The 53,262-nt window shown below is 31.9% G+C and overlaps 1 protein-coding gene across 1 annotated transcript; it reads right to left on the reverse strand.

Moving 5' to 3' along the window:
* Window positions 1–14,981: 14,981 nt before the first annotated feature.
* LOC140435583 (odorant receptor Or2-like) lies at window positions 14,982–48,246 on the reverse strand. Its single transcript, XM_072524329.1, has 5 exons — window positions 47,915–48,246; window positions 45,861–45,960; window positions 38,762–38,866; window positions 27,336–27,491; window positions 14,982–15,416 (listed from the first exon to the last, which is right to left on the reverse strand). Exons 1-5 carry the CDS (start codon window positions 48,181–48,183, stop codon window positions 15,366–15,368), a joined length of 681 nt encoding a protein of 226 aa, XP_072380430.1. The 5' UTR covers window positions 48,184–48,246; the 3' UTR covers window positions 14,982–15,365.
* Between the last annotated feature and the right edge of the window lie 5,016 nt (window positions 48,247–53,262).

The raw sequence follows: 53,262 nt of genomic DNA on the forward strand, positions 1-53,262 counted from the left end.
CAGTGAAGAAAATTTTTGTTGACATCTTAACAATACTTACACAAATAAACGTTTTCTTCAATATGGCGTCAAACAATTAAATCCTTTTTTAAAAATTAATGAGAGAAAAAAATTTACCATCCTCCTACCGTCCAATATCTCTCACCAGTAACATTTGCAAAGCAATGGAGATAATATTGAGTAAAAGACTGAAATGGCACACATGGAAACGAAAAAAATTTTAATTCCAATATAAAGTGGATACCGTTCAAACAGATCGACAACTGATAACATTGTTGCACTAGAATCCAAAATTCATAAAGCATTTACAAATTAACAAAAAGTAATCGCAATATTTTTCGACATCAAAAAAGCTTTCGACACGTTGGACGCATTATATCCTCAAAATTATGAAAAACTGGAAAATAGATGGTAACTTTCTCGCTTTCACCAAAAACTTTTTTCAAAACAGGTCCGTACAAGTAAAAACGAATGGATTGATGTCAACATCGAAATCACTCTATAATGGAATTTCTCAAGGATCGGCCTTAAGTCCACTATTATTCTTAATCGCAATAAATAATATAACAAACTACATAAAGCTTCCCGTAAAAGCTAATCTTTTTGCTGATGATCTAATAATGTATGTTAAAAGTAAAAATATAGAATTAACTACGCAAATTTTACAGAGAATTTTAAACAGCTTAGAAATGTGGTCTGTAGAGACTGGTTTACCTTTTTTAACTGAGAAGACTAAAGTAATGATGTTTGACAAAAGAAGAGCAGAATACAACTTAAACTTGTATCTAAATGGTCATTCTCTAAAACAAGTCCGCGAAATCAAATTTTTGGGTGTAATATTTACTCACAACTCACATGAACTTCACAGATCTTGTCAACAAAGAATAAACTTACTAAGAGTTTTATTCAATCATGGACGGGGTTCAGATACTAAAATTCTTCTGAATTTATATCAGACATTAGTAAGAAGCAAACTCGACTACATATGCATCTGTTTTGAAACAGCAAATAAAAATTAACCAAAAAAACTGGATGTTATTTAAACCACATCTCTACGACTAATCTTTGGAACCTTTAGAACTACTCTAATAAGAATATTTATTTAATATTCTAAATAGAATAATATTTTTAATAGTTTTTAATAGTTTAATAAAGATTTTAGAAGTTTTTAATAGTATTAAATTTACACCTTTTAAGTTTGTTTGTTTGATTATTTCTTTAAAAAGGTCATAATGTAGTAAAAATTAAAAATAATTATTAAAAATTATTTTTACAAAATTTACCAAAAATTTATTGTATAAATTTTTCCATCATCATTAACAGTGTGTATAATTTATAATAATTTAAACTGGTACAATGCTATTCCAAAAACTGGCGGATTCGCAAAATTTGAATTTGACTTTATTTTCTGTAGTTACTTTTGGTGGCTACTTCAAACTTTTCCGATTAAGAATAACATAAATATTTAGCAGGTTTAGAAAATAATATATTGCTATATTGTTGTTTTATATGGTATATCGTTGTTTACCTTACAGACTTCTGATCATTAAAATTTTCATACATTCAAATGGTACATTATAAAATTGGTGAATGCGCAGTTCGAATTTGAATATTTTCAGATGGTTACCATTATCATCTGGTAGTTGGAGGTTGGTAAAGGAGTTTAAAGCCAATATGGGTTACATATGCTTATACTGTAATAAAATTCCAAGTAATGTCTACTGTTTCCGACGAAAGAGTCGGGAGTTTTGGAAAAAAAAGGACCGCAAAACAACTGGGTGCATGGCGTATAATGGGTGTGCGTTATGTAGCATATGAGAGGGGGTGAAATTCGAGTTTCTGGTGTCAAAAACTGGAACCATAAAGAGAATAAACTCTGACAAAAATTTTCGGTTCTCAAGGTTCGAGGTTGGGCAATGTCTCGGATATATTAGTTTTATCAACGATGACTTAATCAACAACATGGACTACTCATCCGGTACATAGAATGTGCTGACTTTAGATAAACCAGGAACACAGGCTACTCTACGAGCCGAAAATACAAAATAAAACTAGCAGCAATACAACAAACTAAATAGCTAGGACACGGAATAAAAGACAAAAAACCGCATAAAATACTATATAGCGGAAAAGACAGCGATAATAATAATACGAACCTGATTTGATTTCAATGATTATTAACGGTAGTATTATTATTGTCAGCTTATACTGGATACTCAGCTTATACTCATACAATACTGAATCAAGCATTTTTCTTCAATCACATGTATATATCCTTTACTTTAATTGTAGTTTGCCCGTAATTAAAGAACAGTACGTTGATCTCAAAACAAATTGCAGTTTTTAAATATTAAAGGCCGGTTCTGAAGTACAGCTCCGAACAGTTCCCTTCGATACAAATATGGCTACGAATGAATAACAGAATATTTTAAACTTACCTAAATAGATTAACTGACTTTTTGTCTTTCACACAATTTGCAGTTGAATAATAAATACAGTTCTTAATCATACACCGTGGCATCTTATGAAATATAATTACTAACTCAATCCACAAAATAACACAATTTAACGTAAACAATTTAAATCAGAGAACTACTTATTGCCGGCGGACAGTGCAGGAGGGGCATAATCTGTCTGCTTATTTTCATTGTCAGGACAAAGGAGTGGGAATTAAGGTAAAACGTACAGGCTATGCACTTGTCGATGTCCTATCTACCGATTTAATTAATCTTAATATACGACCGAGTGACCGAGAAATAATATCAACATCGTGCTAGGAGATATAAATGCGCAAAAAGGTAAAGATCTTTTTTAGATATCATTGAAAACATTCACTTCATCAAAACACCAATGGAAATGGAGAATTACTAATTAATTTTGTCAGTAGAAAAATTATTATAAGCTCCACTTCTTTCCTTTGATGCACATATCGAAATGGGTTATAGTGTAGCAACAGCCAACCAAATTTATCATGTTTTCATAGAATAAAAGGCATACAAGCATACAAGATATGAAGCGCCAAAGGAGAGCAAGTTTGCGGATTTGACAAACTCCTAGCACAGATAAAATATAGATGCAAAATTCATAGAAACAAAAGAATAAATAGGAATAAAAAACAGAACAACTAGATATAAAATAAATTGAGATAACAAGATATCAAACAGAACTATAAAACATAAATATTACAAACACTGACAAATACAGGCAGCGTAGGTACCAAACAACATTGGAAAAAAATTAATACACAGTAATTGTTGCAGGAAGAAAAGGCATAGGCACATAAAAAAAAACAAAAAAATTTCCAACTCGTGAACTATTTAGTGAACGTTTTCTTTTGACTGTTGATATTTGAACCAATGCATACAGATACTAATTTAAAGATCATAATTTTTTTAAATTCCAAAGAGAGTAAAATATTCTTATCTTTCATCCTCTGTAAATAGCGTTAAACATTTTTTTAATTAATATTTTCAATTATTTTCTCATTCTTTATTATAACCCTTTTGGTTAAATATGCTTTACCGCTATTGTTTAACATTTTTTTTGTTGACTGCCCAATTTTCTTTATTGAGTGATCTTTTTTTAGTTTAAGCTGGTTTAGGGTCTACTCAAAGATTTTGCTAGTCATTATGATCATTTATATTTTCGTCATAACTTGAATATGTACCTAAAACAGGGAGACAACACATTTAAAAAGTTAAGCAAGTATAATTAGCTATAAAACTTAAAAAAATAAACAAAATAGTTTCATATACTTATTAATATATTTTAAGGTTTTAAAACAACTTAATGAACAACAATGAAAACTTACCGGAATTAATTGATTTTATTCAGTTAAACGGTTATGTTCGGAATCAAAATCACCAAAATCATCTGTATCCATCAAAATATACTATTATAACTCGATTTGAAACAGCAAAACAGTTAACATAAATAAATCAACGAAATGATATAATATGCAACATAACGTCTTACAATTTTGCCATAATAAAAGTGAAGTAACTTGGGACTTACTTTATTATTATTGCGACTTGTGACTTACTTCACTTTTATAATGACATATTTATAGTTTAAGCTCTCGATCAAAACTGATAACTCCATCTATATGTTGAAGGAGTAAGTTATTGGAGATAATTCGCTTTTATATTGAAATATTAAACTAAATGTGGTTGAATGATACAATAAAGAGTAAATAACAAAATAGAGAGTTACAACACTATTACAATGAATGACAGATATATTTTCATAAAACAACGATTACCGCAATGAACCTATGGGTGAACTGTGCTAACAAATATACCCAGATATGCACTGCTTATGTAGTGTGAGCTATGGGGAAGGACCAGAGATGATTGTAGTCGATCCAAATAATATGCTTAAGCCTCCCATGGTTTTTTTCCTATCGTGCAATTTTATTATCCATGTTTTGAATCCGTAAATAAATATAGGAAACGCTAAGGCACGTACCTACTAATCTCATTTTGGAGTTCATCGACAAATAGCGTCCAAATATCTTTCCATAGTTTTGATAATCGACTCATATCGTTTTTGCTACCTGATCTATTATTCTCCCACGTATTTTGGTTTCACAAGAACCAAATTACTAATGTATAATCGTTAATATTTTAACTTGTTAAAAATTTGAAACTCCAAGGTTTTAGTTGTTTGCAGTGAGTTTGTTATTTATTAATCTTAAGATCACATTTATTGCTTTTTGTTTTTTACTCGCTATAAAAAATAGTTATTAGATTTGCGTCGTCTGCATTTCTAAGGTTCAAGATCTTTTTGTTAGTGATATAAATAGACTCATTCCATTATTCAAGTGCTTTTCTTAATATACACTCACCGGCATGATAAACGGAGCACTTGCATTTTTAAAATAAAAACTTAAAATTTGAACTATCTTTAAACTTTTATTACTATAATAATAAAAACACAAACGAAACAAACTGTTTTAAGTAATTTTTAATAAAACTTAAATGCTTATTCAGGAAAAAAATACATAAAAAATCAGAAATAAAGAATACACTATTCCAATCACTTTTAAAAGTGAAAAGTTAGCTGTTGGTATTCTATTGTTATTCTCTTGTTCTTGTTGATGTGAGTAAACTAGCAAGTCGAATCAAGTATCAAACACAATTTGAAGTTGAATTGCGTTGATTTAATCTCAAGAATTATGGTTGTAAATCCCGAAACAGCAGCTGCTATTGAGCGATATGTTGCTCAAAAGTATCTAATATCCAATAGTACTGTTCACCGTATTTTACACGTTTCTTGGCAACCGGAGCTTACACTGGATGACCTGGAGTCGTTCCCTAACGAAAAACTAGTGCCCGTGATGATTGCTTCATTATTTTACATAGTCTACGAGATTGTCGTGCCACGGCTGTACAAATCCGAAATCAACTTCAGTACGTCCGGGATACTAACGTAAGTAAACAAAAAATTAGACGAAGGCTTGGAGAAGAAAATTTAAGCAGTCGCAGACCTGCAACAGGCCTACAACTTTTCAGGCGCCATCGGGTTTCGCGGTATCAGTGTGCCAGAAACCATGCTCGTTTTACTGCAAATAATTGGAGGCACGTTTTATTCACCCATAAGACCTTGCGGTCTCCAGATGGCCGATAGAGAGTACGGCGAAGACACCGTTTTGTAGAATGTACCTTTAGTCGTAGCGCAGGCAATCAAGGGGGCTCAATTATGATGTGGGCTGGAATTTCTCAAGAGCCACGTACATAATTGTACATCATTCTGAGAGGCTTCATAAGAGCTGCCAGGTACATTAATGAAATTCTCCAAGATTTTCTTGTGCCTTATGCTAGTTTTGTTGAAAATGACTTTGTTCTGATGCATGATAACGCCAAGCCTCACAGTGCGAAAATCAGTTAACAGATCATAAATGAAGTAAACATTCCTGTAATAAATTGGCCAGCATTTAGTCCAGACGCACCCCCAATCAAACGTATTTGGGACATGCTTGGGCAAAGGATACGAATTCGTGTTGCTGCCGCTTTAACCTTAAATCAGTTACAAGAAGCCCTTTTAGACGAATGGAAACTTATTCGTTAACGGAACATTTCTCATTTGATTTTAGGCATACCAAAGGGAATTCACGCAATAATTCGAGCACGTGGAGGATACTTACATTATTAAAATCAGTTTGTCCGGACACAAAATTTAAGTTTTAAATTCAGCGTTATTATGCTACAAAATTTACTTACGTTTTTTTCTTTTTAAATTATTATCTACTAAAATAGTTCTTTATTTAAAAGTTAAATTTCTATTAGAAGTTACTCACAACAGTTTATTTCGTTTATGTTTACGTTATTATCATAATAAAAGTTTAAAGAGAATTAAAATAAGTTTTTATTTTTAAAGTGCAAGTTCTCCGTTTTTCGTGCCAGTGAGTGTATATTCTCCATATAAGTTAAAGAGACTTTCATTATTGATCGTTGGATATCATGTTGTCTACCCAATTTGCTATAGTGACTTTATTGATAACAGCTCTAAATAATGATGATTCTGTTTCAAATTTTTATTTTGGTTTAATTATTTTTGTATTGGCTCTTCAACAGAGTGTTGACTGATTATAAGAAATTTTCATCTCACATTCAATTTGTCACAAAATTTTCCAGTTTATAATTTGAATTTATTGAGCTCTTTCAATGAGCTGCGTCTTATTTAGAATTTGCTTCCTTTTACACTTACCCTTAACCAAACCTGCTTTACTGTCTAGGTATACATGTATGCAATATTTGATGAATCTCAATAGAATTTTACTTGAGTGTGGAATTGGTGAAATGGTTCGGAAAATACTACATTTTGTAGTTGTACCTTTTTTATGAATTTGAGTAAATAGCGCAGTACACCAATCGCTCTGCCATTTGCCGATTCGCCATATCTTTCACTTTGGTGTAGAATTAGTGAAATTGTTTGGAAATTACTACATTTTATAGTTGTACTTTTCTTATGAATTTGAGTAAACAGAGCAGTACACCAATTACTCTGCCGTTTGCCGATTCTCCATATCTGATTTCACAGTTTCACATTAATCAGCCACATGCCGATTCTTCAGATCTGATTGCACAGTGTTCATATTAATAGATTCACCTGGAACCAAGGTTCACCCTTGTTCTGTATAAGTTTGTCTGTGATATCATCGCAACCAGGCAATCTATTGATTTTAAGGTATTCTATGGCTTTATGAACTTCAGACCTAAGAATATCTAAATATAGGTTTATATGGATGACTTCTAGTACAGTAATATGATTAATGTTAGACGTTAACTCTTTCTATAGTTCTGTGTTGTATTCCTTATAAGTCTCCAGAACCGCCTTTATATTGTTTATCAAATTACCAGTTTCATATTCTATAGTATTGTTTCTGACTTTAAATTCCTGAGCAAACAGCTTCAATTCTTGAAAGAAATCTCTTGTTTCATTTCGATGTTCGTGAATTTCTACTTTTTAACAGATTTTGAAAACATGTTCATTTTTATTTTTTCACAACTTCGTCAAATTTCTCTAGATATTGTTTTTTAATCATTTCAATTATAAACTGCCAACTTTAAGTTGTTTCCTTTGCTTTATAATTTTCCACATTTGGTTACTAATCTATGGTTTTAGACTACTGCTTCTTGCAGATTGATATTTTTATTAGTTGTATTTAATATGGCCTATTTAAAGTCACTTCAAAAAGTTTCAACATCAACGTCTCAACAAATCAATGTTACCAGTTGAGTCTCAGTTAGCATAGGAGGTCAAGAAGTCTGCTTAGTTAACTAATCAGTAACTAAGGAGTAGAAAAAGCTTGTGGTATTTGGCCAAAAGATACCAAAATTTACTGGTAGCTTCCACGATCTGCATCTGCAAAAGTTTTTGCGTTTATAACCCAGTATATTAACCCTTAATAATTAGTCGCGTGGGGTCATTGTGACCGCACGGTACGTTACCGTCGTTCTAACTATTAACCGCGCAAAGATGTGACCACCTCCTTCCCTCTACCTTCCTAACAAGACAATGTCTTACGTAAAGTACTTAGTAAAGTAAAGTAAGTTGATCTAAAATGTTTCTAAAGTCTGTTTATTTACACTAACATCATTGTATAAATATTAATAATGATAAAATAAATAGTGGCGGTCGCAGAATTTTTATCAAGGGGTATATTGCTGCGTACGCCCATAAATATTGGTTTATAAAAATGATAATTATTTTAAGGATGGCTGGCAGAATACTAACTGAAAACGAATTACGCCAAATTGCCGATAATTTGTGGAACGACGAAGATAAAGTAATTCTTACTCGAAACAAGAAGAGAATGAACAGGATGAGGAAGATCGAGTGGCAGAAATTAAAGAACAATCAATTCATTATTTTTACACAAAGGACAAAAATCTAAAATGGTGAAAAACGTGTGCACCTTTGAAAATAAGAAAAAAGAAAACGCAACATAGTTACTGTTTTACTAATACCGAGAGAGGAACTGCATAACTGAAAACCAATATCTGCATCAACACCTTTGGAGACGTTTTCTTTATTTTTTGGTGACCGTATATTTGAACTGCTTCTCATGTACACAAATAAGTATATTGCACGTATACGTAACAATTTTTCAAGAGAGAGAAAGAGAGAGAGAAAGAGAGGCAACGGATGTAACGATTGAAGAGTTGCATGCATTTATAGGGCTTTTAATTATCAGTGGGATACTAAAATCCGCTTATACAAATTTTAAAGAACTTTGAGCAAAAAATGGTACATGTTGTGCAATGTTTTCTCACCATGTCGTCCCAAAGGTTCTGATTTTTTATTAGATGCTAGATATTATTAGAAATGGATAAACTTGCTGCTGTCAGAGAGTTTGTAAACATTTTGTCAGAAAGTTTTATTTTTTTTTCATATACCACTGGCGCCTATGTAACAATCGACGAACAGCTTATCCCATTTCAAGGACGTTGCGCTTTCAGGCAGTACTTATCAAACAAACCTAGCAAATATGGTATTAAAGTATTTGCGATGGTTGATGCTAGAACTTTCTATTTACAAACATTTGAGATATATACAGGAACTTATCCAGAAGGTCCATATAGAATTAGTAACTTACCGTCAGTTATTGTGAAGTGATTAGTTGAACTAATTAAGTATTTAAATCGTAACGTTACAACTGACAACTGCTATACAGTCTGTCCCAAACCCTTCTTTCAGTGCGTCACTAATTTTGACGTCATATAGGATTTTAAGAATGTCGAGAATTATTGCATGGCATTTTAGTTAAATCTGACAGTTGAAGGATCGTAATCGGCTAAATGTGAAAAGATTATTTTTTGAAAATGTGGAGTAAAAACTTTAAGAACTCAATTTTTTTTAATTTACATATTAGAGGTACCGTCCTGTATAAAAATTTTTATTGTGCATTATATTGGAACGGCAGTTTGTCATAATTCCTATTCTATACACTCCAAGGAAAGTGCTTAATTAGCTAAGATTTATTTATGTATTTATTATTATTTATTACAAACACTATGGCTAAAATGTATAGTATTTAAACTACTAATGTGAATATTTTTTAGAATTTAAAACTTACTTCACGAACGGCCGAAACTGGTAATAAAGTTGTCCCAGCCTCTTATTTTAATTGAAAACAATTTAATAATTTTAATATTAGTCTTTGTTCATTCTCGGTATATCTCGGCATACTTATTTAAAATATTTTTATGACAATAAATACAAAATTAAATTTTCACTGTAAAATGTCTAAAAATACTATCCTGGAATGACAATTATCATTTTATCAGTTGACATTGTCAAAGTACTGTCACTATCGAGACCATCTGCGTCAAATTATATTTATGCGTATCATTGATTGGATATCTATTTAGCGTATTCTAAACTCCGACTAATTATATATTCGTAAGTAGAATTCGCTTTAATATGCAAATACCCGTGAACGAAATATAATTTTCTAAATTCTATGTATAATATTCACAGACTCACGTTTTTTTCTGTCACTTCTAGCTTAATGCGTTAGAGAGAATTCGATAAACTGTGACGCACTGAAAGAAGGGTTTGGGATGAACTATACTAGTGTACCTTTAGTAAGTACCCTGCTTACCGATTATAAGTTGACAATGGTAGGTACGCTTAGAAAAAATAAAAAGTAGACTTCCAAAAACTTCATGCCACATAAAAAAAGACAAGCTAGGAGTAGCATTTTTGGTTGTACGGAAGAAATAACTATGGTCTCGTATGTGCTTAAAATTTTGAAAAGTGTCATTTTAGTTTTAAGCATGCATCACTATGATAAAATAGATCGAACCACAAACGATCTTTTTAAGCTAGAATTAATAACATTTTACAATTGTACAAAAGCAAGAGAAGATGTTTGTGATTAACTTTGTGCTAACTATAATGTAGAAAGACGAACAAAAAGATGGACTTTGGCTGTTTTCTTCCACTTCTTAAATGTGGTTGCCAATAATGCTTTAGTTATATATAAATCTAATACAAACAATACAAGACCAACTCAAAGAACATTATTGAGGCAATTGTCACAAAAACTCGTAAAAAATGTTCAGGTAACTAACAGTTTATTTCAAAATACCCAAAAAATTTACAAAAGCGTATTCAACAGCAGCAAAATATATCTGAACAAATAGTGCTCCAACCTTATGTATCTGGACAATCCCGTAGGAGATGTGGCAAAGTGCTAAAGGAAAAATAATAATAAACAACCAGTTAAATGTAGCGAATGCAATACTTTTATTTTTAAAGCCTATATAGATTTTATGCATCGACTGTATTGATAGCGATTAAATTATGTAATATATTTTTTTAATATTTTCACGTACTACCTATTATCTTTTAGACTAGCATATAATTTATCAGTAAAATGTTTCACATTCAAATAATTTAATTTCTATTGCTCTTAACACAAATGGGCCAAATTGACCCCATGCGACTAATTATGTATTTTTTTGTCACGCGACTAGATAAGGGTTAAGGTAATTTATCCTTAACTATTAAACACAAAACTAGTCTTAAAATATAATATAAATAATTCACATTTAATATAAAGAAAAATGTATAATATCTGATTCCTCGTCCTGTTCCCTGAGGATTTCCAAGTGTAGTGAGTCTTTGCGGTTAGTGTTGGAAGTTGGTCTTCATTACAGATAATTTTCTTTGGGCGCAGACCTCAATTAATCGATAAGTCCGTTCATTTCCTTTACCCAAACTGAAAGGACCAATTTTATATTGTGATATTGGTTCTACAAATTTTATCATTAACGTCGTCTATTATCATTACGATATCTTCTTCTTTTATTGCCGTCTCTACTAATGAAGTTTGGCTATAACCATTGTAAATTCGTCTCTATCTTCTGCTTTTCTTAAGAGCGTCTGTGTGTTTAACCCGGTCCAGTCGCGAATGTTTTTTAGCCGGAATATTTGTCGTCTACCAGGACCCCTTTTTCCTTTAATTTTACCCTTTATAATAAGCTGCAACAACTCGTACTTATCATTACTAAGTATGTGTCCCAAATATGCTGTCTTTTGCCTTTTATTGGTGGTCAAAGTTCTCTGTCTCTTCCCATTCTGTGTAACACCATTTCGTTCGTAATATGATCGGTCCATGGTATCTTCAAAATTCTCATAAAAAGATACATCTCAAAAGCTTTCAGTTCTCTTATTAAGTCAACATCTACAGTCTAGGCTTCGACACCATAAAGAAGAATAAAGTGAATATAATATTTTACCATCCGATATTGGATTTGAAGATTAAGTATTTGGTTACTCAGAAATTTCTTCATCTTCAAAAAGGCTGCTTTTGATTGCTCTATTCTTGAGCGAATTTTTGATTTCGGATTTAAATATTCCGTAATCCAGACTCCTAAATATTTCATTTTGTCCACTTGCTCAATATCTTCATTTTTTCTCTGGATCCTTGTAATGACTTTGCCCCTCTTACTGATAACCTTAATTTTTGTTTTCTTTATGTTTATTGTTAAACCAAACTGTTACCCAGTATCACAAATTATGTTTAGTAACGTCTGCAGGTCTGTCTCACTTTCAGCGATAATGACTGTATCGTCAGCATAACGGATATTATTTATAATTTTACCATCTATCTTGATCCCTTCTGTACATTTTTCAAGTGCTTCCGTAAATAACTCTTCAGAATATATATTTAATAGTAATGATAAAAGTACACAGTTTACAACACTCCTCTACTTATCTGTTGCGCAAAAGATCTTATTGTTGGTCTCGACATTTTTGGGCAAGAGTTGTGAAACTATAAAGAGCTCACTGTTCCGAAGCCGTTACGAAAGCCAAACTGTCTATTAATCATATCCGCTTCACACTTTCTGAATATTCTTGCATGTATAATCTTTAAAAATATTTTTAATAAGTGTGACATTAACCTGATTAATCTATAGTCAATACAGTGTTTGGGGTTCTTGGTTTTTGGTAGCGGAACAAAGGTCGATAGTAGCTATTCTGTAGGTATGTCACCAGATTTATATATGTTGTTAAAGAGTATAGTTATTGCAATTAAATTGTCTTTGTCTATAAGTTTAATCAGCTTGATATGAACTTCATCTGGCCCTGGGGCTCTGCCAGATTTTGAGTTGTTTATAGCATGCTGGACTTCAGATTTTAATATTATTGGAGCTTCCTGGTTATCAATCTGTGTTGGTTCCGTTCTTGTGTCCATGAAAAGATCTTCAATATATTTGATCCATACTTGTTGTATTTCAATTGGGTTATTAACAGATTTATTGTTTTTAATTCTTTTACTTTTTTATGTAAATTATAATGATCATGCTTTTTCTCCAATTCTTCCACTTCGATGCATGTTTCCAGCATCCACTTTTCCGTAGCCTCTTTTATTTTGTTCCTTATTAATTTATGTTGTTCTCTGTACTTATTTGGGTTTTTGTTTCTATATTTTCTTCTTTGTTCCATGATTTGCAGTATTTCTCGAGTCATCCAAGGTTTTCGATTTTTAGTTTTCTTTTGTAGAGTCTCTTTCTGTGCTTGTATACCAGAATCTTTGATTTTGCTCCACATGATGTTTACATTCTCAGTGTTTTTCATTTCTGATGTAAATTTCTTCATTTCTTAATTGATACAAGTTGAAGCCTCAGCACGGATTTAATTTATTCTGAGTAACTGAGTATTAACCTTAGAACTTTCGGATTTTATTATCTTTTTTACTCTCAGTTTCATTTTTGAGACAAGGAGGTTATGGTCTGAGGGGACATTTGCTCCAGGAAAAGTCTTAACGCTTACAATGTAATTTCTTATTTATGATATTACAATATTTTTACTAAATATTATTAATATTTTATTAAGCTTCTTCTCCAAAGCAGTAATAGAATTTTTTCACATTTATGTCGCATGTTGTTGATGTTGGGGCCTATAATTTTATGAATTGTAAGATGCAAATTGTGAAAAAAATCTAAGATAAATAATTCTATTATCAATTGTATCATATCTGTATGCACAGTATTGGAGTCTTAAGGAGACTATCATTGCTACGCCATTCTTACTTTTATTTCAATTACCACCGACATAGATATTTTCGGAAATCTTCGGAAGTGTCCTGTCCCTCTCCATTGGGTGCTACTTATCCTCTTTTTTAAATATTATCGACTTGCTGCCTACATTGTCTGCGATCCTGTGCCTTAAAGACGGCCTCATGTAGGGATTTTCCCACAAGAGTTTTCGTTTGGTCTGCCCATCGTGTTGGAGATTTTCCTCTTGGCCAACAATAGTAATTCATAAGAGTACTTCACACTGATTCTGTCTAGGACATACATAGAATTTTTGTATTGAACTACATTTAGAAGGCTTTGATCTTATTCTTATCGATTGTGTCCATGTTTTAGCTGTGTATGTAGCAATGAAAAAATAAGGGAATTGACCAAACTGAGCTTAGTATTCCTTGTTATTGTTCGGTCTTTCCATATTTTAATCAGATTAGCTGTTGCGGCTCGGGCCGTTGCTAGTCTACGCTTAATTTCTGAGAAGCAATCGCCATTGTGGGTTATCAGGGAGCCCAAGTATACAAATCTGTCTACTACTACGAAATTCGCCACTTGGTGTATATGCGGTAGATTATTATTTGGTCTATCTACGATCGGTATTTTTGTTTTTCCGGTGTTGATCTGAAGTCCAAATTCTTCGCTTATCCGGCTTAGTCGTTCAGTGATGGTAATAATTTCAATTTCATGCGCTACTGGTATAAGTGTATCATCTGCGTATAGCAGATTGCTGATTTTTCTGCCTCTTATAGTGATTTCTCCTTTCCATTCGTCTAGAACTTTTCTTATTATATATTTAGAATATATGTTGTACAATTATGGTGATAGTATGCAGCCCTGTTTAGTTTCTTGCTTTGTCTTGAACGCATTTGAATATATTTCGTATATTTTAACTTTGGCTTTTATATCTGGCTTTTATTTGGCTTTTATTTGGCTTTTATGTGATACAGATTTTTTATTACGTTAACTAGGTGGTTGTGTTCTCCCATATTTTCTATTATACTACTTATACGCATAGAAATAAAATCTAAGCAAATAAATGGATAAATAAAAACTAGGTTTTCTTGGTATTACGAATTATCATATTATATATTATACTTAGTCACGATGCTTACGAGACGACTCGAGGACGTCCTCCAACAATGTGGTCCGACGACATCAAGCGCATTCTGCACAACTAGATTCAGGGTACTCAAGATCGGATGCAATGGAACTATTTACGGTAGTCTTATGTTCAACAGTGGACTCAAAACGGCTGATGATAATGACGAATTATCATAATTTTGATCATAAAGAAATAATAAGCAATAGACAATGCTGAATAAGAACTTGTATTATTTTCTGTTTATTGTAAGTGTTATATTACTAAGTTAACAAAATACTCAATATTTCATAATTCAGTTACAATAATTTAATTCAATTTACAACGAATGGCACAAATCATGTTTTACTTGTTTGGCTTCTTTTAACTAGTCCTTCCTGTAAAGATGTTGATAAAATTAATAATAAAATGTATCGCACATCATGTCAGTGGTCACGTAGTGGAAGTTGATATATCATCAATTACTGTTGGTGCTAACAATAAAGTTTCATATTCGCCAGGCGCAAACTTGCAATATATAAGGATTAGGAAGCAAAGACACTTCCATTGTGCACAGTTTGTCTTGTGTTTGTGTAGAATAAAGCCTTTGCTGTGATTGTAACTCCTAATATGTGAAATATGATAAATGCATTTTTGGCTATTTCCTAAATATTTCCGCCGGAGATAACTGTCGGGTTATAGCGTTTCTACCAAAATTCTCGTAAAGACCAAAACGTGTCGTTCTAGTTAGTTCCGTATACAAGAGTGAAGTAAGAGTAGCTGGCCCGTATTATCTAAAAAAGAACACATATTTACTAGTTAGTATGAGCAGTACTAATTAAAACTTTCAAGATTGTTCTGAAGCTATTTTCTGGTGACATTTTAATGCAATTTACTGTTTTTATTGGAAGTAACCAGAATCTTACTTTAAAATAAGTTTATTGGACGTTTAGATTTTCACTTCGGAAATTGTTCTCAAAATTTAAAACAATAAAATTAAACAATATTGTTCTGAAGCTATTTTTTTGTGGCAAAGTAACCAGAATCTTACTTTAAAATAAGTTTATTGGACGTTTAGATTTCCACTTCGGAAATTGTTCTCAAAATTTAAAACAATAAAATTAAACAATATTGTTCTGAAGCTATTTTTTTGTGGCATTTTAAAGTAATTACTATTTAAATGGGAATAAGCTACAATTAAAGGTTAAAGTAAGTTTAATGATGTTTCAATTTCCACTTCGGAAACCGTTCTCAAAATACAAACATTAGTAAATTAAACAAATTATGTTGTTTTTTGGTTACTTGGTGAAACATTCTTCTAATAATTTAACTTTATCTGACTCATTTATGTTGAAAATTCAGACATACATTATACATTTTAAAGTAGACGACTTTAAAATGATATTGCCAATATTGTTGAATTGCATTCCTGGGACGACTTTACTTGTAAGATAGTTCATTCGATTACATGAAATCAACTTTAACTTGAGAATATCCCTCAAAAAAATCATAGCATGTTATTCGTCTTTAAAAAGACAAACACATGCCATAATGACAGTAAAATTCTTCTGTTACTGATTTCATAGTAAATTAGAAGGGAAAAATCAGGAAAAAAACCTCATAATACTATCCGGATAGGGTGTGTATTTGGTCGTACATTTAGTTTACTTTCAATAAAAACCAAATTCTGATTTTATATGTTTGGTAATTAAAAAAACATAAATGATATATCCTCGATATGTTACTGACTTACTAATACAGGTATTTCCCTTTTAATAACTTTCTCTTTTAATATGGGTACCTAGATCCTACTACATTCTGCCGAGAAATTTGCGACACAATTGGTCTCATTTAGCATAACTAGAGCCACTTTTTTTATTTCCCTTTTTACCATCCGTTTCTTTTAGGAGTATACTTGAATTATTCCATTGAACCCAATGTTTGTTATCCCATGCGTGTTTACATATTTGAGATCTATCAAATCCTCTATTTTTAATATAAGATTTATGTTCACTTATTCTAACATTTAATGGCTTTGATGTTTCACCTAAATAAAACTGATCGCATTTACAACGTATTTTATAAATACAATTCTTTGTCCTTTCTTGTTCATTGTTTGATTTGGTGTTAGACAAAATAGATCTCAATGTGTTTGTTGTTTTGAATGTTTTTGAAATGTTGAATTTATTTTCTATCCTTTTAAGTTTTTTTGATAATCCTTTTAGGTATGGTATTGCTATTTTCCTCGTATTATTCCTTGTGTATGCTGTAGGATCTCGTTCTAAGTTATTCTATTCTATTCGGTCAATTGTTAAATATTTCTTATTTATAAACGATAAATAATTTTTTTAATAAAATAGATTTTAACAAATGTTTTTCCTCCAAGAACGAATTGTCGTTAGAACAAGCAATTTTGCCTCTATCATTTATTTTATTTTATTTACTATGGAAAAGGAATATAATAACACACTACCTTTCCTGGATGTTTTAATCTCTAAGAACGATACTGGATATGAGACTCAGGTGTATAGAAAACCAACCAACAGATATTTAAATTTTAAATCAAATCACAATATTAATATTAAAAAGGAAATCATTAAATCCTTATACGATAGAGTCAATATTAAAATTTAAAATTAAAAGGTCAACATTTTTAAGTTACTTTCCTACATAAATTAAAATTTAACTTAAGAACATCCCTCTAAACATCATCGTAGCATATGATTTGTCTTTAAAAATACAACCACATGCAATGATGACAGTAAAATTCTCTTATTAGTGATCTCACAGTAAATCACGTGAAAAAAACCTTATGATACCATCCCGACATGGTAAATATTTGATGTAACACTTAATTAACTCTCAATATTAACACAAAACTCTGATTTTATATGTATGTTATTAAAAAACATAAATGATATATCCTCAATATGTTAATAACTTACAAATTTTCAAATTTTCTATTTTTGATATAATATTGATGTTAACCTATTCTAAAATTTACTGGTCTTGATGTTTCACCTAAATAAAAATTTTCGTATTTACAAAGTATTTTATAAATACAATTCTTTGTTTCTTCTTGTTCATGGGTTAGCTTTAGACCAAATAGATCCCAATGTGTTGTAGTTGAAATGTTGAATATATCGCCTATCGTTTTAAGTTTTTCCGATGATCCTTTTATATATGGTTATTGTTACTTTTCTCAAATTATTTCTTGCGATTGTTGTTGTTTTTAAATATTACTTATTTATAAACGACAAAGGATAATCATTTTTTAATAAAAAAGATTTTAACAAATGTTAAATGTTCTAGGAACGAATTTTTGTTTGACCAAATAATTTTTAAGAGATATATAATGTTGTTATGAATTCGGTTTCTATACACGTAAGTCTCATATCCAGTAGCCTTTTTTGAGATTAAAATATGCAGGTAAGGTAATATGTTATTATATTCCTTTTCCATGGTAAATATTATTATCTCTTCTTTATAGTTTATATTATTTAGCTATGTATCCAAAACCACTGATCCATAAAGCACATTGAGAACAAATCATTTACTCCACCATACTCTGAATTTTAAATTTTGTTTAAAAAATAATATCTATTTTGAAAGATTCCATAAATATATTGGTTATTAATGGAGATAAAGAAGATACCATTGCTAAATCAAAATTTTGTTTATAGTTTATTATTTACTTGAAAATAGGTATTGTCAGTACATAATGTCAATAACTCCATTATAGCTGATACATTATATTAGTTTATATTATACTATCGCCTGTACGAAGGATTTTTTAGAAATATAGGCAAGATATCGTCATGTCCCGAACTTGAATCTATAAGACTAGAAAGTGCCGTATTTAACTCTGAAAAAGTCAGTTAAATATATTTAACTTGGGAGCAGAATCACAAACGTTAAGATATGCGTCAGATGTGCATCTTGAGGCAAATACTGCGAATTTTAATTTTGATCGCTAGAGAGACTTTTGTAGTGTTCTGCCAAAAAGTTTGCAATGTCTTCATGGGTTAATATTATTTGATCTTGATATTATATATGTTTATTGGTATTTCTCTATGCAATGCCACAAATTTTTCTAATTTTATGCCAAACTTCCTTGGAATTTGTTGCATTATTGATTGTTGACACAAATTGTTGCCATGAGTTTCTTTTTGCTTGAGTGGTAGTAAGTTGCGCCTGCGCTTTTAACTTTTTTAAGTTAATTTTATTTTAAAGTGTTTTATGTTTTTTTATATATATTTAAGGCAGATTTGAATTTCTTATGGCTTTTTCGCACTCTGTAGACCACCATGGTACTGGTATCTTTTTGGTTAGTTGTTGATAAATTTTATTGATTTCATGAGAATCGTAAAAAATAGCAAATATCGAGCAGTGTTTATATATTTAACATTTTTATCGAAACTGACCTCATTTGCGGCAAAACTCAAAAAATTATTACAAAATCTGCATCCTTCACCTTTCAGACGCAGTTAGATCAAAAGATATCGAATTTTTACCGTCGAGTTGATACAAATTTTATTTAAAAAAAATTGATTGTATGAGCATAACTGATATTTAAAATCGCCAGTCGCTTCAAGCGTTGTTTCTAAGAGAACGTCTACAAAAAAGTGCTTTTTGCAAAAAAATTTTTGTTCAAATTATCTCAGCTATATTTATTGTCTAACGAGCGTACGTCAACAGCGTTGACGAAGCGTATGTTGTACAACAAGCGTAATATTTTCTACGTCGTAGAGATTCTTGGTAACCCGATATTTTTCGTTGTCCCCTTGTTATGAGGGAGGTTTGCGGGGGAAGCCCCGGTGTAGGAGTGGCGAACTTTTTTGCTTCTTTTTGGAGTCTCAAAATTGAGATCAAATCTCTGACAACTTGACTATTTCGTATTTTTTTTTTATGATTTGCCTATTCTTTATTTCAAAATATTCCATTTAGCCTTAGCCTTTGATATTTTTGATTTTATTTCTTTTTAAAATGAACTATGTTTAATTAAAGTATAGATCTTAGTATTTCTACTATTAAAAAACTATTTTATCCTGTTTCTTTCATTTTGAGGTTTTTGGCGTTAAGCGATACTTAAAAATTTGGTTTTATGTAAATTTATGATGAGCTCTCATTTCTCATATTCCTCTTTTAACTTTTTTGCCATAAACTCTAAACAGCATTTCTTAGGTATTTAATGCTTTTGTAATGTATATGTCATGCAGTGTGAAAAATATGCAACATGCTTGCTTTGATCCCTTGTTTATAGTAAAATTTTCTCGTATTTTGTTTCCAATTTTTATACAAGATTCTGTCTAATTATTTTAACTCTCTTAGGAAATTTATTGAAATTTTCAATAATTTTAAATGCACGGTAAGCATAGTAACACAAGATAAAAGAGCAATAAAAGTTTTAAAGCGGGAGTGTTGTCAGCTACCAACAATTTTTAAAGTATGCCTTAGGGAAAACTTAAAGAATATCGTCTATAAAATGATTAAAATAATAATAGAAGTTACAGTAATTTTATAATTTCCAACTTGTCGATGAAGTTTTTTGTTTTTAATTACTACGTCAATTTTATGCTAAGAAATCTCACTGAATCTTAAAATAATTAAATTTTTAAAATAATAAACATACAAAAATGCACTAAACATTTATGAAACCGAGAAGAAAATTTTCCGAGAAAGAAACGACTGAAAAATGATAAGAAAATCAAAGTCTCATAACTTGTCGCGTACATGATCCTTTGAACGATCACAAGTATATCAAATATAATTCTCAAAAACGAGATTTGTTGATAGTGTTTGATAGGTACTTTTTTTAGAATATCTGGAAAATTAAACTTTTCCTTTTCACCCAGTAGTATCTTTTTGTTTCAGCGATAAGCAAAAATTAACTTTTACTGGGACATTTTTTAGAAAATATAATAAACATTGTTTTTATACAAACTTTAACGTTATAAATGTCACACTTTTGTTATTTTTCTTTAAGTTATTATTTTATTTTAATTTCTTTTGATTTTATTAATTTATTAACTTTATTTTTTATTTTACATAAGATAATTCTTATCACAGTTCTTCAATCAACTCAATATTCTATTTAATCTTTATTTTTTATTTTCAATCGTCATTTATTTCAGTTATAATTCCTATATTTGACCCCAGTCGGTTCTATGTCACAGACATGGATCATATATAAATTTCTATGCCTCACTTCAATAGACAGTATTGCTCTCTCATGTCATTTCTCTGTCATTGCCGCAATTCTGTAGTGGCATATTTTTTATAAATGTCGTTAATATATAAAAAGGCATGCTTGGATTAATTATTCATTTATAATATTGAATTACTCTGGAGTAAGATATATTTAATATTTAACCAATATCCAGCGTCCTTTTATAATTTCAATTTTTATTTAATTTCTTATGCATTTCACTCTTCCACACATGTTTCTTTTAAATTTATAATTCGTCTAATATGCAGTTAGTATCTTTGTTTTAATTTAACTAATTTGTTCAATAATATTTATTTTCATTTTAGCCTTGCCAATTTGCTAGTTTCTATTTAATATTGTAATTATTTTCAAGGCAAGGAAATATTTTAAAATCTATGCAGTCACTAACTCAAGATTTATTATTTTAGTTTTTTTTGACCTAATTAAATTTTCCTATTCCCCCTTGTTGGATGGAACTTTACAAAAGTCTTGTAGCACCAGACACATGGGATGACAACTGCAGCAATGATGCAGAACCCAATAGCAGCGTAGACTAATAGCTACTCAGAACTAAAACGAGCTCGATCCGGCATCTCCTGCAAGTTATCCTGCGAAGCCAACATCAGCAGCTAACCACTACATTCTGCAATTGTTTGAAGATAACAACTAATTATACAGTGATGCCATAAGTATCATATTTTATATTTGGAAAGCTTATAGGCAAAATTTGCTTTGATTTTTAATATATTATTAAAATTTATTTTATATTTTTTTAAGTACAATAAATATGATTAGTTAATATCTTGGTTTATTTCTCACAGCCGAACTCATTATTCAGAGTTACTTAAGAGACTTTTAATAAGACATTCTCACACCTGATATTATCTATTGTCTACATAGTGCTGCAATATATGCTACTATGAAGGCTTCCTCTAGAAAATTCTGCCGCTATAGTAGCCACTTTTGCAAGATGGCAATTAAATGCGCCAAGGTTGTATTTTATTACCTTCTGCTAAATGGGCCTATCTTCTAGAGTTGATGTCAACCACATTGACCCATCTTATTCTATTCACAGAAGCTCGAAATAGATCAGTTGACGTTAGACGTCTATTTCCTAAGATTGGCCAGGATATACGTCTACGTCCAGGGCATCTCTTACTTTCAATTTTACCTTGTCAAATCAACTATAGAAGTCGGTATTTATCATTACGCATGATGTGGCCTAAGTAAGCCAATTTTCTGTTTTTTTTATGGTGTTAATAATTTCTTTGTCTTTTCTTAACCTCTGGAGAATAGTTATGTTACTTATGTGGTCTATATATAAGACCCTCAACATACGTCGGTAGCACCACATTTCAAATGCCTCTAATCTTTTATGGCATCTTCTGTAAGGCTCCAGCTTTCTACTCCATAGAGGAGGACACTAAGGACGTAACATCTTAGAATTCTTATGCGTATATTTTATCGCCATTGTTGATTAATTTATCTCTATTAAGCTTTCTCAGAATAAGTCTTAGCCGAAGTCAATGAGGACCTAATAATAAACGGCTAGTCACTTAATAACATAAGATATGTTGACAATACCGTCCTTCTGGCGGGAACACTAGAAGAACTGCAACACCTTGGTTAACAACTAAAAATACCTTGCACCGATTGTGGAATAAAAATAAATTTATAAAAATCAAGTTCATAGTGTCAAAGTTAAGCTAGTGCTAGATAATATAGAAACTAAACAAATATCTTCGTACAAATACCTTGGAGCATGGATCATAGAAGATACTGATTGGACAAAGCAATAAGACGCCCCATTGAAACTGCACGGTCAACTTTTAACAGAATGAGAAAACTTTTCTGTAATCGTAATATCAAAATAAGTCAAAATATCGCTCAAGATAAGAATGCTTTGATGTTAAATTTTTTACCCTTTTGTATAGGATTAAGGCCTGGACTCTGAAACAACCCAACATTTAAAACCTGGAAGCATTCGAAATGTATTGTTACCGGAGTATTCTGAAAATATGGATGGATCGCAAAACAAACGCACAAATTTTCTAACAACTAGGAAAACAATGCAAAGTTTTAAATTCCATAAAATCAGGAAGTTGGAATACTTGGGGCACATCATCAGAAGTGAAAAATACGAACTATTAACGAACAGAATACGATACAGTACTGTCAAGACAAAGATCTAGTCATAACGAATACTTGGTATAAGTTACCACCCAGGAGGCTTTACACATGGAAGTCGCCTTTAGACGGACATCAGGGCATTATAAGGAACCAAATAGATTATGTGACAATTAATAGAAGGTACAGGAATGCTATTACTAAGGTATCTGCATTACCTGGAGCAGACATAGGATCCGACCACAATCCCTTAGTAGCAAATATCAAACTGAGGCTCGCTACAGCTAAAAGAAAACACCAGAAGGCATCAGTAAACATTAGAAAACTCAAAAACAATGAAACAAATGAAGCGTACACAGAGGAAATAAACAATAGGTTCTCTAATATGGCAACTGAGAATGATGTTGAAAAGTCATGGACCACCATAAAAGAATCATTTGATGAGCTGAACAACACTTTTCTACTCGAGAGTAAAACAACTACCAAGAATGAGTGGATGACAGAAGAAATATTAGAGATGATGGAACAACGCAGGCAGTGTAAGATCAGGCAGGACGAAGTAGGGTACCGAAATATACACAGTCAAATTCGTAAAGAAATTATAGCGGCGAAGGAGATCTGGATGACTACACTTTGCGCCGAGGCTGAAAGCCTATATAAACTCGGCGACAGCTTCAATCTTCACAAGAAAATTAAGGAAATTGCTGGTGTCTTCAAGAAAAAACAAGTCACTGGTATACATAATGACCAAAATGAATTAATAACGGACCCTAGCGATATACTTAATACTTGGAAAATGTACACAGCCAATTTGTTCAATGATGACAGAACACAAAAACCACCACAACTGGGAGACCATTTGTATGGCCCAAGTATTTTGAAAGCTGAAATTGTACACGCTATCAAACTATTAAAAAGTAACAAAACCCCAGGACCAGATGATATGTACGCAGAAACAATCAAGTTACTTAATGAAGAAAACCTAGACATTATTGTCAAGCTCTTTAACGACATCTACGATACGGGCCAGATTCCAAAAGATTGGCTTCGATCTACATTTATCGCCCTACCAAAAACACCACGTGCGAACTTCTGCAAAGACCACCGACTAATAAGCCTAATGAGTCACTTTTTGAAACTTTTCCTGAGAATACTTCACACTAGATTGTTTAAGAAATGTGAAGAGGTCAGTGGATGGAGTCAGTTTGGTTTCAAAAATGGACTTGGCACGAGAGAAGCGATCTTTAGTATGCAAACATTGATACAGAATTGTTTAGATCAAAGAAAGGATGTTTTTATCTGTTTCATCGATTACGAGAAAGCATTCGATAATGTAAAACATGAATTGATGATAAAATACCTACAAGAGTTGAGATTGGATGCAAAGGATATAAGAATCATTGCCAATCTGTATTGGAATCAGACAGCAACAGTACGTCTTCAAAATTCCAACGAAACAGAAGATTTCTCCATTAAAAAAGGAGTAAGGCAAGGTTGTATACTGTCTCCAATGCTGTTTAATTTATACGTAGAAAAAGCCTTCGCAGAAGCAGTGGAAGACTCTAATAAGGGTATTAAAGTTAACGGCATATTTATTAATAACATCAGGTATGCCGATGATACAGCCATAGTGGCAGATAACATCGAAGATCTTCAATGTCTTTTGAATGATCTAACTCTTGCAAGTGAAGCTCGGGGTTTGAAAATAAATATCAAGAAGACAAAATCAATGATTATAAGTAGAAATGATTACCCCAACGCAAAGATATATGTCTCTGGAGAAGAAATCGAACAAGTCAGGCAATTCAAATACTTGGGATGTTTGCTGAATGAGGGTTGGGACCCCGAGAATGAAATAAAGAGCAGAGTTGAACAAGCCAGAAATGCTTTTTTGAGGCTTCGTAAGTTTCTGACTGATCGCAAATTGGACTTCAACCTCCGATACAAGATGCTTAAGTGTTACGTGTGGCCTGTTCTCCTGTACGGAATGGAAGCATGGACGTTAAAGGCCAGTTCCATTAACAAACTTGAAGTGTTCGAAATGTGGTGCCTGCGTCGAATGCTCAGAATATCATGGACGGACAGGGTCAGAAATGAGGAAGTACTCAGAAGAGCGGGCTTACAGGATAGGGAACTTTTTAATTATGTAAAAAGTAAGAAGACTGCATACTTGGGGCACATTATACGAGGAGAACGATACACTTTTCAGCAACTGATACTCGAAGGGAAAATAGAGGGTAGGAGAGGTCTCGGACGTAAAAAAATGTCATGGCTGCGCAATATTCGACAATGGACAGGAATCCACAGCTATGAAATGCTTCGCAATGCTGCTAAAAACAGAATTATTTAACATCTCACCTGACAAGACGATGTACGGTGGACGCCTACGCAGAAATGCATGGCACCTTAAGAAGAACGAACAGAATGCAGAAGGAAGACAAAATCTCGAGGCTTTGCAATTTTCGTGTATGGTTTCGGTGCAGTTTACTTGAACTATTCAGGAGCGTAGCCAACAAAATTATAATTACCAGAATGGTTTCCAATCTCCGATACGAGTGGAACTTTAAAAAGAACAAATAAAAATCTGATTCGTTGGATTTTTAAGGCGACCCATTTTCAGGCAACTAATTAAACTAATAGACGATGGGAAACGATCAAAAACAAGATATGTCTAGAAGACAGGACAATTTTATGGTTGCGTTAACTGGGAAAATCGTACAGTATTCTCTTCCAAGTTTTGATAGCACATAGTCATTTGTATGGCTTAATCAGTCTATAACATTGCAGAATATTAAAGGAAAGTGTATTTAAAACTAAAAGACTTGCTCCAAATCCTCAGTTAACATTTTAACCAAATCTATTCTTGGCAGGTTAAACCCATTATCCCTACTGCCTAATATCTCTCGTAAATCGCATATTACTGTTAAACATGCTATACCATTTTACACTCACAGAATCTCCCCCCAGGTCGCTTTTTTTGATTAAGACTTTATAGTAGTCGAAAAAGACGCACACAATGGTATGATACTAACTATATTCTCTTATTTGTATTGTATTTTCTTACAGTCTCTATCAAAAACCCACTTGAGTATGTGTCCTGTCTTAATAAGGCCATAATATTCAGAGAATTTAACGCTAGGGACACCCAATTTAATGACACGTCGACAAACCAGGCAAGTAACCACCAAAGCGACCTAGTTCTTGTCCTTATCATCCACAGAATCCAAAACCGTGAACTGTTATAAAGTTAACATGTCCATCATCGACTACATCATATTTACTACCAGCATAATAGACAGGTTCTAAACTTGATGTATTATTAGCAAATTAATCGCTTAAAATTTCGCTTAACAGCTCGAATATCGAGACTACTGTACATTCCAAAAAAAAATTTTGCTAAACATCTATCATAATCATATAAATTTTATTTAAAATAACCTCAGATTGGACTTACTTTTGCATAAAACTGCTGATAGATCAACCCAAGAGATACTCGAACCCCGTAAGATTCCCAAGATTTTCATAATATTCCATTCGTGGCACCTGTGAATAAATAAACCACTGAAAATGTTCACCAAATGGGTAATACTAACACATTAGGTCCCAATAAGATTTTGAGAATCAGGATAAACTACTGTCACTGAACATTACTCTAAGACTGACAAAAAAGTCAAGGCCTTCATTGGACTTTGCTATTGCCAAAAATATCAATAGTAATTTTTGTAACAAAAACCTTTAAGTTTAAGTTTTTAACCTTTAATTGTGGTATTTCCATTTAAATAGTAATTAATTAAATTTTATTGTAAAATGTAGAACATTAAATTTAAAAATCTAACTGTTTTCGATTTTTTTAAAAGGCTTTTCATTTAGGGAATATCGAATTTATTCCTTACTTTACGGACACACTGTATGTGGCCACTGCCCAAAAATTTATATCGGCCAAACTGGTAGAACCTTTAGAAAACGTATAGCAGATCAAAAAACGCACAGATTCAGAAAAACACATTCTAAGTACGCACTTATTAGAGCTCTCACCTTCTCAACTTATTTAGTTAAACTCTGCCAAAACAGTTGCAGTGATAATAAATTATAATAAATTTTCAGTCAAGCGAAGGTCGAATCCATCAGTTATTTTTAAAATTTCACAAGTCTTTGTAAGCCATTATTTATAGAATATAATTTTAAAATATTGTTACTTACTGATACCTTGTTTTATTTTAAATAATTTTAATTATCTACTTCAAAAGAAGCACAGTGGATTTCCGAATACTTCAAAGTAATGATTAGCTGGGAGAGGGACAAGCTTTGAAACAAAAAATAGCAAGATATAATATAAGAAATACTTCTCCTTAAACGTATTTAATCTAGATATACTAACCGTAATAAAAACGTTCAGAGACATATTGGTAAATTGTCCCAAATCCATTTTTAGTTGACGATTGGAACGCATTATTATAAATAGCATCATTTTCTGAATTTTTATAGGTTGTTCATGCCAGTTACTCTCAATTAGGGCCTGTGTTATTCTGGTACTCTAAAATCAACAGAACTTATATTTTTTTTGTTTAATAGTTGTATTTTATACAAATAAATAAACTTTTTCCTATGGAATAATTATTATATAAATGATAGAGCCATTAAGATGAGAATATTGGAGTTACGACATGATCCAACTGGAAGAAGCCGTAAACACTACGTTCATCCTAATGGTCATCAAATGTATTATACACTATTTTTACGACTAATACTATTATTATTTATCTTTAACACGTTAAGTCTCACCATAGGATTGAAAAATCTGGTTTCACCGACCAAAATTATATTATTCACTTATTGATTTGTTGTTAGCCTCAGTTTAAGAATTATTTGTTACTTAAAAAAAGGTATATTTTACGTTTTTCTTATTTATTGTCTGAGGTACTCATTATATCCTGCGGTTCACCGAACCCAATTTGTATCCTACGACCATGAGACACAAGAGCTGTGTCGCATTTTTTATAAGTCAAAATTTGCTTAAATCATGTTCTCGACATTATGTTATTTATCCGCACCTCGGTAGTACGCATTGTACGGTTGTAGATCTTCGTTCTTGTCAAATTTTATATTGTCGTACAAACCTAACCTAAAAATACTTGAAAACTTGTGGATTAAATTGTTATCCGACGAAGGCAGTCTAGGTAATGATTCTGTCGATGTGTATTTATTCGATTTTATACACTGAGTGGTAGTTCTGAGTCAGACAGTGGTTCTGAGCGTAATTTCATCCATTCTGAGAAACCTTTGAAAGTGGATTGTTCAAAGAAAAACAAGCAGGTTAAAGATGATGGGGCTTCAAGCTGTAGGTACACGAGAAACAATTTTAAAACAGCAGGTTCGAGATGATGGTGCTTCAACCAGTGCACATGAAAATGTTGCGCCTAGTACTAAAACCCATGTGTTTAATCAAATAATACAAGATGTTATTTTATAGTACTTAGTGGACAGTTCCAAAAATAAAAATGAAAGTGATGAAGACGTGGGTAATACTTACATCTCTACCTTAAAATGGCGCTTTGTCGATTGTTAGCCTCTAAAACACTTTCCAGTTTTAGCCTAAAATATTGGAATTGATGCTAAATTATACGAAGATTGTTATAACAAAAAACCAACTGATATTTTCAAATTATTCGTGACTGATGAAATAATTAGTCATATGGTAGTGAAAACTAATTAGTAAGTAATAACTTACGCAGAACGGTGTTTAAATAAACAAAATAAGACCAAATCTTGTGTAAAGAAATGCATTCCAACTAATAACTTAGAATAAGAAAAACTGTTAGGTATTTTTTTGTGGATGGGTTTGGTCAAATATCCATCACTAAGGAGTCATATTGGAAATAATGTTTTTGGTTTCCAAACAGATTTCTAAATTTTTTTCTTATATTAGGTTTGAACTACTTTTAGCTATGTGGCAATTCAGCGATAATACAGATATTTCCATTGCTTAATAAACTTGTAGAAAGATTGCAAATATACTATACTCTTGGTTTAAAAGCGTGCGTAGATAAAAGCATGGTTCCATTTCGTGGACGCCTTCGGTTTAAACAGTATATCAATATAAAAAACATAAGTTCGGTATAAAAGTGTGTAAATCATGCTCTGAAGGAGGCTATCCATTAAAATTTATTGTCATACCGATACTGTCCACGGTGGAAACGCGTCCGCAAATGTAGTACTTTATCTTATGGAAGGACTTTTAAATTGTGATTGTAGATTATACACGGATAATTAGTACACTTTGGCTACTAAATTCTTATTAAACAAACTCATTTCGTTGGAACACTTTGGAGTAATCGAAAATACAATGCTAAAGATGTAGTACAAAAAAAAAACTGAAATAAAATCCAAAGACCTCATTAGACAAGAAAGTGATACGGGAATAGTCGTTTTGAAATGGCGTGACAACAGAGATGCCTTTTATGTTAAGTACGGTTTACACAGATAGGCTAAAAGCTATACAGAATCAAGGTGGCCAAACTTAAAAATCAGAAGTTGTTGTGGATTATAATAAAGCAAAATCGTCTATCGATCTTTCAGACCAATAAAAGCCTATTTTCATTGTTTACATAGTACTAAGGGTACCAAAAAAGTTGCAGTGGAGTTTGTGTTAGGTTCAACTGTCGTGAATGCTGACTTAGTATATAAGGAAGTAATTCAAACTCAAAATATCCATTACAGATTTTCTTCAGGAACTTTGTACATATCTTCTGAGACTGAAACTCACCAATTTCCGCAACCAGACGATGTGGAAAACAATGAACATATTATAGTTCATAAGAATAGACCATAATTCACGACTGCGTTGTATCCTGTGTTATCGTATTATAAAGGCAAAGATAACAGTCGGGTGTAACATTGCACGAAATAAAGCAAAAAGTTTAAAGGGGCACTGTTCTGCCTGTACAAAACCTTACTCTATTCTTGTTTTTTTTTTGTTGATCATAATGTAAGCAAAGAATAGAATACAAATTTTTGATTTGCACGCTGGATACCTAAGGTTTAGTTTATTCTTTTATGTTTTTGTTAGTCTAAACATCTTTCAGAGATTTGTTTAGTTTTGTAATTGGTTTTATATCATCATCGTATAGCTCAAATATACAGGGTGAGTCATAACTATTGGGACATAGACTAAGGACAAGTTATTTGGACCAAAATATGGCTATTGGGCCAAATATGCCTTAATAAAATGTTGCTGAGAAAAAAGATACAGGGTGTTAAAGTTAATTAATATTTTTCGTTTTTTGCTAATAGTTTCCCTGTATATTTATAAATTGCTATCAAAATTGGCACAGAGGCATAACCTTAGACAAGAAATAGTATTTTATTTACAATTCCACTATCAAATACCAAACTAATACACAAAGTTGCAACTAACGTAAGGTTTCCGTTTTGACGATAAATCAAAACTAAACACACTTTAACTTAAAAGAACTCACAAAAACTCAAACTAAATGTTCTACATGGTCTCCTCCGATTTCTATGCCTTTTCTAATTCTTTTTATAAAGGATTTTCGGACGTTAAAAAAATATTATTCTGTCCCCTTATAAGATTATCTGCATTTTGAATGTATCTCCAAAGTTCGTCTCGTGTATTAATTTCATTGGCATAAACTAAGGACTTCATATTATGTCCCCAAAAATTAAAATCTATCGGGTTGTACTCACGACATCTTGGTGGCCATTGAAAATCACTGCCTCTGCCAATCCATTGTTGAGGAAATACGTCATTAAGATGATTTCTAACAGCTAATGAAAAATGAGGTGGCGCTCCATCCTGCATAAACCACATTTTTCTTCTTACATCCAGTGACAGATCATTATTCTAACAATAGACGACTGACTTACTCCTGTTGCTGCTGATAGATGTCGTGAACTTATTTCAGGATTTTCATCTACTCGAACCAAAAGTTCATCTTCTTGATTAGGTGTGATTTGTTTCGGTCGACCACCCCGATTTTTCGTGTGAAATGACCCAGTTTCACCTAAACTACGATATAATCTTGCAAAAGTTTTGTGGTTTGGTTGCCTTCTGTTTGCGTATAACATTCCATACCTTCTGGCTGCCGAGCGACCGCAAAAATTTTCTTGTGCGTATACTCAAATCATGTCTCGCATTTCTTCATTAGTAAAATGATTGTGACGAGGCATTTCAATCAAAAAAGTAATGATTACTTTTAAAAAATGCAACATTACTCTACACTGTCACATCCAAAATAATTTACTCTGAACAAATGACATTTACCAACAACAATTATCTGACAGTCCAAAGCATACTTTTCATAAATGAAATAATATTTGAAATCCTTTTTTAAGACTCTAAGCAGTTCGACTGCGTTTTTATCGAAAATGTTTGAAATTATCATGTTTAAACAAGAGTACCAATTTTAAAAAACGAAAAACAAAAATTAACTTTAAGACCCTGTATCTTTTTTCTCAGCAACATTTTATTAAGGCATATTTGGACCAATAGCCATATTTTGGTCCAAATAACTTGTCCTTAGTCTATGTCCCAATAGTTATGACTCACCCTGTATACTTGATTTTATAACAATTTAAAAGGACTGTTACTTTATACCCATGTTAAATTTGAGATGTATATCTAATATTTTTGACAATAAAATTGTAACATCATTGGAAACTGCTATTTTCTTATTTCATGGACCAATGGACCAATATTAACGAGTGGTTTCCGAGTTCACCTCCTTTCGATTTCCATTAGCAAAACGAATAAACGTGGTACTGGTGAACAGTAATCTCGTGAAACGGGCGTAGCTTCTAGTGCGCAGAGAGAGAAAATATTCTTCCAGAAAAAGAAGGAATTTACCCAAACATTACAATCATTGTACCGCTTGATAATCACTCGGTAGATATTAAAAATTTTACAATGTTGTCAATATGTGGGTGATCACAGTAATATTGGGTATTTTTAGTTTGATATCTGAAAAAATGAGTTTCAAATAATTTACACAACAATTTAATGACTAAAAGAATAAGGGAATGATTTTTGGTGAGGTATAATATACAGTGTGTCCCAAAAAATTGGATACAAATGAAGAAAAGTTTATCTTACATTTTACAAAAAAAGCTATTCTTGGAACCAGAGTTTTAACCTTGTTTAAGCTTTACGCTTCTTTAAAGAAGGGGTACTCCTCTTTCTTTTTTTTTTTCAGAAGTAGTGAGGGTGTGATGAAACGTGATAAATGACGTTTTTTGTGGAGAAGTAGTGGACTACTAAGGAGCTGGGGATCAGAAGATGGCGTGTTGGTTGGACGATGTGTTAAGAAGCGCACAAGAGGAATTTGGGTGAGACAAACATGTCGAAAGAGGTACTTCAGGGGTAACCAGCCATATAATAGGAACGGCTCTTAATCAGCATTTTTGGCGTGCAGTTGTTAGCTGCAATATTTGATGGGGGTTGTTTCTAAGATTCTAAAATACTTATCAGGTACCTCATGTCCAGTGTTTTTTAGAAGTTTAGCTGGAGGGAACAGAACTTTACTTTGTGGAAACCTGGTGAGTATTTGCCCTCGGTGATTGCAAGAAGTCTTTAGTACTTGTTTAGCTCGGTTGTTCGAGCCTGCGGTGGTACGAAGGACGTACCTTCTGCTGAGGGATAGGACTATCCTTGAAATTATTCGTGATAAAAAGCTCAGTTTAGAAGAAAAACAAAAATAATGATTTGATTAAAATATAATATTTAGTAAACAATAGATAATTATGACATGTTTTTAGTATAACTTTTTTATTGGTTTTTATTATATCATATTTTAAAAAACATTTATTTATTTATTTTATTAATAACATTTTAAATACCTATACATACTTAGTAATCATTAGACTTCGGCAAATATGCAAATAAAAATGTAGAAAATATGCGCATAAATATGCACGTGTTTACCCGAAAATATGCAAATATTTTACAAAATATGCATACAAATAAATAAAAAAATCGTAACAATTTTATTTAAAAAAAAAGTGTACATAACTAAATATTTCCTACTATTCATTAAGATTTACATTTATTTTAAGTAACTACATTTTTAATTATGAATAAACTTATTTAGAATTATGGTAACAATAAATGACCAAGTGGTGTTCAAAATTTTCTAACAAAAACTTGTGGCTTCTGTCTGAGTACATATATTTATATATGGAAAAACTTCGTTCAACATCAACTGATGTAACGGGAGCATTTTTCAAACTAACCAAAACATTTGGTTCTAAATTAATTGTTTCCGAAATATTTCCAGCTAGAACACTGACTACTTCAGAAAGAATATGGTAACCTTTATTTTTTTCCATAGTAGCTTAAAATTTTTTTAAAATATCTTTTCCAATATTACCTCTAACGTTCCGACAACATGACGCAAATTCTTTTATTAATGCTGTACTTTCGAACAATGACAGTTTTGGTGATTCTAACTGAGTAATTGTTTTTTGAACAAAACTAAAATTTGATTTTATAAATGAAAGTTCTTGTTGAAGCAAGTTACTCTGAAAAGTTTGTTTAGAATCCAAAAGAGATTGGGAACTTTCATCTGTTAACGTATCAATTATGTTCTTTATTTTAACAAAATGATCTGCATAAAAATTAGCTGCTTCTAACCATGTTCCCCATCGCGTTAAAATAGGTTGTGGTGGAAGAGGAATGTTAGGTAGCATTTCTTTATAAAGTTGAATTCTCATAGGAGATTTAAGAAATACTTTTTTGACACTGGATATCATGGTATTTACAAGAGGAAACTTTTTTCGTATTTCCTCTGCAACTCTGTTTAATCCATGCGCTACACAAGTAACATGTAATAAATCTGGGAAAAATATTTTTAAATTTTGTCCTGCTTTCACCATATAAGGAGCAGCATCCGATAAAATAAGCAGTAATTTATTAGAAGGAATAGTTGTCGGAAGAAAAAAAGTTGCTAATGTTTCTTGTATAAAACGCGAAATTGTTAAAGCATTTGTTTTCTCAAGTTGCTGGCATGAAATAAGATGAGATTTTGGTAAGGTATCTTCTTTAAGAACACCAATCAATAAATGAGCAATATACTTTCCCGAGGAATCAGTGGTTTCGTCTACAGATATGTAAAAATAATTATCTGCAATTTCTTCCTTAATATTAATTAACACCGACGAGTATAGCCCGTTCACATTATTTCTTCTTAGAGACCGATCACTTGGAACATTAAGTTTGCAATATTTTTTTAGAAACGAACTAAAATTTACATTTGCTAATTTTGAAAGCGGTATGTTTGCAGACACTAATGCGCGACACAAGTCTTCATTAAAAGTTTTTTGCTCATCTAATTTTTTTGAAGTAGATTGAAAACATTTAGCCATTGAAGTTTGATGTTTTCCTCCTATTTTTCCTTTTTTTGCAATGTGTGAAGCAGTTCTCACATGTTGGTCTATCTGAAATTTCTTCTCACATGCTATCTATAAATAAAAATAAAAACCTTTATTTTAACCCAACCTTTAAAATATAAAAATATACAAGGTGTTTTTGGTTAATCAAATAACTGGTTTGGAAAAAAAAACACTCGCTAAGTGTTTTGAATGCAGTATTAATCCACAAATTAGTTTTTGTTACTAACCATTAGTACATCATATAACTTATTTTAAAATTCAACAAAAGTTTTTTTTTTGTTAATTCAATTACAATAAAAATAATTGTGTTTTAGAATAGCTGACTTCATAAAAAAAAGTAAAGGTGAAAATTTTTTCTAAATACACACCATTGTATTGTACCATGGACAATTTTTTCTCACTAAAGGAAGCTATTTTTTATTTAAAAACAACCTACGAGTACTAAATTTCAAGTAAATACGTTTATTGGTTTTAAAGTTATTGTTGTTATTAACTAAAAGAATTTAATTTTTTTTAATTTTAACACCCTGTATCTCGAAAAGTAAATAAGTTTGACCCCTCATTAACTATATCGTTTTGTTCAATTTTTCGAGAAGTATCTACAGTCAAACGTAGTAAGTGTCATTTGGAAACACCCTGTATGTATGAAATATTAGATATTCAATAGAAAATATTAGATACTTACAATTTTGCCACAGACTGAACAGTAGATTTTTCCCATATTCATAGACAGCTCTTTATAAGGTTTAATCCAAGTTGAAGCACTGGTTGTTTTAGGCATCATAAAATCACAATCTTCCTTTTTGTTACGCACAACGAGTGTTTACGCTTTGAATATCAAAACAAAAATGATTTACAAATCTGATCATCAAATTAGAAATGTTTAGGTACCTAATTCAATAAACTGGGAGATTTTGGAAAATCCCTAAATTAGGAACAAAACTATTAGCCGTTTACCTGCTGTTAAGATACAATAAATTGTAGATAGATTTGGGGATTAGATCATAAAATGCAAATGAGCGAACCCTTAGCGATTATCCAATAACTGAATGCCTCAGTGACCGAGACTTTCTAAGAATGTTGAGGGCTACTTAAATTGATCTTCTTTGAAATTGTAAATGTTTTGTACCTGTAGAGATTACGTACTTAGATCATTTCTTGATTAAAATGACTACAAAATTTTATACAAGAATTGAAATAAATTGGTATGTTTAAAAATTTTCAAATACAGTATAAAAATCTGAACTTTTATGCACTTTATGCAAACTTTTCTACAAATATGCCAAAATATGAAATATTTGCATAAAATATGCACAATATGCAAAATATGCAATATGCATATTTGCCGAAGTCTAGTAATCATCATATTTTTCTAAAAATATTCATTTATTCAAAGTTAAAATAATATTTTATTTTTTTCAAAAAATTTTATAAAACGCAAAAATGTAATGCTATTCTACGACCACGCAGCATCTACGTATTAAAATATCTAAAGTTGCATTTTTGTTGCTACACTCTTTCTTATTTTAGAAGCAGTAATAGCGCTGACATGACCGCTCCCTAGTGGTACAAATAAGGAACTAAAATCTTGATAAACTTCTGATTGTTTTGCGTATAACCTTTGCCGACGCTAAAAAATGACAGTGGAGGATTTTTCTGTATGCGTCTATATTCCTTAAAATTATTAAGTGCTTCTTAAGAGTCAGACCGTGATTAATAAGCTGAATAAGACATAATACAATTTCGATGGCTCCACAAGATGTTACTAACTCATGCCAATACACATATAGACCTTATTTGTATCACCAACATGAGCTGCTAATCAGAATGCAGAACGCAACGAGAAACCACTGCATTAAAGGTCCCAGGTGACATCTCTTGTATAAATTATAATGGCTAGCACTACTCGCGCACGAGACATTATTGATTATGGTAATCGGAAACCAAAATCCGGCAGGGGAGGACAACCATAAGAAAGCAAAGCTTCCTCAGTCCTCAGCATACGAAACCCTTGCACAAAAAACCAAAAAAAAAAAAAAATACTCAACTCTCTCAGATAAAAATAGCTACCGGGAATGTAAGAAGTATGTATCAGCCTGGAAAACTACATAATGTTATTAAAGAGAAAGAGGGACTAAATATAGATATACTTGGGGTTAGCGATGTACAATGGTCAGGAAATGGAGAGATATCAATAAATAACCACAATATCTATTACACTAAAGGAGACAAAACTGATCATCGATACGGAGTAGCTTTCATCATAAGCAACACTATTAAAAAATCAGTGCTAGGTGTGATTTAAATCTCAGAAAGAATAATAATGCAAAAATTCAAGCACGGAACTGTAATATTAATATGATCCAAGTCTATGCTTCCACAGCTGATAAGACCGAACATGAGATCGAAAACTTTTATTCAGAATTGCACAATACAATCAAGTTAACAAAATCTAGAGATATTACTTACATTTTAAGAGACTTTAATGCAAAAATTGGAGTAGGTACAGTTGAAAATATAGTTGGACAGTTCGGATTAGGAACTAAAAACGAGAAGAGGAGAAAGGCTTATAGAATTCTGACAAGAAAAAAATATGGTAATTGCCAATACTTGGTTTCAGCTTCTTAAGAGAAGGCTATATACATGCAGGTCTTCTTCACATACAGAAAACCACATTGTCAGAAACCGGATAGACTTTAACTTGAAAACAGCAGATATAAAAACTCTATAACCTCAGTTAAAACTTATCCTGGAGCAGATGTTAACTGAGACCACAATCCGTTAGTTGCTGACGTGAAAATAAAATTAAAAAGAATTGAACTCAGAAAACAACAACCAAAAATTAATGTAAGACTGCTAAAAAACGAAGAAATAAAAAACGAATTAAAAAATAATGTAAATGTTTATATGCAAAAAACACTAACTGACAACAAACGTAAATAAAACATTTGGTTTTATAAAACAAAAATTATGGACGTAAATAAAAAGTGGTATATTATAAAAAACATATTACTAAAACCAGCTCAAGAAAGTTTGATACAACACAGGTCAGAGGCTAAAAACCAGTGGATGGCAGAAGAAATACTGTTACAGATGGAAGAAAGAAGGAAATATAATGGAAAAGATCTACAGAATTATAAAGAACTACAACGAATAATTAAGGAAAACATCAAAACAACCAAGGAAATCTATTTGATGAAACAATGTAAAGAGGTAGAAGAACTAAAAACAAAATATGATATGAGGAATATGCACAAAAAAATAAGAGAAGTGACTGGAATGGGTCGAAATAGATAGCAAGGGCACATAAAAGACAAAAAAGAAGTACTACTAATAGATTTACCAGAGAAATTAAGACGATGGAAGGAGTACGTTAGAGAACTTTTCACGATAGATCACGATAGATGAAATCAAATATGCTATCAAAAACTGTAAAGACAATAAGGCAGCTGGATTAAATAAAATATCAGTAGAACTGTTAAAACTAGTGGAAAAGGATAACTTGGAAGTATTGGCAGATGGAATAATACCACAAGAGTGGCTGAAGTCAGCAACAAAAAAGTGCTCTGATTATCGAACACTGAGCCTCATGAGTCATACTTTAAAAGTACTGCTAAAAGTAATACATCAAAGAATATACGAAAGGCTAGAGGAGAATATTAGCGAGACGCAGTTCGGGTTCCGAAATGGAATGGGTACTCGAGAAGGACTATTTGCCATCATCATATTGTATCAGCTATGTCGGGATGTAAACCTTGATCTACACTTGTGCTTCGTTGATTACGAAAAAGCTTTCGATAAAGTGAAACATGAAAAACTAATATCAATACTTATGAACAAGCGAATTGACAGTAAAATTATAAATATAGCGCAAACATTATATTGGAACCAAAGTGCCATAGTTCAAATTGATGGGCAACACTCAAACGAAATGAAGATCTGTAGAGTAGTTAGACAGGGATGTGTTTGATCCCCACTTTTGTTTAACTTATATTCTGAAGAAATTTTCCAAAACACGCTCAATAATATCAAAGCGGGAGTTACCGTTAACGGAAAACAACTTGTTGTTTTACGTTTGACGTTGACGTTTAATTAACAACTTACGATACGCAGACGACACTAAGATCATGGCAACGAGTATAGAAGATCTACAACATCTTATCGGAAACGTAAGTACGAATAGTGCTGAGATGGGAATTACTATAAACGCTAAAAAAACGAAGTACATGCTAATTACAAATGAACCACAAAATATACATCACCTATTGAAAATTAACATAAATAAAACAAACACCAGTTTCTACGGTTTGCTGATACAGACACTAAATTATTCATAATTACTAAAATATCAAGAAAGATTATAACTAATTTCATAATAATATCCTACAATTTTTTTCTTACCTGTATGAGGACATCATCAGCATACCAATAAAAGATAAATAATCGTATTAATGTACTAGAAGCAAACGACACTGCCTCTAATAATTTGGTAAATGTTGGTCCAGTCTACAAATATACCAGTAAAATTAAAAATGTTTTTCAAAAAGAAGTAATTCCGCGTGAAGCAATAATTTTTTATATTTATTCTGGAAATAATCAAATTACTAAACTTGGAACTTGACCTAGTAAATCGTTATATTCCTTTACGCAAAGATCGAATTTGTTAACTATTTTTGGTAAATATTACTACCTCTTATCGAGAATACAAGACATAAGCATAACCCGTTTTAGACTTGGTCACGCAAGGTTAGGACATATTATTAAATAAAAAAATGAAAAAAGTCGTGGTATGAAACTTATAATGAAACAATAACAATTAAACTCATACTTAACGAATATCAACTCTACTACTATACATCCAACGTATTAAAAACGCTACCACCAATACTTTCACAAGCTTTATGTTCAAAGTGTAATTATTTTACAAATATTCAAATTACTTAGAAGACTTTCATATATACATTACAAAATATAATCTAACCCAGAAATACCCAACAGGTGGTACTGTATCTCTGGTGATAGACGGGAAGATTTCAGGTGGTACGCGTCATACGACCTTGCAAATTTTGCTTAGCTCTTAGCTTGTACTTAGGTCAACTGTGTCAAAGGCTTTATGAAAATCGACAAATATTAGCACTAGAGGTTTATTGTATTCCACTAATTTCTCCATTAGGGTTTTTATGCTTTGTAGATGCTCATTAGTTCCGTAATTTTTTCTGAATCCTGCCTGTTCTCTTGATTAATAAGTCTCTAATTTTGTTTAATTTTTTTAACTATAATTCGCGTAAACAACTTATATACATAAATATGGATGAGGAGTCTAATTGGTCTGCATTACTCTAAATTTACTAATCTTCTACTTTATGCAATAGAATCATAGTAGCGTTGTTCCAGTCTGTTGGAATATTGGCGTTGTGAAGGCAGATATTGAAAAGTAGTTTCATTTTTTCAAGTAATAGATCTCTTATTTTTAATGCTTCTGACACCATTCCATCTTCGCCTGGGGTTCAATTATTTTTCATTTTCTTTAGGGTCATTTCTGATTTTGTATATCGGACATTAAACCTAATCTTGGTTTAATACACCAGTTTTTACTGTAATTGGAGGTTGTGTATTGTTATCTTTTTCTCTTGATCTATATAGCTCTATGTAGAACTCTTCGACTATTGTTAACAATTTAATTCTGTTCGTAGTTTCTTTTTAAACTTTGTTTTATATGTAGTTTGTTAATTTCTATTTTCCCTTTCTCAAAACTCCTCCTTCTCAAAACTGTTATGTCCTTATTTTGTTCTATTCTATATCTGTATCTGTATCTACGCCTCTACGGAACCCAAATTGGGTTTCTTCAATATCCAGTTTAGTAAATGTGTTAACGGATGATCTTTAAAAACATTTTAAGTGTGTGAGACATCAGGCTTATGGTACGGTGGTCGGTGCATTCTCTAGCATTTTTCTTTTTTGGGAAAAAATAAATGTTGAGGTCAACCATTCATTGGGAATGTCACCTGACTGATAAATTATATTAAAGAGCTTTAAGAGGATATCCATGTACTCATTTTCTATTATTTTAAAGATATCAATAGGCAGTTGATCTGGCCCCGAGCTTTTTCCGGTTCTGGTGTTCTTTAGTGCATACAATATTTCTTCCTTTGTAATTTCTATACTTGTTTCTCTGTCCTCGAAAGATATGTCTTGTAGGTTTCCTCTTTCGTCGTCGAAGAGCTCTTCCACATATTCTTTCCATCGTTTTAGTTTTTCGACAGTCGTTATCATAGTATTTCCATTTTTATCTAAAAGAGTTGTGTTGTGGTTTCTTTTTTGCAGCCCTGCCATTTCTTTAACCTTTTTATGTAGGTTGAATAGGTCGTACTTGTTCTGAAGATCTTCTATCTCTTTACATTTTTTCTCATAAGTTTGTTTAGCCTTCCTTATCATTTTTCTGATTTCATTGTTAATGATTTTGTAGTTGTTCTTGGCTTGCCTTCTTTGGTCCATCCTGCCGAGTATTTCGTTCCATCCAGTTGTCCCCCTTTCTTATAGGTTCTTTTAATATCTCTTTGCATGGAACGAGGAGGCAGTTTTTTAATGTTTACCATTGTTGGTTTATCTCGTAGGTGTTGGTATCTTATTTATATAGAGTTATATCTTTAGCATTATGTGTTCTAAAAACATACGAAAGAATGATAAAATCACGACTAGAATTTTTTTTGGAATCTATTAATCTTATTCATGGTTCTCAATTCGGATTTCGAAAAAAAAAGTCGACATATGAAAACCTGGCCAATATTGTTACAGATATTCAATTATTACTCTCTAATGACCAGTCAACATCAGCTTTATTTTTAGACATAAAAGGGGCATATGACAACGTGAAATTAGACATATATAAAAAAATGTGTCAAATGGGAATTTCCCGAAGTTTATCTAAACACCTATATAATATACTTTATACAGTAATAGAAATTAATTTTTCAGAGAAAACCACTTATACTCTGAATGCAGAAAAACATCTGTGGGTTTGCCACAAGGTGGTATATTAAGTCCTATACTTTACATAATTTACTCAAGTGATCTAGTTGTTGACAGCCTACATAATATATTGATTTTGCAATATGCTAATGATATTGTTATTTGCACTCGCCACAAAGATACATGGCCATCGAGATAGACCATAATCAACTCAATTATGCAATAAGAAATTTAGACAATTGGATATTCAATAACGGCTTATCAATTTCCGAAGAAAAATCAGTATTAGTTACTTTTACAAGAAAAAGATTTCGGTGTCCTCACCAAATAAAATTATCAAAATATTTGTTTCCTTACAAATCTTCCACTAAATTTTTAGGAGTAATTTTAGATTGTAAATTAAATTGGAAAGAACACATAAACTAAAAAGAACAGAAAATGGTGTTAATTTATTAAAAACTTTCGGTCATTCCCATCGAGCAAAAAGACAAAAGAGGGAATGTAAAGGTAGTGGGGGCAAAAATATTGTTAGACAGGAAGTGCCATCTTGAGAGGCCAAATTAAACAAGGAAAGAGAGTCTTTCCTTGTTTAAGAAATCAAATTTAATTGGGTTATGTTATTATGTGTCCCAACTGTCACATGAAATCTTATTTATATTGAAGTTTTTTAACAATTGTTTCACATTTTAGACTGTTATCGTTAATATTTAATTAAAATTTTCTCGTCTAAGACACATTCTGAAAACTATTTTATAGCTACTGTTAATAAGTGTCGGAAAATTTAAATTTGGCGCATTCGCATTTCCGGATATGTCCGCCATCAGAGGCCACTTTTTTGGTCGCCTTTTCATAACGATTAGATTCCCTCTTTTGTCTTTTTGCTCGATGGTCATTCCTCATGGGGAGGGGATCCAAAAATAATGTTACTATTTTATAGAACACTCCTTAGATCTATTTTAGATTACGGATCTTTTTTTTACCATTCAGCAGCAGAAACAAATCTTATAAAAATAGATAAAATACAAAACAAATGTCTTCGACTCAGTATTGGATACTTGGGAAGTACACCTGTAGACGTTAGGGAAACAGAAACATGCGAACCGCCATTGAATCTTCGAAGAAGATTTCTATCTGACAAATTTGTGTTAAAGATAAGAAGTCAGAAATTCATGTTATTGGTTAAAATATCCAGTTTAGTTGGTTTGGTTTAAACATCTAAATATTGGGATAAGAAAAAAATACCATTATTAGTTGAAAGTTTTACTACCAATGTACACAGATATGAAAAACTTTATAGATCCAATGGAATCCCTTTATGGAATTATTCTTATGAAATGTTTCTTTCTCCAGTTAAGACTCATATTAACGCTCGCTATTTGTGTCAAAACAATATTATTATACAAAAAGAATATTATCGAGGTTGTATAGTAAAATGGAAAGAGTATGAAAAAGTTTATACTGATATCTAAATCGGAACATGGAGTTGGCTGGGCAGTTTATTATCCTTCCAAAAATATTAAGCTAATATACAAACTGTCAAATATGATGTCAATTTTCAGTGCTAAGCTTATTGCCATGAAATTAGCAATTAATCTGTGTTTAGAACAAGAAGAGGATAAATTTGTCATATTTACAAACTCTAAAATTTCGGTAGAAAAACTAATTTAAATTACATCCTTCTTGATATTTTGGAATTGTATCAAAATGTATCAAGTAGGGGAAAACCTTTTATATATCATGGATAAAAGCGTATTCAGGTATAAAATAAAAGGAAGAAGTGGACTCTTTAGCAAAAGATGGTGCGAAAAATTGAAAGATTACTCAGATTAAAAATAACAGAGTCTGGTTTTATTCCAATTTTTCGAAAGGAACTTAAGAAAAAGTGGCAGATAAAATATAAATGTGGAGACAAAGGAGAGTTTTTTAAGAATATACAACCAAAAATAAGGGACAAACCATGGTTTGAGAATACACGTAATCGTTCAATTTATCGGATAATAAGTCGAATGCGCTGCAATCATGCACCATTTCCAGCGTATAAACATAAAATAGGTTCGCTAGATAATAATAAATGTCTATGTGATGTAATTGCCGATTTACAACATATTCTTTTAGAATGCCCGTTAAAAAAAAATAGAAATTGATAAGTTTTATCAAAATTTAATATCTTACAAAATGAAATTTCCAATAAGAGTTTCAAATCTATTGAGGATAATAGTATCTACAACATCATATATCAGCATGTAAAATCTACTAATATTACTTTGTAAGCATTAATGCGACATATGAATAAATTTGTAAGCCTAAAACGAAAAAAAAACCAAACAAAAAAAACAAAAAAAAATATATAAAAAATACAAAAAAATCAAACCAATAAATAAATATTATTATAAAAAAATAATAATAATAAAAAGAAATTAATAATAAAAATAAAAGATAAGTTACAATGTTATATATATCTACTGATATAAAAAAAAACAATAAAAATGAAAATAAGTAACCAAAATATTTAGGCATTTACTAGCACACAAAAATATTGTATCCTAATTTAACATGTAGGTATATTCATATGTATATAATATAAACAATGGAAATGGATGATACAAATACGAGAAAGCATGACTGGCCTTTTGGCTTTACCAGTGCCGTTACCTTGGGAAAAAAAAGTTTTTTTTCTACTTTGTAGTTTCTTATGTCTTTTCTTATTGCCTTTTTTTTTCTTATTGTCTTATCTATTTTATTTAGCACTTATCTCGTTTCATCTGTCGAATTTGTTAATAAGGGTTTTAGTAATTCGACTAAGTTTTTCATCCTTTTGGTTTGTTGGACAATATTTAGTTTAAGCCTGTTGAATTGTGTTGTTTATTTGTATGTTTAATATATTGATGTCTGTTGTTGTTGTGCCTTTCAATAAATTACCAATATATCTTTCGAACTTCTAAATATTAGTTGGTTTTGTCCATTTCTTTGTTTGCTTCTTATTGATTATTTTAAATCTTTCTTTTTAGGACGATATCGTTATATTTGCTCTTAATAACCTATAATCTCTGCTTGTAGTAAACTGGCTTAACACATTAATTTATGTATTTAAACAATTCTTTTATGTTTGTCAAGAAATAGTCGATTTCGTTCCTTGCTTTTCCATTAGGGCTTTCCCATGTCCATCTTCTGTATTTTTATTGGCAATTCGTTTGTGAACAAAGAAACCAACGCCTCCGACTGTCGATTCTTCTTCTCCTTTGTAGTACCATAAATAGCCTTATGGGAGTGTGATAAGACTCTCTTCATTTTTTGTTTATTTAATGATACCCTCAATATTCCAATTTACTTTTAAGAGATCTTCCTTTATTTCTTTGAATCTTTCATCGGAAGAGAGTGACCGAGCATTATATGTGACAATGTTAAGGTTTATCTTTTTGACGCACTTTGAGTAGGATTGGTTTACAGTGGTCGGGTTTTTGGCATTTAAACACCATGCTTGCCTTGCATGTTGGTGGATACTCATATTTATTCCCACAAAGCGCTGGGGACCGTTGGTCGATTCCTGTAGAGCCTCGCGTACAGGAACAATGCTATTGTTCAATGGTATTTTACCCAGTGTCCCAAGAGCATCGTTAGTGACCACGTAACGCGCGGCTATTCAGTTTTTAGCACCATAGCTTCCACCTTAACTTACGGATTTTTTGCATCTGGCATTCTCCATATTCTTGTTGGGTAAAATGTGAAGGGAAAGAAGGTGAAGATAGTAATTTTATGGGCCGTGACATGGTTTACCGGGAAGAAAGGTATTTAGGGTCACAAACCATGAGCTCTTGAGGGCAATTTTGCTATTCCTTAAGTAGATCTGTCCTCTTCCGGGATCGCAAAAGAGTATGTACCCGCTACAAGTACCTATTCTAATTGCTTTCTTGTTATGTTTGTCTATTATGCCGCGATATTTAAACTTTTGCTTTTTCTCCATCATATCTAAAATTTGGTTTAATCATTCAACAGTTTGTTTTGTGTGTACCTTTTAAGATGCTTTGTCCTTTTTTTTAGGCTTTTGTTCTGTATATTTCACTTAAATATTGGTATTAAAGTTCTTCTGTAAATAATAATCTTTTGTTCATTAGAATGTAATCTATTTGATTTCTGGCTGTACGACCTAAATGAAATTGAAAATAGATAATAGTGATCACAAACTAGTTTCTGCTGAAAATTCGCAGTCAGTCGGTCTCCTCGCTCATTTCTTTCCCCAAACCCAAATCGGTCTATGAATCTTATAGATTTAATCATAGCAACTTTGGCCTTTAGATCACCTATAATCAAAGTTAGATCTTTTTCGGGAAGGTACTGGATTCGGTAAAGAATGTTTCGCCGATGTCGTCTGGTTTGTTAGCTGTAGGGGCAAATACTTAAATATTGATAGTTGTAGTTAGAAATGTATTAATTTAAATATAAAGAATTCTTTTTGATATTGGTACAAAATTTTTGACATACCCTTTAGAGTTTATAACACAACCAGTTGGACCCGTTTTTATACAGTACTTACCATTACGACTTCTAAAACAATTGACGACAACTGAACTGAACTCTGAATAGCATCAAATAGTGTAACTGTTCTAAAAAGGTCATTGTAGTCCTTTATGTATCTAAAAATACAACATTTTATATTTATGCAACTTTCATAATATTCTATGTTAAAGATTATTTTGTTTCTTCTTTGTAATGACAAAGCAATTACTATTGTATCAAATTAAAAAAAAAACACATCAGTACAAGAGATAGATTAGTTTCCCAAAAACAATACATATCAGTTACAACTAAGATAAAAGTAGGTGTTAGACTTTGTGTTTATTGTGAAAAAAACATTAAGAATAAATCATAGAAAGAAAATTCCTAGCCCATAATGGAAGCAGGCTTATTAAGCAGGCCCTACGGTAGTTTTTATTTTCCGATCTTCGCTTTTCCATTTTGTGATTTTTTTCTATTGAGATGATACGCAAGTGCCTGCCTGCCTATGTTAATTCGATCTTTTTGTCGTGAATGCTCAATCGCTTTCTATTTTTTTTCTTTTATTGGTAATTATTGCCTTATTTTGTTTTGTTCTACATAGTTCTTAATTTGATATTTTTATAAACTATTATACTTTTAGGATTTTTCTTGAAATATATATTTTTTCTATCTCTTTATGTTTCAATGTCTCACTGCCTTACAGGATATTTTGATTTGATAATATGATTGATGATAGTTTGCTTTTGTTGATTCCGATATACGACATGTATTCCATATTTTCTTTAAGGAGTTAGATGCATATTGTGATTTTGTTATTCTTTTCTATATATCCAATTTGCTTCCGCATTTTTATATGTTTGATCTCAGATAATAATATGTCAATCTGTCTACTTATTTAATTTTCCTTTCATTTATTTTAGTGTCGCTCTTGTTTTAAGAAGTTTCGTTTTCTTTGAATTTATTTGTTGGCCTTCTTTTGCATGCTGTTTTTATGCTTAATTAGGAGACAGATATCGTCTGCAAACTACAGGTCATCCAAAGGTTTCATTTTATGCTTGTTTTATTATCGGTTACTATAATGCAGTTTATAGAAATTTAGAGACAACGTTTTAGAAGGATCTGTGTACCGTTATATACAGGTGCTCTGTATGGATATTTATTTAGCCATTTCTCCTGCATATTTTAGTATGGCTCTGTATATTTCATGGTTTAATCTAATCACGTTAGTTTACTTTAAAGATAATAAAAAATGTCTCAGAAATTTTCACATTTTCTTTGTTTATGCAAACAAAGGCCTTTTTGAATTAATATTCTGAATTAATAATATTAATATATTAATATAATATTAATGTTAATATGACATTCGCACTTACATAGAGGTGTGTACAAACTTAAATGTGGTAACTGCCCAAAAACTTACATCGGTCAAACTGGTAGAAATTTTAATAGACGAGTAACAGAACATAAAAGGGCTTTCAATAATAGAAAAACAGATTATACATATGCGCTTCACCTTCATAATCATTCTCTTAATGACGAATTTCAAATTCTTCACATTCAAAATAAAGGCTTTTAGCTATCTTTGTTAGAATCTATGGAAATTAACAAATTAAAAAACACAGATATAATTCTGAATGACCAACTTGAGACAAACAGTTCTTTCCTTCTCAACCTATTTCATTACAGACTATAAAGTGTAAACGCATACCAAAAATAGATCACTTGAGAAAGGCACTCTGTCAAAACAGCTGTAGTGATAAGATTTTATAATAAACTTTGTGAAAGTTTTGAGAACAAAGTTATCAATATTTTATTGTCACATAAAATGAATTTGCATCAAGTAACGGTCGAATCCATCAAGTATGTTTTTTTAATCTTTGAGAAGGAGTCGCTTTCACCCCCTAAGTAAAAGCAATCCTGGGCTCGAGTTCAAATGTAAAGTAATAGCTAAGAGGAATCTTAATCTAAATTTTCAAGCAAGTTCGTCGTGACGAGTAAAATTACACTTCAAAACGGTCATTTACTGGAGTCTTATTAGGATACCAATTTTAAATTTGAACATTGGGTGCGATTATGACTATAATTACTTACTGGATGATGTCTTGATGTAAGTGAACACATTTCTTTAATGTAGCCAAGCAAGCCTTAGACCAGGAGGTATTTAGCTGACTTCTCATCTTTATTGTATATTTATCAAAGTTTCTAATTATCTGTTGTAATATTTCCAACTGACTTAGTGGAAAAATTATTAATCCAAAATTAAAGATATCTGCTGACAGAACAAACAGACATATCGTCAATCCATAAAAGCACGTGATTACATAGGCTACCGTAAAGTGTTTTTGTTCATTAAAAGGCATCCACAAAACAATTGGTAGAATTTTTTTGGACGATGATGGATTAGATTGCAAAAGTGGTAAAAATCCGTATGTCAGAAAATCTGCAAGATACAAAATATTATTTAAGAAATTTATTACTTTGTTTGGCTTTAATACTAATGACAGCAAATTTAAAAATATATGACAGCTATCGGATCTAGAAATAATAAAAACAAAACAATAGAAATCAAAAAACAAGAAAAATGAAGATCTTTAGTAGAATAGAACTTGTTCCTTCTCAGCTTTTCCCCGTTTAAGGTTCGCTAGTCCTTACTCTTCTTTGTCATTTCTGGTCATCGTCTCATCTTCAATTAAACCTTTATCCCTTAAGTCCTCTGTTGTACATCTTCTCCTCGGGTTTCTTTACGTCCCCTTCCCTCAACTTCTAGCAGTTCTTTCTTTAATAATAATAATTATTATTATTATCATCCAGATTTAGCCATATGGCTTACACTCCCTCTAAGGGGAAAATTCACTCATCCCAGATACCTACGGTAACAAAAGGATAGAGCTCTAAGGGGACTCTTTCGTGTTATCAAGCCCTAGGTGACTTGGTATGCTGGAGTTTCTCCCAAAAATTCTCGTACACATCTGTACGTCACGAGGAATACAGCTTTATGCATGGTTTTATAAAGATGTTTATTTAGATCCAGCTATTTTATGTTCGTTAGGAGGTTTTTGGGAATAACACCAGTAGTAGATACCATAATAGGTACTGTCTGGGTACTTTCCATTCTCCATTATCTCCTGATTTGTATTTCTAGATCTCTATACTTGGCGATATTTTCGTTATATTTAAGACGCAAATTATTGGTGTTAGGTATTACCACATCAATAAGTGTTGTTTGCCTAGTAACTTTATTAACTAGTATGAAATTTGGTCTATTATGTGCCACTGGTTGGTCTGTGAGCACAGTGCGGTGCCAGTATAGCTTGTACTTTTCATTTTCAAGTATTCTGTCAGGGACATATTTATAGTACGGAAGATGGTCGGTTTAGAGAAGTCCCAGTTTGTCAGCTAGTTCTTGGTGGATCATCTTTCCTACTGAGTCATAACGTTCTTTATAATCAGTATCGACAAACGCCTGGCAGCCACCCGTAAGATGTTGGATGGTTTCTTGGGCTTTACATCCATATCGGCATTTGTTATTTTGGACTTGAGGATCTTTAAAAATATATTTCAAGTAATTTTTAGTTGGAATAACCTGATTCCGAATGGCAAGTAAGAAATCCTCAGTCGCGGCAAACACCTTTCCTGATATCAACCAATAGTTCGACGCTGTATTGTCGACATATTATTGGCTAATATCATTGAGATGTCGCCCATGCAGAGGTTTACTCATCCAGGTGCTTATTTTTCTTGCTTTGCCAGGTGGTTTATGCAGTTTAAGCGGCGTTGTATCGTCTACTGTGCAAATTGCTCGATGTAGTAGATGTCTCAGCCTGCACCTGAAAATAAGTTCTTAAATTAGCAATCTGTTTATCCAGTTTCTCACATATGTCAATAAGTCCTCTTCCCACTTGATATCTCGGTAATGTTGTTCTCTCTACTGCACTGCGTGGATGGAGTTTTTTCGCCTATGTGAGAAGTGTTCTTACTTTTCGCTGGGGACTTTTTATATCCGTTTTTGACCACTTGATAATAAGAAGTAAGTAGATAAGCGCGGAACAGGCGTACGTATTTAATGTTTTAAACCAAATTTTGCTATTAAGATATGACCGATTTAGCTGTCTTACTCTTCGCACTAAGTCAGAAGTTAGTTCGGTTTTCATTAGCTTATGGTCAATTTTTCGCACTTGCTGTACTCCGATATATTTATAAATATCATTTTTACTCATTGCCTCGATGTTTTGACCATCTTGCATATTGAAACCTCCTGGCCGAGCCTTTCCTCTGACTTTATTTAGTATAAGGCACTTGCCTAGTCATAGTGCACACTGATATCATTTGATAAAGTTTTTACAGTTTTTAGCATCTCATCTAGGTGGTTTCATGTGAAAGCCATTCATTTTAAATCATCCATATACAACAGATGATTAAGGCTTCACCACAACAGTATTGCTATTTTTTATGCTAAAGCCTGAGTCAGTGAGATATCTTTAGTTTCGATATTATTTTCACCAGGTATTTGGGTGAATTTTAGTCTTCCACTTCGTCATTATATTATTTTAAAAAGGCCACTATACTATTATCGACTTTATATATTTTCAATATATCTATAAGCCATGCATGCACCACTGAATCAAAGGCCTTCTCGTAGTCAATGAAGGCAGTAAAAAGGTTCCTTTTTTTGGTGTATGACTAGTTAGAAATGACAGTCGATAATAAGTTGTTCTTTGCAACCCATGAAATTCTTAGCGCATCTTTTCTGTTCTGGTTCTATGATATTATCTAGAGCACAGTGTTGGTAGATGCTCTTCACGTTTTGCTATACAGGATGTGACCAACTTGTACAAAGTTGGAAGACAAGTAATTGGGCGGTACTTGGCTGGATTTTGGGTGTTATTTAGATTCTTTGGTATTAGATAAGTGGTTCCTTGTGTAAGAAATGATGGTATTTTCTATGGATTCGAGATAACATGATTAATCAACATTGACAAACACTCATGCACATTTCATTACTTCTTTAGTCAGAAGTTTTAAATTCCGTCTGGTCTAGTAGATTTCCAGTAATGAAGCTCTTTGATGGTATTTGAGACTTTTTCAGTAGTAAAGGGTTCGTAAGGAATACTACTAAGGAATACTATTGTAATGCTGACCGTTGTTCGTTGTGTCTTTAATCCATCCAGCACAGGCGTTATGGGTTGCTGGCATTAAAAGTTAATTTCCCCAAAACTCGTGAATTTCTTTTTGGCTTGGATACGATTTATTTTCATTTTCCACAGTGGAATTAAGTTTTCTATAAAACGTCTTCTCTGCATGCTCAAAAGGTATATTGTCGCATTTCCGGTTGTTGCGAACTTTGTATCTCCTCAGGCGCCCTGAATAAATAGAGCATATTTTTTTTTAATGTGCCAAGGCATTGTTAAAATATATTATTTTATGGATCATGTCGTGAGTGTCTTAGAATGTTTAACAATATTTCTTTAGCTCTCTTGATGATTTTTCTACTTCTTATTCCTCGTATGTATTCCGTTATTTGTTTAATGTCCCTACGTAGCAATTCAATCTTCCTCATCAGTTTTTCCCAGAGTGCTATTCTGTTACCAGTCTGTCCGATGTTGGTACCCTGTTGTGTTCTGAACTTAATGCCCTTAATATTAGCAATTAGTGTTGCTGCACAGTAAATCAGCATACGCAAATATTTCAATATAAGATCTTCTGTGATATAATTGGGTAGGGCTTCAGTATTCACAATTTGTAACAGCTCGACTAATTTCTTAGAAGAGTTTATTTTTGGTAGCGGTGGTCTGCTAAGTGGATTTGTTCTACTAAACTCTTGTACGGCACATGCCATCTCGTTTAGCAGACTATAGTGCAACTTGATATTGTCCTGCTGTATATTATTAGGTTGAGTTTCTTGAATGAAAAGCTCACGAATCTGCTCAATTGGGATTTCATTAGGGACCTGGTCTGCCACTTGCTCTAGGTTATGAATCTCCCATTCGATTTCGCTTCTGATTATGTCGCGTCTAGTCTATGGAATATGATTGTTTCTTATTATATTATCTATTAATATTAATTATTAAGTAGAGTAGTAGTAATACAATAGTAGGAGTAAGAAGTAGAATAGTAATTTAAAGAGCTTAAGAAATAATTCTAAACACTCCAAGACACTCACAACATGATCCAGAAAACAACAGAGCTCAACAGTGTCTAAATACATTAAAACAAAAACTCTCCGTATATTCAGCTTAACTAAGGAGATACAAAGTTGTCATGGTCAAAGTCCGCTTCAACTTCTACGTAGTTTTATGTGGTGGTCAGGTCCTTAATTTCTTTCCATGCCTAGAACCAAGTAGCCTTGTCAGCCTACAACTGAATCTTACTCTAATTTATTCATGGAAATCTAGAAAGAGGAAAAACAACATGTTCTTGCTATTACAGTCACTAATGACAATTTTCTATCGAATTTACTCCAACGATTGTCTACAATTTAAAGAATTTTAGCTTATGTTTTAGGGTTTATAAGAAATTCCAAGTCTGAAAAACTACTTAACGAAAACGAAGTCCTTACTTCGCAGGAAATAAAGTCTTCACTAAAACTGATTATTCGATTTGTTCAGATAGATGTTTTTTTCTCATATATTCGTTAAGATTAATCAAAACACGTTACTACCTAAACCTTTTCGGAAACTGGCATCAGTTGTGAATCCCGATAGTTTACTTAGAGTTGGGGGTTGGCTTCTTTTAGTTATAATATTAAAGATCCCATACTCTTGCCTAAAGCACACAGACTTACCGAATTGATAATTGAATCAGTTTACGGTTCATATTTTCATCCAGGCTTAACAACTTTGCAATACTTGTTACTTTAACAATATTGGATCTTATCCCCTAAAGTGGCAATTTACAAATGATTCTTGAGATGCATTACTTGGTTTTTTTCATAGACAAGTTAAAAAATTTAAGGGATATGCTAAGTAGCCTACGCTACTAAAGCTATTCATTTGAAACCCATATCTGATCTTAGTTTATAGTCATTCTTAGCAGCTTTTAGGCATTTCATTGCGCGAAGGGTTGGTGAAATCATATTCTTCGTAAAAAGAGCACTAATTTTAAGGATGCTTATAATAAATTAATAGAGTTTGCTCAAAATGCAGCACACAAATAAGACATTTTTTGGAATTTCATTCCTCCCGCTTCCTCTTACTTAAATAGATTAGCCAAGGCTGGCGTCAAATTATTCAAATCATATTTTATCGCGTTATTGGCAATCAAATCTTAAAATTTAAGGACGCCTACATAGTTCTAACACAGATCAAGACTATTCTAAATTCTCGTCCTTTTTTGTCCAGATCCCAATGATTTGCAGCCACTCACGCCTGTACATTTTTTGATATTCGAATCGTTAAATAATCCAATTCCTGAATCCGCTTTAAGTCATTTAAGTAGTGTTA

This window comes from Diabrotica undecimpunctata, chromosome 3 (assembly GCF_040954645.1).
Source record: "Diabrotica undecimpunctata isolate CICGRU chromosome 3, icDiaUnde3, whole genome shotgun sequence".
Lineage (NCBI taxonomy): Eukaryota > Metazoa > Arthropoda > Insecta > Coleoptera > Chrysomelidae > Diabrotica > Diabrotica undecimpunctata.

Bases quoted from the DNA above. Each gene is read 5' to 3' on its own strand.
- LOC140435583 (XM_072524329.1), bottom strand. From the start codon at position 48,183: ATGCCTTTTAATGAACAAAAACACTTTACGGTAGCCTATGTAATCACG. The intron at 27,492-38,761 runs GTAAGAAAAAAA...TGTTGATTTTAG, and splicing joins CTGATGATGTCCTCATACAG to AGTACCAGAATAACACAGGC. The intron at 15,417-27,335 runs GTTAGTATATCT...GTTCTTTTTTAG, and splicing joins CTCTGAACGTTTTTATTACG to ATAATACGGGCCAGCTACTC.